Source organism: Eubalaena glacialis, chromosome 17 (assembly GCF_028564815.1).
Source record: "Eubalaena glacialis isolate mEubGla1 chromosome 17, mEubGla1.1.hap2.+ XY, whole genome shotgun sequence".
NCBI lineage: Eukaryota > Metazoa > Chordata > Mammalia > Artiodactyla > Balaenidae > Eubalaena > Eubalaena glacialis.
This window is the reverse complement of record NC_083732.1, coordinates 13125435-13188381: the sequence shown is the minus strand read 5'-3', so window position 1 is coordinate 13188381 and position 62947 is coordinate 13125435. Positions and strand designations below refer to the sequence as shown.

General features: G+C 37.2%; 2 protein-coding genes across 2 annotated transcripts; both read left to right on the top strand.

Moving 5' to 3' along the window:
* Positions 1–7347: 7347 nt before the first annotated feature.
* PPP1R42 (protein phosphatase 1 regulatory subunit 42) lies at positions 7348–47531 on the top strand. Its single transcript, XM_061171999.1, has 8 exons — positions 7348–7476; positions 9418–9584; positions 10980–11118; positions 12994–13110; positions 32060–32177; positions 34071–34202; positions 40644–40803; positions 47420–47531. Exons 1-8 carry the CDS (start codon positions 7348–7350, stop codon positions 47529–47531), a joined length of 1074 nt encoding a protein of 357 aa, XP_061027982.1.
* Positions 47532–49006: 1475 nt separating this feature from the next.
* On the top strand, positions 49007–56228 carry TCF24 (transcription factor 24). The gene is made up of 3 exons (XM_061172103.1): positions 49007–49264; positions 49868–50280; positions 56115–56228. Exons 2-3 carry the CDS (start codon positions 49891–49893, stop codon positions 56226–56228), a joined length of 504 nt encoding a protein of 167 aa, XP_061028086.1. The 5' UTR covers positions 49007–49264; positions 49868–49890.
* The last annotated feature ends 6719 nt before the right edge of the window (positions 56229–62947 follow it).

The following is a 62947-nucleotide window of genomic DNA, read 5'->3' as shown; positions in this document are numbered from 1 at the left end:
ATTTTATTACATAATTTAAGTGACTAATGTATTTAAAAGAATTGTTAGTTTATGTTTTTGGGTACACAATGTATAAAGATGTAATTTTGTGAGATCAACAACCAAAAAGGTGGGGACAGAGCTATAAAGACACAAAGTTTTATGTATTATTTAGGTTAAACTGGCATAAATCAAATTAGAGTGATATAACTTTAGGATGGTAAAAGTAACCACATGTAAATGTAACCCCATGGTAACCACACAGAAAATAGCTCTGGAATATACACAAAAGGAAATGAGAAAAGCATTTAGTTTCACTGCAAAAAATCAACTCAACAAAAATAAGACAGGAAGACAGAAAACGAGGAGCAAAAACAGTATAAGGCATATAGAAAATAAGTAACAAGATGAGAGAGATAAACATTTACGCACCTAATGAAAAACCATCAAAACACAATATATGAAGCAAAAACTGACAACTGAAGAGAGAAATTATTACAGTTCTACAGTAATAATTGTAGACTTCAATATTCTACTCTCAATAATGGATAAAACAACCAAACAAAAGTAAGGAAATAGAGGTCTTAAACAACATAATAAAGAAACTAGGTCTAACAGATATATACAGGACGTTCTACCCAACAACAACAGCAAGCATATTCTTCTGAAATGCACATGAGACATTTTCCAGGATAAACCATACCTTAGGCCACAAATTAAATTTCAATAGATTTTAAAAGATAGATATCATACAAAGTATCTTCTCCAACCACAATGGGATAAAGTTAAAGACCAGTAACAAAAAGAAAATTGGAAAATTAACAATAAGCAATGCACTTATGGATCAAAAAAGAAATCACAAGAGAAATTAGAAAATTCTGAGAGATGAATGAAAATGACAACACAACATACCAAAACTTATGGGACACAGGAAAAGCAATGCTAAGAGGGAAATTTATAGCTATAAATGCTGACAGAAAAAACAAGAAAGATCTCAAATCAACAAGCTAACTTTACAACTTAAGGAACTAGAAAAATAACTAAGCCAAGGCTAGCAGAAAGAAGAAAATAATAAAGATTAGAGCATAGATAAATGAAATAGAGAATATAATAGAGAGAAAACCAATGAAACCAAAAGCTGGTTCTTTGAAAAGATCAACAAAATTGACAAAGTTTTAGCTAGATGGACTAAGAAAAAAAGAAGACGCAAATAACTAAAATGAGAAATGAAAGCGGGGATGTTACTACCAATTCTACAGAAATGAAAAGGATTATGAGAGTACTATGAACAATTGTATGCCAAAAATTGGATAACCTAGATGAAATGGAAAAATTCCTAGAAACACAAAGCCTACAAACACTAAATCATGAAGAAATAAAAAACCTGGGGCTTCCCTGGTGCAGCAGTGGTTAGGAGTCTGCCTGCCAGTGCAGGGGACACGGGTTCGAGCCCTGGTCTGGGAAGATCCCACATGCCGCGGAGCAGCTAAGCCCGTGTGCCATGGCTGCTGAGCCTGTGCTCTACAGCCCGCAAGCCACGACTACTGAGCCCATGTGCCACAACTACTGAGGCCCGCGCGCCTGGAGTCCATGTTCCGCAACAAGAGAAGCCACCACAATGAGAGGCCCGCGCACCACAATGAAGAGTGGCCCCTGCTCACTGCAACTAGAGAAAGCCCGCGCAGCGCAATGAAGACCCAATGCAGCCAAAAATATAAATAAATAAATAAATGTATTTAAAAAAAGAAAAAAAGAAATAAAAGCTCTGAATAGACTTATAACTAGGAAGGAAATTGAATCAGTAATCAAAAACCTCCCAACAAAGAAAAGCCTTGGCTCTGATGGCTTCACTGGTGAATTCCATGAAACATTTTAAGAAAAACACCAATCCTTCTCCAACTTTTCCAAACTTTGACGAGAAACGAACACAATCATACTCATTCTGTGAGGCCAGCATTACTGTGATACCAAAGTCAGACAAAGACACTACAACAAAAGAAAACTATAGACCAATATCCCTTATGAACACTGATGCTAAAATCCTCAACAAAACACTACCAAACCAAATTCAGCAGCATATTAAAAAGATTATACACCATGAATAAGTGAGATTTATTCCTAGAATACAAGGATGGTCAACATGTAAAAACTGATGAACATAACATACTACATTAACAGAATGAAAGGAAAAAAACACATAATGCAGAAAAAACATTTAACAAAATTCAACAACCTGAATTTTCACAATAAAAACACTCAACTACCTAGTAATAGAAGGAAACTACCTCAACATAATAAAAGCCATATATGAAAAACCCAAAGTGAACATCAGACTTAATGGTGAAAGACTGAAAGCATTTCCTCTAAGGCAAGAATGCTCACTTTCACCACTTCTATTCAACATCACACTGGAAGTTCTAGCCAGAAATATTTGGCAGGAAAAAGAAATGAAAGGCATCCGAAATGGAAAGGAAGAAGTAAAATTATCTCTGTTTGCAGATGATATGATCTTATATGTAGAAACTCTAAAGATTACATACACACACACAAAAATGTTAGAACCAATAAGTGAATCCAGCAAAGTATCAGGATACAAAGTCAACAAATATCAGTTGCGTGTCTATATACAAACAATGAACAACCTGAAAAGGAAATTGTTTAAAAATTCCATTTACAGTAGCACCAAAAAGAATGAAACACCTAGGAACTAACCAAAGAGGTGAAAGATTTATTCACTGAAAACTACAAAACACTGTTGAAAAAATTTAAAGAAGACATAAATGAAAACATATCCCCTCTTCAGGGACTGGAAGACTTAATATTGTTTAAGATGTCAATAATACCCAAAGTGATCTACAGATTCAATGCAAGCCTTATCTAAATCCCAATGATGGGTTTGGTTTTTTTGTTTTGTTTTTTTGCAGAAATAGAAAAATGTATCCTTAAATTCATAAGGAATCTCAAGAGATCCAAATATCCAAAACAATTCTGAAAAAGAAGAACAAAGCTAAAGGACTTGTACTTCCTGATTACTACAAAGCTATAGTAATCAAAACAGCACGGTACTGGCATAAAGACAGAGATATAAACCAATGGAATAAAACAGAAAGCGTAGAAATAAACCTCACATATACAGTCAAATGATTTTCGACACAGGTGTCAAGACCATTCAATGGGGAAAGGACAGTCTTTTCAACAAATGAGGCTGGGAAAGCTGGATATCCACATGCAAAGAATGAACTTGGACCCTTATTTAACACCATATACAAAGATTAACTCAAAATGGATCAAAGGCCCTAATGTAAGGCCTAAAACTGTAAAACTCTTACAAGAAAACACAGAGCAAAAGCTTCACAATACTGGATTTGGCAATGATTTCTTAGAAATGACATCATTGACACAGGCAGCAAAATTAAAAATAGGCAAATTATAGTTCATGAAAATTTTTAAAATTTGTGCTATCAACAGAGTAAAAAGACAATACAGAGAATGGGAAAAAATATTTGCAAGTCATACATCTGATAAGGGATTGATATCCAGAATATATAGAGAACTCTTAAACCTCAAGTGGGCAAAGAACTTGAAAATATTTGCAAATCATACACCTGATAGGGGTCTACAACACAACAAGAAAACAACCTGATTAAAAAATGGGCAAAGGACTTGAATACACATTTCTCCAAAGAAGATATACGAATGGCCAATAAGCACATGAAAAGATGCTCAACATCACTAATCATTAGGGAAATGCATATCAAAACCACAATGAGATACCACATCATGCCCATTAGGATGGCTACTATCAAAAATACAGATAATAACAAGTGTTAGTGAGGATGTGGAGTTATTGGAACTCTTGTGCACTGTTGGTTGGAATGTAAAATGGTAAAGCCGCTGTGGAAAACAATATAGCAGTTACTCAAAAAATGAGAAGTAGAATTACCATAAGATCCAGCAATTCTGCTTCTGTATATATACCAAAAAGAATTGAAAACACAGTCTCGAAGAGATATTTGTACACCATGTTCACAGCAGCATTATTCACAATAGCTAAAACATGGAAGCAACCCAAATGTCCATAGATGGGTGAATGGTAAGCAAAATCTGGTAAATATATACAATGGAATATTATTCAATCATAAAAAGGAAGGAAATTCTGACTTATACTACAATAAGGATGAACCATGAGCACATTATGCTAAGTGAAATAAACTTAGTCACAAAAATAAAATATTATTCTACTTATATGAGGTTCTTAGAGTCATCAAAATCATAGAGACAAAATAGAATGGTGGTTACCTGGGCCAGGGGGGAGGGGGGAGAATGGAGAATTATTATTTAACAGGGATAGAATTTCAGTTTTGCAAGGTGAAAAGAGTACTGGAGATAGATTGTGGCAATGGTTGTATAATATTATAAATGTATTTAGTAAAACTGAACTGTACACTTATAAAATGGTTAAGATGGTGAATTTTATATTTTACCACAATAAAAAAATTGGAAAATAAAAAAGAGTTAAGAACCAAGACTAACCAAGGTGGAGCGATATTATTAAGCTGTACTAATTTAGACAGGGTTGACCTGGGGATAGATACATAAATGAATAGAAGAGAAATGAACCATGTATATATGCTGGGATAATTGGTTCTCCATAAGAAAAAAATAAAATTAAGTCTCTATCTCACTTCTTATACATTAATCAATTCTAGATTAAGACCAAAATGTGCAAAGCAAAACTTTAATATATTTAGAAGAAAATATAGGTCTTTCTCCTAAAATTAGGATAGGGAAGGAGTTACTTAATAAGCTACAAAAAGCATAAAACATGAGCAAAAAATTTCTTGATACATTTTACTATATTAAAAAAATACAAAAGAAAAAAAAAATACAGCTTCCATTTTTTATAAGATGCCATTAAAAACAAACTGAAAAATCAAGGAGAAAAGACAAGCTACAGCCTGGAAATAGATATTTGCTACTATATAATCAATAAAATATTAGTATCTGATAGAAATACACATGTATCTAAAAATTATTTATAGAAACAGAACCCAAAAGGAAAAATAGGCAAAATATAAGAAACTACAATTAACAGAAAAGGAATTCCACATGGTCAATAACAGGAAAAGACTCTCATCGAATGGCAAATCCAAATCCATTTTTGTTTCATTTTTATAAATAAAAATCTCTAAGAAAAGAAAAACAATGAGATATATCACACCCATCAGATTGGCAAAAAGTTAAAAACTGCAAATATCAAGGTTGACAGTGGTGTAAACCACATTGTAGAGCAATAGAAACTCTCTTAACTGCCAGTGGTAAAATTCTTTGGAGAACAATTTGGCAATATACAGTAAGGTTGAAAATGTCAGGAACAGCCATCCTTAGTTTTAAACCTTAAAGAAGCTCTTGCACATGTGCTAAAGATGTTGTATATACAAGAGCCATAAAAGCAACACTGCAAAAGCAAAATATTAAAACACCAAAAAATCTATCATCAGAAGAAATACATTTCTTACAATAGGATTTTATACAACAGTGCATATTTCCTAGAGCTAATACACATCAACTCTGATGATTCTCACAACCAAAATATTTTTAAAAAATAAAGTTGGAATCAAAATAATACCATTTATGACTGTAAAAATGTAAAAAACAGTACCATATATTGTTTAGATACACACATATCTGTAGCAAAAGTATAAAGACATGAATAGGGATGTCTAAATTTAGAATAAACCCTAAATTTGAGAATGGAGCGAGAGAAAGATATAGAGGGGTTCAAATGTATTTGTAATGTTTTATATTTTCAGCTGACCTATGGATTCATGGGTGTGGTGTTATTCTTTATCATGAAATATTTTTAAGGTAAGATTAAGAAAAGTTACTTATACTTAACTAGAAACTTTGTTCAGAATATTATTTTGTCATGTTTGAAATTTCATCTGTAAACAATAAGCTTAAATTTTTGTTATAAAAATAATGAATTTATGGAAATTTCAAAAATCTATGAAGATTTCATAATTTTATTCTGTAGATTATATCTTGCATTCTGAAGAGCCTAAGGATACATTCTATATCTTACAATACTTTATTGTGGGCATTTTATATAATATAGCCTGGGTAATTATATGCCAATGTGTGAGAACACATTTATCTTTCACTGAATTCATTTTTTCCTCCTAAGCATTTATTTCACGTCCAGAATACCACACAAATTGAGGTGTTTGGTTGGTGAAATTCCAGATACATTGGAGTAAAAATGCTTAATTTTAAACCGTATTTTTGGTTACATATTGAATAAGAGAATATAAAACACAATTGGGGAAACTGGGATATTTATCACTTAAATAGCTATACTTTCTGGATGATTGAAAACAACAGGTTATCTCAAACTTATGGACCACATATGGATATCTTACATAAAGCAATATTTTATTAATAGCATGTTTTCCTTATTCAACAGCCTTAATATATTCCAGGTGAAACAATGAACAGTTATCTGTGAACAAAACAATTGTAGCATAATGACAGCAAACGTTTATTGACCTATGTACCAGGTACTCTGTACATGATTATCTCATGTAATCCTCACAATATCCCTTGCAAGTAGGTACCATTATCCTACTTTTATAAGAACCTGAGGTAACATGCCCAAGATTGCCTAACCAGTGAGCAGTGGAGCCAAAATTTGAACCCAGGCAGTCTGGGTTGAGAAACACTGCATTATGTTGCCTCTTTCTGGATTACAGTTGTAGTAACATAAAATGTCAAGGCCAGCTCCATTTTTAAGTATTTTCACCACTGTCCTGTGAATATGCTCAAGGTTTTCATACCATGTGTTCTGACTTGGGAGACTAATAAATATGATCACTTGGTCTCATTTTCAACTGTCACTAACTTGAGTGGTTTGAGACAGATCTCTCTCTGGGCCTTAGTTTCTTCATGTGAGAACACTAAATGATACTGAGGTCATTTTCAACTCCAAGAGAGAAAAATAATCCTTTAAAAGATGCCCACAATAACAAGTCAACACTAGGGAGAGGAAAAGATTTAAAAGTAAAAGTGAATGTGTATGGTGATTTAATCAATTTTGGTGTTTCAAATCTTTTTATGAAAAAAATTGAGGCTATAAACTTAGAAAAAACCTAAATATCCCTAAAAATGTCTATGAACTAGTTTATCAAATAGTTTTATGTAAGAAAATTACAGAGTGAGTCAAAATAATTTTTCCTAAATTGCTATGTACATAATACTCCTTTTTTTCTTTAATTTTTAGAAAGTTGGGCATAAAACAATACCTAAACCTGCTTCTTAACATGGTACCAGAAGAGAGCTATTGCCAAGAGTTTGATTTATAGAGAAATCATGGTTCGACTGACCTTGGATCTAATTGCCAAAAAGAGCAATCTTAAACCCCGAAAAGAAGAAACCACTTTACAATACCTGAAGAAAATAACTCATATAAATTTTTCAGCCAAAAATATAGATGCAATTGTAAGAACTGTGAAATTATTTCCTATTTTTATATAATTAACAATGTAAAGTTTAGAAACTGGTATCAGGGCATACCTTCTTTTTAACTATATTTTGATTAGTCAGCTTTATATTATGTTTTATTTTAGTTTCCTGCTTGTGATGTTAAACTTTAAAAATTAAGCCTCTATAAAATACACCATTGTAATTGTTAAATATATGTGTTAAATATATATGTTCCCCTAAAATTCTTTACAGTATAGCAAACTAGATTTGGAAGTATATGCTGGAAAATAGTTTCAAAGATAATTAGTTTTGGATAATTCCAAAGCCTTGGAATATGAATTTTTAACATATCAAAATATTAAGAATTATATGTAAGTACCATATTTCAAAACATGAACAGTGACATCTTTTTGCACATAATTTGACTGGTTATATAAATGTAGGTTATACCATGTCAGTTATATCAGACAAGATTATGTTGACTTGGATATATACTCTGTGCTAACCTAATTTTCTCTGTGCTAAGCTAGTTTTTGGCTTTAATTTGGGAAATTTTAAAGGCAGCAATAACCCTTTTAGGCCATTTGTATTGGTATCCGTTGTCTACAATAAAATGCTAAAGACTACAGATAAGCAAAATTTTCTTGGAAGCATAAGCTACATGAGGGCAGGGATCATGTCCTTTTTTTTTTTCCACATCACTCTAAATACCCTATCCAGTACGGTGCCCGACTCATATTAAGTGCTTTAATAAATATTTACTGAATGAATGAATGAATTAAAAAAAACACAAAAGCTCCAGGCAAAATTGTCAATTAAGACAGTCAGGGGTTTTTTTTTGCAGAGACCTTCTTCAGCTCCCATTCCATATTCCTTTCCAGTTTCCAGGTGAGCCTTCTCCCTAACTGCCCAAACCTCATGTTTCCTTTTTATTGCCCAGAGAACTCTGCCTCATCATACCATCACAGACAGCTTTCTCCGGAGAGCTTCCATTTAATGTACTTTTGGCCCCTCACAATCAGTGCTCCTTCAGTGTGGAGGACCTCTGTTAGGAGGAAAGCAAACTGGTTAAAATAATTCAACCGGTTCCTAAGATGTGGCTGTATTTTAAAAGATCTTGTTGACTTAATGAAAGCTGAGATATTTTTGAGCAGAATTTCACTTTACCTCTTGCCTACTTACTCTAGACTAACTCTACCACCACACAAGAAATGACAGACTTTTAAAAATACCTTTATTTTCTTACCTCAAAAGTAAGTGGTGTTCATTTATAAAACACATATAAATACATATAAAATAAATATAAAAAGAAAGAAATTGACTTGAAATCCTTCCATGCATAGAAAACCACTGTTAACATTTAGGTGATGTCCTTTCAGTCTTTTTTCTAGGCATGTATTCATATAATTTTACAATAATGGGTCATGTTGAATATACTGTTTTCATTTTATTATGAGATCTACAAGATATTACTAAAGAAATTAAAGGATAATTAATGGTTATACAGTATTCCCTTCAATAGCATTATCATAGTTTCTTTATTAATCCATTGTTCTTGAATATCTAGATGACTTCCAGTGGTTTTTCAGTATTATAAACCACAACAGTTTATTTCCAATCCTACAGAAAGATTAAGCCCTGATTCATAATGTTGAAGCAATAATTTGTTAGATGCTTCAACTTCCAGAGGAGCCTAATTGCTTCCAAGGAAAACTGCTTGCCCTAGGAAAATCTTTCTTAACAAACACAATTTTATTGATAAGATTACAGAATACTAAAACCTAGAACTAATTTTGTAATCATTCTAATCTCGTTTTGACTGTGTTAAGAACAGAGGAATTCTGTTCTTTTATATTAACCTTAATGAAATGTGTAGAATGATTAAGTGTAAAACTTTCTTAAAAACACAAGTTTTCAGGAGAAATTAAGTATCACCTGTTTTTATTTTTCTTTTAGGAAGACCTCTCTCTTTGCAAAAATCTTAGTGTTTTATATTTGTATGATAACTGTATTAGTCAAATCACTAACCTGAATTATGCCACAAATCTGACCCACTTATACCTACAAAACAATTGTATTTCATGTATAGAGAACCTCGGGTCATTAAAGAAACTGGAAAAACTGTAAGTGCTTTTATTACTAAGTAATGTAATTGTCATCATTACAGTAATATTTTTGCATGCGGCATTTCCTTTATCTGCCTCATTTTTATTCTTTTGCAGTATTATTAGTACTAAATAAATTGTTATACATGTAATACTTGACAATTTGTGTTTTATTAACCCTGATAACTTCTTTTGAAAGAGGGTGAGTTGTCTTAAGGGCTTATAGGGATACCTGAAACCTGCTTATTTAGGCTCAACTGGTGAAAAAAGTTTCCATGGAACCCAAATGAGTTCTGTGCCTTTTAGAATCACACATCTCAAAAGGGCAGGGTCATAGAGCTGGTAACGTTGATATAATTGTGATTGTAAAAGGCATTTACTGCCTATGATGATTTTAAACAATGAGGCCCAGTGGATCCAATTTCCCCAGATTGGAGGAACGATCAGTACTTCTCAAAAAGCAGGCCAAGTGCCTCAGAATGGGGAAAATAAGTGGGGTGGGAGATGCTTATTAAAACTTCAGATTGCTATACAAAACAGATCAGCAACAAGGCTTTACTATATAACACAGGGAATTATATTCAATATCTTATAATAACCCATAATGGAAAAATAATCTGAAAAATATATATATATAACTGAATCACTTTGCTGTACACCTGAAACTAACACAATATTGTAAATCAACTATATGTCAATTAAAAAAATGCAGATTGCTGGGTTCCAACCTAGGTAACCAAATCAGAATCTCTGGAGGTTAAGCTCAGAAATCTTCATTTTTAAACCTATGACCCAGGTGATTCTCATGCACTTCAACACAACAGGAGCACTGGTAGACAGGACTATTTCTCTCACTTTAAAAAAATAAACATTTCTCAGACTTAATTAAGTGTAAGAATCAAATAAATAAACTTTTCATTGATTCAATATAAAGAGAACATTCTGCACGTACAGTTGATCCTTGACCAACATAGGTTTGAACTGTGCAGATCCACTTACACATGGATTTTTTTCAATAGTAAATAATACAGGACTACACGAGCCATGATCCATGGTTGGTGGAATCTGCAAATGCAAAGTAACCAGAGATACAGAGTGCCCACTATAAGTTATATGCAGATTTTCCACTGCAGGGAGGTCAGCGCCCCTAACCACACACCCCCAACAATGTTCAATGGTCAACCGTATAATTTTCACATAGCTCCATGATTTTGTTATTATGTTTTTATCACTTCTAGACCATGATGCTCTCAGAATGTCTATTTTAAAATGGTTTACGGGGGTTGGTGGTGGTGGTGTGATGAACTGGGAGATTGGGATTGACATGTATACACTGACGTGTATAAAATGGATGACTAATAAGAACCTGCTGTATAAAAAAATAAATTTTAAAAAATGGTTTATATTTTGCAGATATCTGGGAGGCAACTACATTGCTGTCATAGAAGGCTTGGAAGGCTTAGAAGGACTACGAGAGCTTCATGTTGAGAGTCAGAGGCTTCCCCTTGGAGAAAAGCTCCTGTTTGATCCAAGAACTCTTCATTCTCTGGCAGTAAGGCCACATTTGAGTATTCTGACAAAGAATATAGTGATCAATACTTATAATGAAAAAAGGAAGGTATATCTGGACATTGTAATACTCTGCATGTTTATATGGCCAGTTGAGAATTTGAGAACTAAAACTAATTTTTCCTACATAATTTCTCAGAAACTCAGCAGCTATAAAATGGGAATAATAATTCCTGCCCCTAGGGTAACTGGAAGGATCAAAAGAAGGATGAGAAAAGGTTATATAAAGTATGAAGTTCTAATACAGATGTTAACTCATTCCTATTTTGACCTTGGTGTGAGCATGATGACTCAAAACTTAAAATATTAGGAAAAAAGCCTAAGGAAAGAGGAAAGCACAGTTATTTGGAAAAATTTAAACAACCTAGAGAATCATTATAATGATAAGTCATTTTCTCCCTGGATTCTGATTTGATTGTAGGTTGCATTACGTACAGCTCTGCCTCATCCAAAGCAGGTAGAACTGGGAGCACAGATATGAGGTTCCAGCTGTCACCTGACAACTGGTCAAATCACATAGATGTGTCACAATGAGTTGAGAAGCAGGGAGCCAGAGGGTGCCGTGGAGGCTTTTACTAATCCTCAAAATGAGATTTGATAGGAGATGCTACTTTCAATTCTGGGGCAAGGAATGTAAATGGAACAGATTTCGTTGGTTTTACTTTAGAGGGCCCAAAAACAGAGGGCAATAGAAGGTTTTTTTAACAAAATTTATAACAATTGAGGGGTAGTGCTATAAATTGAAAAAGAAAGGAGTGATCTGATTTCTGTCCAACCCTCTCTACTATCCCATAGAAACAACTGTGTCTTAGCTCAACCTCAGCTGAACCAAGCAGACTCACACCACTGTGGAGATGGATAGTTTTATTACAGATTATTACCGAAAACGTTTTTGCTTGCTCATTTTTGCAGATTCAAGCAGATTCTGAAATTCTAAATATAAGGTATACTTTTTAAGCTGTACATCAGGTCTTAAAAAGTATCAGGAAGTATCTTCCCTAAAGGTTAGCTATGTGTGGACACCTGGGTGGGTAGTCTCCATATTGGTAGAGAATCCCGGGCCTTAGATTTTAAGATGGATCTGATTTAGTGTTGCTCTATTGTATGTTTATGTCCTCATTAACGGCTGATGTTGAACTTCTTGTTAATTAGATAATTATTATTTTAACTGGTTTCTGAACATATGGATTACCAAGAGAAAACTATATGGAGAGATAGAGATAAAAATAAAAATCAGATATTCTTTCAATTCTTGGTCATGTTTCCTATTTAGAAAAATAAAGATAAAAACTATTTCTCCCAGGAACTTCCCTGGCGGTCCAGTGGTTAGACTCCATGCTTCCAATGCATGGCGCGCGGGTTCGAGCCCTGGTTGGGAACTAAGATCCCACATGCCACACGACGTGGCCAAAAAAAACCCAAAACAAACAAACAAACAAAAAAATTATTTCTCCCTAATCTTAGTGATATTTAACACAAAATGATAATTTGCTTGAACTGAAATAACCATTTTTTCTATATTGTGCTATCATTTGCTTATTGGGACATCTTTTTTCTCTCTTTGCTTCTTTCTTGGCTTCTTTCTATAAATTTCTCTTATATCTTGGAAGAGAAAAATTGGACTTACAAAGGAACTTTAGACAAAAATAGTAAGTTACATTACAATTACTATAGTTCTAAAAATTCCATCTGAAAAAAGATATGACATAATCTCCAAGGATTTTTATTTTCTTGCCTAAAGAGCAAAACAGCCTGAACTGATAAATTTTTAATTTTTCACAGATTAGGATTTCTTGTTTCTATATATAGTATTTAATTAGACTATTTATTAACCCTAATTTAGTTACCTTTCTTACAGAAATCCCTCTCTATATTGAATATCAGCAATAATAATATTGATGACGTAAGAGACTTAGAAGTACTGGAGAATCTTAATCAGCTCATAGCAGTTGACAACGAACTTCTGCATGTGAAGGTAAGGTAAAGGAAAAATTCTTTAATATTTACATGAAATTGTGATTGAAAAATACTTATTTTGCTAAATAACTATAAAATGTATTACTTTTTAAACTATTCTGAATTTGTCCTAAAACTAGTTTATGAATCTTTACTTCTTAATGCATTTATTTGCATAATTCTGCTGTCTTACCTGGTTTTCTCTTCCATACCCCAATGCCTCCATCCCTCACCAACAGAAAAATGTTTCTCTGAGAAGGAAGTATATACTTTTTCCACTCTATATTATTTTTCTATCAAATGTTTCCCTCTGGAGACTAGATTTCTTGCCCCTTAACTCTGATCTCCCAACGAATGAGTTTCTAGTAACTGTGATTAGACCTGAACTCTCTCCCGGCTGCTCCTCCTTGGGGAACACCTGGTTCTTTCATTTATTCTAATTTGCACTAGCTATATTCATGTCATGTTATGCCATATCATGCCATATTCATTCAATTACTCATTCATTCAAACATGTATTGGGCACCTACACATTTGCCGGGTACTATACTACTCCGTGTATTGAAAGAACAGAGGAAGAAAGAGTAGAGTCCCAGGGATTAAAAAAAAACCCATAGTCAACAAGTGGTAAGACTACAATGTGATTCTGTTTTCATAAGTATTGTGGTATCACTAACTTAGCCTGGGGCTAGGGAAGGCTTCCTGGAAACAGTCATCTGTGAGCTTAACCATTGCCAAAACCTCACAGTTTCTGGTTTGACGATGGGGTGGGCTATGATATAATTTCTTTTTTTTTAAAATAAATTTATTTATTTATTTATTATTGGCTGTGTTGGGTCTTCGTTGCTGCGTATGGGCTCTTCTCTAGTTGCAGCGAGCGGGGGCTACTCTTCATTGCGGTGTGCAGGCTTCTCATTGTGGTGGCTTCTCTTGTTGCAGAGCATGGGCTCTAGGTGCACAGGCTTCAGTAATTGTGGCACGCGGGCTCAGTAGTTGCGGCGCACAGGCTTAGTTGCTCCGTGGCACGTGGGATCTTCCTGGACCAGGGCTCGAACCTGTGTCCCCTGCATTGGCAGGCAGATTCTTAACCACTGCGCCATCAGGGAAGCCCTGTGATATAATTTCTTTACATAGGACCATAGAAGGAAGAATAGGCTTCTTTCTCCCGTAAACAGAGCTCTTATTTCAAAACCACTTTCAGACAGCTATCCTCTGACCCTAAAAAAGTTACCCCTGGTCTTGTTTCCAAATTCAGGACTATTACCTGGCTCATCTCGTAACTACTGTAAGCAGTAGATAATTATGAAAAGAAATATTATTCTACTACAAATGAATTCCCCAAAATATTCAAAATGCCATTGAACAATCATGGTAGATATTTAAAATAAAAAGAAATAAGGAAGCATGACTCAATTAGTCATTTCAACTTACAACATGAAGGAATTAAGAAGTTCATGGGATCAATTCTGCATTCAAAATATTTTAAATTTTAGACTGCTCTTCTACGCTTTTTCATTGGGCATTTTGTATTCATCAGAATTATTTAATTTTCCTATGATTTCACAGTACTTGTATCCATACTGTGATAGATGGGTAGTCTTATATAAGATACTGTATACTATATATGTGGTCCTATTCAAAGTGACAGAGCCTGGAGTTTAGGTATTTGATTAAGTAGAGAGGACCTGGGATGTGCACAGTGTTCAACATTCACCCCATGGGAAATGGAAACAAGAGTGGCTAAAGACAGCAGCTCACCTTTCCTGGGGAGAGAATGGTGGAGAAATCCAGCCTCCCAAATCTGCAAGATAAGTATTTTCCCTAAATGTTTTTGAAGGCCAGGTTCTAAGCACAATGCTTGGCAAATGTTCAGTAATGAGTGGTGAATATATGAATATATCTTGAAAGATCTGGTTAGTTGTTAATTATCATAATTACCAAGATTCAATGCAGTTATTGTCATTACTTTTAAAGTCTTATTCTATTATGCTTTAAACTCTGAATAGAAAAGGAGAGTTTAACAGGACAAAAATGCTAGCCTATAAATACTCCCAAAGGAAGTTTTTCTGAATGACATTAAAACCAAGCTATTTTGCCTACAATGATTCTCTAAGGCCAAGTTAACGTGAGATTAGAAAGGAAGGTATAGGGGCCATGGTCATGAAGTTGACTATATTCTAAGTGCAACAGAAAGTCACTGCACTTAGAATAAAGGTCCTTTTAGGCCATGGTCATGAAGTTGACTATATTCTAAGTGCAATAGAAAGTCTCCGAAAAGATTATATTTTTTAAAGATTTCCCTATCAGCTATGTGAAGAATGGGTTACAAGAATGACAGCAAAGAGGTCAGTTGGGAGACTACCGCAAAGATTAAGTAAGAGAAGATGGCTGCTTGGAGATAAAAAGGAGTGGATGGATTGAAGGTATATTTAGGTTGAACTCATGGAATCTGCTGATTAGTAGGATGTGTAGGAATAAAGAAAAGAAGAATCAAGGTTTTTGTGTGAGGAACTAAGGAGACAGTGGTAGCCTTTACAAGTTGGGGGATACAAGGGAAGGAATAAAAGAATTCCTTCTATAGAGATGCCTATTCGATATTGAAATGCACGTGTAAAGTAGGCATCTGGAGTTCAAAGGAAAAGCAAGATTGGAAAGTTTGGGAGTCAACAGCATTTAAATGATACTTAGAGTCATGGGACTGGGTGACAGACAAAGATAAAGAATAAATGAGGCTTCTGCAGAGCGCCAACCACCTGAGAGGAGAAACCCTGATGAGTGAGGAACCAGGTGCCCTTCAGAGTAGGCAGGTAGGGAAGTGAGTGGGCAGGTAGGAAACGGAGCGGCACTCCTGAAGGTCCCCCCCTTGGATGAAAAGGACAGGTGCTTCCCAGGAATCAGGGCCATAGGGGTTGAGACTGGAGATGTGAGACCAATAGGCTGCAAGGAATTGGCAAGATGAGTAAGTTTGACCACCCAACACATGGGTGCAGTCAGTGGGAAAACCCCTCAACTCCCCACAGCTTGGTCTGAGGTCTGCAAACACAGGGAAGAGTTTGGGACCTAAAAAATTAGAAGGGCAACTTAGGAGAAGGGGGCTTGGTGGTCAATCCCAGATCCTTTTCTGAGATCTGAGTTGGCATGAAAGAGAACAGAACCTATAGGAAACGGGAGCTGAAATGAAGGGCTGAGGGACAAAGGAAAACCTGGCCAAGCCCACGGTGAGGCCATTGCTGCTGAAAAGCTGGTCTTAGAGCTTGGGCTGGTTCCCAGGGGCAGGGGGCAGAGGTCCCGCTGCAGATATGGTGATGCCTGGGCAGGATCCGATCATTCTGGATGGTCTGCAAGGCCTCCTATCAGAGGCCCTAGGGCTCACAATATGGGAGACAGGCAGAGAGCTGGCACCTGGGTACTTAGGATAAATGCATTAAAATAATTGCAAGATAATAGATATCTTCCAATGATGACACTAAACAAAGGATAACTGGTATCCCTGAAGTAGAGATATAACAAGTGGTATAAAAAAAATGAAAGATAAAATAGGAAAAAAAACTTTCCCTTAAATGAAGGAAGAACTAAATCTCCATAATTCCAAGCACATTCCAAGTAGACCATGTTGTAGGAAATTTGAGACAGAATGAACACTACCAAGATCAACCCTGGTAAATTACTGAACATTAAAAAAAAAAAAAAATTGAGAGAATCCTTAGGCATCTGAAAAGAGGAAACAAAAAATATTTACTTAAAAGGCTGATAAATAAGGCTAGCCTCATGTTTCTTTATAGCAACATTAAAATACAGGGAAAGAAGGGAAAGCATATGTGAGTTTCTGAAGGAAAAAAGTGTGATCCAAAAATTGCAGGCCCAAGAAAATGTTGTTCAGGTGTAAAGGTGTCAGGAATGGAGATGCAGACATGGGGAGTGGACTTGAGGACATAGGGAGGGGGAGAGGTGGGCTGGGACGAAGTGAGGGGGTGGCATGGACATGTATACACTGCCAAGTGTAGAATGGATGGCTGGTGGGAGGCAGCCACATGGCACAGGGAGATCAGCTCGGTGCTCTGTGCCCACCTAGAGGGGTGGGGTGGGGAGGGTGGGGGGGAGGCGCGGGAGGGAGGAGATATGGGGATGTGTGTGTATGTGTGGTTGATTCACTTTGTTGTATAGCAGGGGCTGACACGCCATTGTAGAGCAATTGTGCTCCAATAAAGATGTTAAAAAAAAAAAAAGTGTAAAGGTGTCAGACAGGCATTCACGGATTCACAGGAACTCAGGAAATACAGCACCCAGTAATCCCCTAGGAGAAAAAATTTGATGACAAAATCTAGCCATACAAGAATGAATGAGGAGTTGTGGTAAAAAAAAAAAAAAGACCTATAATGAGCACTGAACCCACACATTTAAATGGAAGCTAAACAATTTTATATATACATATACTTATACATACACATGCATACATATGTAACAAATTGGAGAAGTGCTATAACAGAACTAAATAATATGATGTATGTGGTTAATGGTGGTTACCTCTGAAAGTAAAGGCAGTCAGAGGAGACAGGGAGAAGCAATTTTATTTAATTTTTTCTCCCATACTCTGTTTTTAATTGAGGTATAATTTACATGTAATAAAATGCATAAATTTTAAGTATACAGTTTGACAAATTTTGACAAATGTGTAAACCTACATAATCACTACTCAAATCAAAAAAGTATTTAACATCTCCTCCACCCCCAGAAAGTTCCCTCATGCCTCTTTCAGTCAACTCTCCAGACCCCAGAGGCAACCATCATTCTGATTTCCATCATCTGTTCTAGAACATTATGTAAATGGAGTCATATGTGTTTGGTTTCTTTCACTCACATGTTTTTAAGATTCATCCATGGTGTTGCATATATGAGTAGTTTATGTTTTATTGTTGAGTAATATTCCATGGCTATACCATGGTGTGCTTATACATTCTCCTGTTGATGGATATTTGAGTTGTCTCCAGTTTTTGCCTATCACAAACAAAGCCACCATACACATTCTTGTACAGTATATTGTCATTCCTCTTGGGTAAAAACCTAGTAATGGATTAGCTGGGATATAATGTAGTTGAATATATAACCCTATAATAAATTGCCTAATAGCTTTCAAAGTGATATATCATTTTACCACCAAGTGCCAGATGTTCTACATCCTCTCCAATATTGTTAGACTTCTAATTTTAACCATCTAAGTGTGTGTAAGGTGGTGTCTCTTTGTGGTTTTAATGTATGCTTATCCAATTACTGATGATGTAAGCTTTTTTTTTAATGTGTTATTAGCATTTCATATATGTTTCTTTGGGACGGTCTGTTTAAAAGTGTTTTTGCAGATATTTTCACCAAGCTTGCAGTTTGCCTTTGAACTTTCTGAAGAGTGTCTTCTGAAGAGCAAATGTTTTTCACTTTCATAAAGTCCAATTCATCAATTTTTTCTCTCTTAGGGGTAGTGCTTTTTAATGTCCCTTAAATGAATTTTGCTTACTGGTCAAGAAGATATTCTCCAATGTTTTCTTCTAGAAACCCTATCGTTTAACCTTGTATGTTCAAATGTGTACACATCTTGAATAATTTTTTGTGCGTAGTATAAATTAGGGTTTAAAGTTTACAGAGTTTTTTTTAATATATAGATATCTAATTGTCCCAACATTGTTTATTAACAATATTTCCCCTCCCCATTAAATCACACTGTCATTATTGTTGAAAATAAATAGACTGTATTTGTGTGGATTTAAAAAAAAAAAAAAAGAATAAATGAGGCCACTCCAATATTTAGAGACCATTTAGATGAGAAGGCACTAGTAGGAGTCAATGATGTAGAAGACAAGAGAAAAAGGAGGTTTAAGGAAGAGGGAATGGCCACTTGACTTGAATGCTGTTGAGTGGCTGACATGAGGGCAGATAAGATGTTAACAGAAATGCACTGAATTTGGCAATAGTGAGATTAGGTCTGGTCAACTGTGTTTTTTGCATATTTCAGAATAGAGTATTTAACAGGTATTTGCATTGTTTTTTCTTGCAACCAAAGCCCCACATACCTGTTAGAAACTTATTTCCATGTTATGGATTGAGAAATTTCAGGCTTTTCATGAAATACTTCCCCATACCTGAAATTTCAGTATATAAACTAAAGGGCAAGAGAAGGGAAAATTAAAAGGCTAAAACACCTTAAAAACAAAGTTAGAGGGGACAGGTTTAATTTGTGAAGAAGTTGAACCAGAGAGGCTGTGGTTCAAAAATCACAGCTCTGTGTCTATTAAATAAATCTATTAAATAAATCATATTTATAAATAAAAACATTGCCACAAAGAAAACTCCAAGCCCAGATGGCTCCATTGATGTATTCTATCATACACTTAAAAAAGAAATTATATCAAAACTACAAAAACTACTTCAGAAAAATAGATAAGCAGGGAATACTTCTCAACTCCTGTTATCAGGCTAGCATCATCCTATCCCCAACACTATTACAAGAAAACTACAATGAGTAAAATAAATAAAAACAATATCCCTCATGAACATAGATTCACAAGTCCCTACCAAAATATTATCAAATAAAATCCAGCAATATAGGACTTCCCTGGTGGCGCAGTGGTTAAGAATCCACCTGCCAATGCAGGGGACACAGGTTTGAGCCCTGGTCTGGGAAGATCCCACATGCCGCGGAGCAACTAAGCCCGTGCGCCACAACTACTGAGCCTGAGCTCTAGAGCCCACGAGCCACAACCACTGAGCCCACGAGCCACGACTACTGAGCCTGCATGCCACAACTACTGAAGCCCACACGCCGGGAGCCCGTGCTCTGCAACAAGAGAAGCCACTGCAATGAGAAGCCCACACACCACAATGAAGAGTAGCCCCCACTCGCCACAACTAGAGAAAGCCCGTGCGCAGCAACAAAGACCCAACACAGCCAAAAATAAATTAATTAAGTTTTTTAAAAAGTCCAGCAATATATAAAAAGATTATCCATGATGACCAAGTGAGATTTATCCCAGAAATCAAAGATTGGTTTGACATTCAAAAACTCAATGTGATGGGGGCTTCCCTGGTGGCACAGTGGATAAGACTTTGCGCTCCCAATGCAGTGAGCCTGGGTTCGATCCCTGGTCAGGGAACTAGATCCACATGCATGCCACAACTAAGAGTTTGCATGCCACAACTAAGGAGCCCACCTGCCATAACTAAGGAGTCCACATGCTGCAACTAAGGAGCAGCATTTAACTGCCTCAACTGCCTCAACTAAGACCTGGTGCAACCAAATAAATAAATAAATATTTTAAAAAATCAATGTGATGCACCAAAAAAATTAAAGGAGAAATATTCTATGATCATCTCAATAGATGCACAAAATGCATTTTTAAAAGTTCAACAAATTATAAATAGAAGGGAACTTAACCTGATAATTGGCATTCATGTAAAATCAACAAAAATATCATACTTGATGATTAAAGACTGGATTCTTTCCCCCTCAAGACAGGGAGTAAAGCAAGGATGTTTACTCTGCTTTATAGAAGGCTTAGCCAGTGCAATAAGGCAAGAAAATGAAACAACACTCAGTTTTGAATGGAAGAAGTAAAACTATCTTTATCTGCTGACTACATGATTGGGTATATATTTAAAATCACAAATCTATAAAAAGCTATTAGAACTTATAAATTTAGTAATGTCATAGGATACAAGGTCAATATGCAAAAAATCAATTCTCACATACTAGCAATAAACAACTGGAAAATGATATTTTTTAAAAATACCACTTACAATTTATGTCAAGAAAGATTAAATACTCAGGAATAAATTTAAGAAAACACATGCAAGAGCTATAGAATAAAAACTATAAAATATTGGGAGAAATTAAAGAAGACCTAAATAAATGAAGAGAAATAACATTTTCATGGATTGGAAGACTCTATATTATTAAGGTGCTAATTCTTTCCAAATTAATGTATACATTCAACATAATCCCAGTCAAAATCCCAGCAGATTTTTTTTTTAATTGACAAGCTGATTCTAAAATTTACATGATAATGCAAAGGACCTAAAATACCAAAACAATATTGGTAAAAAGAATTAATGTTGGAGAACTTATGCTACCTGATTTTATGACTTTAACATTATAATAATCAAGACAGTGTGGTACTGGCATAGGATGGATACAGAGATCAAGGAAACAAATTAAAGACTTTATAAATAAATCTATACCTATGTTCAACTGATTTTTTTTTTTACAGAGGTTCTAAGATAATTCAATGAGGGAAGGATAATCTTTTCAACAAATGCTGGTGGAACAACTGGACATCCAAATAGTGAGCCTTCACCCTTCATACCATATACAAAAACCTACTCAAAATATATCATATCCAAATTTAACTGCTAAATAAAAGTTCTAGAAAAAAAACATACATTTGAGTTCTTTAAAAGAACACAAAAAACATGACCTATAAAAAATTGATAAACTGGACTTCATCAAAATTTAAAACTTGCTTTTTGAAAGACATTATTAATGAAACAGTGAACCATAGAGAGAAAATATTATCTATCATGTACCTGACAAACAATTTTTATCCAAAATATATTTTTAAAAACTCTTACAACTCTATAGTAAGAAGACAAGCAACACATTAAAAATGGGCTAAAGATTTCAACAAAAACTTACAAAAGTGCATATACTAATGGTCAATAAACAAAAAAAAGATGCTCAGTATCATTATTCATCAGGGAAATACAAATTAAAACAAAGATGTGATACCACTACAGACCCACTAGAATGGCTAAAAATAAAGAGACTGGCAGTATCAATTTTGGATGAGGATGTGGAGCAACTGGAACCCTCATTCACTGCTGAGGAAAATGTAAAATGGTACAACCTTCTTGGAAAACAGTTTAACAGTTTCTTATAAAGTTAAAAATGCATTTACCATATGACTCAGCAATCCCATTCTTAGGTATTTACCCAAGTGAAATGAAAACCTATGTTCACACAAATACCTGTATGCAAATATTTATAGTAACTTTATTTGTAATTTTGGAAACAACCAAATCTTCCTCAAATGGGAATGGAGAAACAAACTGTGTTCCATACAATGGGATATCACTCAGCAATAAAAAGAATAAACTACTGATGCACATGACAACATGGATAAAAAACCAATTATACTGAGTGAAATAAGCCAGACAAGAAAAAGAGTACATGCAGTATGACCCCATTTATATGAAACTCTTGAAAAGTGAAAACAAATGTATATAGTAGCAGCAGATCAATGGCTGCCTGATGGGAATGGTAAGAGGCTGACTGGAAAGGGCCATAAGTGAATCTTTTGGGATGCTGAAAATGTTCTTTTTTTTTTTTTTATTTTTTATTTGTTTTTATTTTTGGCTGTGTTGGGTCTTCGTTGCTGTGTGTGGGCTTTCTCTAGTTGCGGCAAGTGGGGGCTACTCTTCGTTGCAGTGCACGGACTTCTCATTGTCGTGGCTTCTCTTGTTGCGGAGCATGGGCTCTAGGCACGCGAGCTTCAGTAGTTGTGGCACGCGGGCTCAGTAGTTGTGGCTCGCGGGCTCTAGAGGGCAGGCTCAGTAGTTGTGGTGCATGGGCTTAGTTGTTCCGCGGCATGTGGGATCTTCCCAGGCCAGGGCTCGAATCCGTGTCCCCTGCATTGGCAGGTGGATTCTTAATCACTGCGCCACCAGGGAAGTCCAAAAATGTTCTTTCTTGATTATGGTGGTCATTGTATGGATGTACATGGTTTGGTCATTCAAATAAATGTATTTTGTTATATGTAAATTATAATTCAATAGTTAATTTTAATATTAGAAAAAGTCTCCAGAACCAAAGGACATGAGTTTCCAGATTGAAACAGTCTCCCAAATGCCAGCACAGTGGATGAAAACTAACCCACACCCAGGTCTATCCTTAAAAGTTTTTAGAACACCGGGAGTAAAGAGTTCCTAAAGGCTTCTACAGAGGAAAAGAGGATCATAAGACAAAGAATCAGAAATCAAAATGGAATCAGAATTATCAGACTTTTCAATCTGGAAGACAGTAGAATAATGTCTTCAAATTTTTGAGTTAAAAGTATTCTCAATCTAGAATTATATACTCAGTCAATTTTTCAAGCAGTTATGGAGGTATGAAACATTTTAAAAATGCAAGGTTTCAAAAAAATTTATGTCCCACATACGTTTTTTAGGCAGTTCTTGGAAAATGTGTTCCACCTAAACAGGAGAGGAAAATAGGAAAAGGGAAGACATGGGATCTAGGAAACAGAAGAAAGGTTAAGGAAATTCCCAGAAAGAATCTGAAGGGAATTTGAAGTGAAGGAATGTCCTAGGAAAACATCTACTAGCCCAGGTTGCCTCAGGCTGAATTGGTGATAAATACATAGAAAACTAAGCAAATAAATAACCAACCAATTTTTAACTCTAGGGAAAATAAGAAGCAACCATTGTGCATTATGTGGTTTAGCTCTGAATAATACTTAAGTGATCTTAGTAATATGGTCAATGGATATTAATCTTATTAATTTAAGTATGACTCTGTTGACAGGATGGAGGAAGGGAAGAGTCGTAGGGGTTGGAGTAATACTTATGAAAACTAAATCATCATCTTCCATAGTAGGAATTCAGTAAATAACTAAGATTTAAAAATCAATAAATAGCAGTTGTTATTTAGCAATGTGGAGGTAAGTGTGCATAGAAATAGCTGAAGTGGGACTTCCCTGGTGGTCCAGTGTAAAGAATCCGCCTTCCAATGCAGGGAACGTGGGTTTGATCCCTGGTTGGGGACTAAGATCCCACATTCCGTGAGGCAACTAAGCCTGCCCGCCACAACTACTGAGCTCGTGCGTCTCAACTAGAGACCCTGCATGCCGCAAACTACAGAGCCCATGGGCTCTGGAACCCGCACGCCACAACTACAGAGCCCACGCGCCCTGGAGCCTGCACGCCACAACTAGAGAAAAGAAAAAGCGCACACCATGACTAGAGAGAAGCCCACGTGCCGCAACGAAAGATCCCGCATGCCTCAGCGAAGATCCCGCCTGCTGTAGCTAAGACCTGATGCAGCCAAAAATAAATAAATAAATCTTTAAAAAATAAATAAATAAAATGTATGTTTTAAAAAAAAAAAAGAAAGAAAGAAATAGCTGAAGAAGTTGAATGTGGTTTTGTTTTAAGCCCAAAGGTACTCTTTACATTTTGTTATAAACCCTATGGTCTTATTTGATTCTTTAACTGTGTTGATTGTATTGCTTTGATTAAAAAAAAGAACATAATTTAAAAAACAGTGAATGGCTGGTAAGGAACAAATGGTTAATTTCATTGTTATTGTATATCACCATATCCCCCATTAGACTGAGAGCCTTTAAGAGCAAGGAATTTCTGTTGATTTCAGGATTCCCTAGAGCTTAGCCCAGTGCCTGGCACATAGTAGACACCTACTATATGTTTATAAAATGAATGAATACAAGAACAATTTAAAATATTCAACTATCTGGGGAAGGAATGCAAACCATTTAGCAAGTTCCGGAGGCTGGGATACACCAAAAGTTGCTTTTCCCTCCCATAGAGAAAAGATATTCAGGGAGTGAGGATGAAATCTGAAGTTCTTTTACTTCCAGCAAGAAGACACAAGCAATTAAGAATGCCTAGACACAGCTTCTTGGAAGCCTGAATATAGACTTGCCTACGGGTCGTTTGAAATGTGCTTTTTTGGTCCATTTTAAATCATCCTCTGAAGGCTTAGTCAAAGGACATGAATGTTAGCATCAGAATATTAACTTATTTCTCTGTATATATTCCTGGGATCAGCATCTCCATTTTTTGGATTTAATTTTTCCATTCTTTATACTCATTGATTGAAGTTGCCCAAAAGCTGCTGACATCAAACCCTGCGCCATGGGAGAGAAAGCTCAATGTGCCATACATAAAGTCGCTGACATCCATCCTAACTAAGAGTCTTCAACAACAGACAGCTTTGTGCCATGGGGAAAAAGAAGTGGACGTCATTAGAGAATTCCAACAAAACCACTATAATTACCAAAGGTTTTTAGCACTTAGACCAGCTGCCTTTAAATGGACATTGTAGGTTCCTCATATGCATCTACAGAAAATACATGAAAAAAGAAAAAAATGAAAAAAATAATGATCCCTTAGGATGGTTGCATGAGGACCTGGAAGAAGCTGGGCCAAGTGGCTTCTGTCCTTCCGGCTGTTTGGGATTTCATTCCCTTCTCACTTCTACTGACTCACAGCTGCCAAGGACTCCTTCCCCCAAGATCCTCTAACCCTGCCATCATCTCGCCTATTCCCTAGTCCAAAGTCCAGGGCAGAGACTTGGGGTGGGGGAGGAGAAAGTGAGAGTGGCAAAGGAGTAGAGGAAAAAACAGAAGATAAATCCTGTCTTTCCTCTCTCTTTCTCTATGTCTGCAGCACTTCTAATCAGCAAACTTTTCAAAACAGTTCCATATAATTTCTTGTTTAAAATTCTTGTCCTGCTTCTAAACCATTCAATCATGCATGCATTCATTATTTCTTCTTCTTCATTCATTCAAAACACCTACCATGTGGCAGCACTTGCTAGACAATGGGGGAGACAATAGTGAGCAAAAAACAGATACAGTCCCTGGACTCAAAGAGCTCTCAGCATTGAGAGGAAGAGAAACGTTAAGCACGTAATTACCCAAAAACAAAAGTAAAATTGCATCCGTGGCAAGTGCAACAAAGGAGAAGTATGTTGCTCTGAGAGCCTATAACTGGGGGATTTGCCTTAGGGAGCCCAGTGAAGGCTTCCCTTAGGAAGGTATTGCTGAGCTGACCTCTGAGAGAACAGGAGGGCTTACCAGGTAAAGAGAATAACATGTGCAAAGGCCCTGGGGCAGGTAAGAGTATGACAAAGATGAGGAAAGGGAAGCAGAGACAGTAAAGATGGAGCATAGGGCAAATAGAGGCTGGTGGGCAGATGAGCTGCATAGGCCACGATAGAGAGTTTTGTCTTTATCCAAGAACAGTAGGGAGCCACTGAAGGTATTTAAGCCAGGGGTGATGTAATTATAGATTAGCATTTTAAAAAGATCAGTGTGGATACAGTGTGGAGAATAGACTGAAAGAGGCCAGGCTGGTTAGGAAGTGTGAGATGGTGGAAACTTGAACAGGTAAAAATGAAGTGAGTGGACAGACTGGAAATCTGTTTAGGAAGTAAAGTGGACAAGACTTGATGGTGAGTTGGATATAGGGAGTGTGGAAGAGGGAGAGGTCAAGAATGGTTCCATAGCCTTGCCTTGAACAATGGAAAATAGGGAACTCAAGAGTCAGGTTTAGGGGAGAGAGAGATCATGAGTTTTGGTCATATAGAATCTGAGGTGTCTTTGAACTGCTCTAGAGAAAATATCAGTAAGACAATTGGTTATATGACGCCAGAGCTCAGTGGAGAGAAGAATGTGGGAGTCTTCAGCATATTGGTTAACTGGCCACTGAAACTGTCATCATGGATGAGATTGCCTAGATAGGGGAGGAGACAGTGTATGATAAAATGCTCAATGTGGCTTCCCACAAAATCTGGTTCTTCCTCTCACATACTGATGACCCTTCCTTCCTTGGTGTAATAGATGTTTTACTATTTCCATCAATCTGGCCATTCTTTTTCTGTAAAGGGTCTGCTTATAAATGGAGAAGGTGGTGGGTTACAGGAGAAAAAAGTTTTTCTAACCATGCCTTTACATTCTTCTGTGGTCCATGGAAGAAAAACACTGTTTGAAAGGAATAAATGTAGATTATGGAAAAGGACGCAAGAGAACTGATCCCTGATGGTCTGCTGCAGGGACACCTGCTCCTGTCCCCAAAGGGTGCTCCAGTGCTGGGGAAACATGGTGGTAAATTACAGGGAGGTTTTATTGCACTATCACTGCACAGATATTCTTTGGGCTTTTTCTTGACTAAATATTTTTATGGGCTGATTCAGGCAACAGTCCACCAGCCATAGCACTGTTTTTTTTTTAACAAGATGTGTTCTCCATTCTCAAAAGCAACTTTTAGGAAGCAGCCTGTTTATATACTGGGGATTTCTAGGGTCAGAGGTTTGTTATTTGTGGGGTCAAAGATTCATGCAGGGTCCAGGGAGCTTGCAAGAAAAGTCATAAAGGGTGCGGTCAGTAGGGTAAGTTTCTCCAAAGAATTGAGACTAAGAAAGTCCGGGGAGTTCCCTGGTGCTCCAGTGGTTAAAACTCCACACTCCCAATGCAGGGTGTGCTGGGTCAATATCTGGTCAGGGAACTAAGATCCCACGTGCAGTGCGGTGCGGCCAAAAAAAAAAAAAAAGAGTCCGAAATTGTCGATGTGTGGCTCAAGGATAATGTTAGCAGTGCCTGACCAAAAGCACCAGGCTGCAGGAGTGCCCAGTGACTGAGGAAGCAGAAGCAGTGACCTAGACTCTTATAACTCCAAATGTGGTCGAACCAGCAGCATCAGCATCAGAAATGCAGAGTCTCAGCTTCTGCCCCAGACCTAATAAATCAGAACCTGCATTTAAACAAGATCTCTAGGTGATTTGTAAGGACATAAAAGTTTGAGAAGAACTGGTCTGGACTACTCTTTCAAGAAGTGTAGTGATGGTACGTAAAAGGATAAAAGCCAGAGGTGAGGGATAGACTGGAAATGGAAATGCAAGAGAAAGATGATCCCAAGAGGAGGAGGCCTGTGGAGAGGGGAAGGGATCGAGAGAACTGATTAATTTGGGGAAAGAGGTGGGACTTTTCCTTTGTTAATAAAAATCGGAAAGAAGAATGGAAGAGGAAGTGTGAGACCAAAGGCAGATAACTGAGAAAACTCTGTGCTTGATGACCCAGTTCTCCCCAATAAAACTGGTGGCAAAACCAATCACTGAGGAGGAGAAAAAAAGGCTTTAAGTCAAATAATACTCCATACTTTAGAAACTCCCTTCTTTAACTCTAGGGCTCTAGTTTAAATGATATACTTTTGATTAACATTTCTTTCCATTTTTTTCTGTAACTCCTTTAAATAAGCATGCAGCAATGTATTAAAATATTAAATTCTTTAATAACTATTTATAATAAAACTTGGAGTTCTGCAAGTAGCTTGATGAGCCATGAACTTTTCTAGGGCCAACATTATATATCTTGCTGACACTATTAAGTCAAATATCATGGTTGCAAAAATGTATAAAAACTTGAAAGAAAAAAAATTTTAATCTTTACCTACAGTTTTTATTTCTGCAAAGTTTGCTAAATCAATAAAATGATCTGAAAAGTTCATCTCACAGTCAGATATATCAGTGATTTACTTCATTGGTTTTCTGATGACCATTTATCATGAGGTAAAGCATCTTAGAATGAATGGTGGAAATCAAAAATTTGACATGCTTGCCTCTTAAATAAACTAAATATTCGATTTATAAGACACAAACGAACAAACCACTACGGCCTGTCACGTTTTTCCAGTTTCTAATTTATTCAACCTCTGCTCAATATTGATCCTGACAAGCAGAGTAACCCAAAGATAAATTTATTCACTCCACAGTTTAGTCAGGAACAAGCCAAAAATTATAGATTTTCCCAGGCAGATGATGACAGGCAGTCAGGGGGATGACAAATGGCTGTCTTTAGATTTAGTTAGGACAGTTGGGCTAGACGTTTCCGATAAAGATTGGAGCACTCTGGTCCAATACAGGTTCATCAGCGGCCATCATTAATTGTAGAGAGAGCACTGCCAGTGCAGCAGGCTCCTATACAGGAGCTGAGGCACCAGCCCTGCATGGGAAATAGAATTGGCTCCTTAGTATTTTGCAGCACTCCTCTAAATGATAGCGTGACATGATCATTTATCATACAGAGGCTGTCCAGAAAAGTGTCTGCTCCCTTTAGTAACTTACTGAAGGGCAGGAAAGTGAAAGCATTTTATTAAAGACAGGAAGGCAATGAACAACCAGAGCGTATCCAAAGGGTAATCATATTGCAGCACAGGATTAGTTTAGTCTTAAATAAACATACACTGGAAGGAGTATGTTGAGGGTCATTTATCAAGTGAGGAACAATTAACAAAAATCTACAGGATTCTTTTTATCTATATAAATTCAAAGTTCTCTTATTGCTATTATTAACTTTTGGATGATGGGCATCATATTCAACGATGTACAAAGATGCAATGCACAATTCCATCCTTAGAGCTTTTTAAACTAAGAGAAATACAGTGAAACTCTCACATAAAATAATTATGGCTGTATCAAAAGCTGTGGAACAAATGCTGTGAAGAGGGCATAATCCGGGGCCCAGGACTGAAGGATGAAGTTACAACTTCTGAAGAGAGCTTTCTTTTACGAAGTCAATTACTTGTCAGTGGATCAGAAGCTTATTCTCCCTTACAACAATTTTTGCTCTCTGTTGACCAAAATTAAGAGAAAGGGAATTAGCTGAGGGGTGGCAGAGCAGGCAAAGAGGAAGAGAATTAACACATTTATTCTTTACCTGCTTTGTTCCACGCACTTTATATCCCACAACAACTAATCCTAATTATCCTTACTTTATAAATGAGGATACAGACTTGCCTAAGGTCAAATAGTAAGAAGCAATGTCAGAAAGTTTAGGGTTGCCTGTATATTTTTAAAACAAGTCCTTGTATTTTTCATATAAATTATTTATTTGAATACATTAGAGTCTAGCACAGAACTTAGCCCATGACTCAATAAATATCTGATGAATAATGAAGTAGGCAGAACTCGAGACACCATTTTATATACGAAGACATTGGTCTCAGCAAGATTAAAGTGCTCTGCAGTGGGTTCTGGACATCTGACTGTTCTTCTAATTATTCCCCAAAAGACAGCATTTCTTCATGTAGATGCAGGCACATATCTGGATGTTCCATATTTGTTACCTCCTGGATATGAAAGTTTGGGAAGGATTTTTAATATATAGAAGGGAACTGCTGTCAAAGCTTCATAGTAAGAAAAAAAATATTTTCTAAAACCTAAAGAGTAAATGCAGTCTTATCATAAGAAAAATTTCCAAAAATGGAAAAATGAAATATCTAAGCAACAGTAAACATGGATCAAGCAAAGAATAAGATGGAAGGTACAAATAGTTAAATTAAATGGATATACAAAGCTGAATGGTATCAAGTTTTGAAGGTGAGGAAATGCTATGGGAAATAAAAATACCAGGCAATGCATTATCAATTACTTTCAGCTTTGCAATTAAGAATATGTATGAATTAATCCATAATTTGTATTTCCCAATTTTCCCTTACACCCTATGATAAGTTTGGTCTTGGCATGAGGAAAACAGATAAAAGAATCATAGGTGTTTGCCTGCTGCTATCCTCTGGAACTTTTATTAACTTTGAAATCCTCATACCCATATTCTAAAGAAATGCAACCCTCCTGGATGTGTACAACATCACATATACAGCAGTGCTCTGAAAACCAGAAAGCTCTCCACAGAATTAGTTATTATCAGTATTTATTATTAATATTAGCAAAACATTTGCTTTAAAGTAATGTTGTTGCCCTACTGAAGGTATTTTTCCTTTTTTTTTTTTTCTGCCTGTGGCCACTGAATTTTTACAAATCAATCATGGGCTATAGAGTAGAAAAAGTTTTTCCATTACTTGTTTTGAGTAATTCTTTACAGATTAAGTTTGGGGCATATATTGATATAAGAAATAAGGTATAAAGTGTATTTCATTTCCATTAAAGAGTAGCTAAGGGACTTCCCTGCTGGCGCAGTGGTTAAGAATCGCCTGCCAATGCAGGGGACACGGGTTCGAGCCCTGGTCCAGGAGGATCCCACATGCCGTGGAGCAACAAAGCCCGTGTGCCACAACTACTGAGCCTGCGATCTAGAGCCTGCGAGCCACAACTACTGAGCCCGCATGCCACAACTACAAGTCCACACGCCTAGACCCTGTGCTCTGCAATAAGAGAAGCCACTGCAATGAGAAGCCCGCGCACCGCAACGAAGAGTAGCCCCTGCTCGCCGCGACTAGAGAAAGCCCGCGCACACCAACAAAGACCCAACGCAGCCAAAAATAAATAAATTAATTAATTATTTTTTTAAATAGTAAAGTAAAATATACACATAAAAAATGAGGAAGGGGAGAAAGCAAGAAAAGGAATGACAGAAAAACAAGGCATTGGAGACAGTGATACTGGATTGAAAAAAAAATCAAATAGGGAGAGAGAGGAGGTGAAGAGGGCAAACTGAGACAGCTGGTTCTTAAAGGCGATCAATCTGTTTTTCTCACATTTATTTGGATTTTCAACCATGGAATAACTTAATTATTCCTTTAAATATCAATAAGCTGATTTTCTTATAAGCTATTAGAACATGCAAATGTTTATGATGTACATAAAACAAAACTGTACCTACAGTATGATGACAATTAAAAAGGAAATCCCTATGCTCAAAAAGAAAACTAGAAGGATACATAACATATTAAAAGTGATCTTTGGGTGATAAGCACACAAGTTTTTTTTTTCTCCTATTTTCCCCTTTGATATTTTTTTAACAGATTTTTAAAAAGAAAAAGCAACAATATATATTGCTTGCAATGTCAATGGACTGCTTACTTACTACTCCATAATGGCCTTAATCTGTAAACTTCCATAAGCTCCACTAAGAACAGGGCATCTTCTGTGGCATGGATAGCCAGAGGCAAAGTGGTTTCTGAGCTGCAGGTTGGGTCCATTTAAGGGAGTGTGACAGAGTAGAGTTCTATGGCCCCCAACTCAGGACCTTACTTTTTGCCTCATCTTTAGTCCTCTCTATTATTAGTATAGACTATTTTATCAAAAAAACATTTATTGTAACCTTCTAAGTACCTGGCACTGAGCTAGAACTCCATGGAAAACAGTAATTACCTTTAAAAACAGTTAACTGACATGAAAGAAATATTGATAATATGAAATACCTGTGTCTTGCTTTTTTCTTCTCTAATTATAGGATTTGGAGTGTTTACTGAACAAGTTGATGAAGCTGCGGAAAATGGATCTAAACAGAAATCCTGTTTGTCTCAAACCGAAATATAGAGATAGACTGATATTGGTGTCCAAATCACTGGGTACATGTTTATATTATATTAATACGATTTTCTTAGAGAAAGAGAGGTGGTTAACTCTTTAGTTAATTTATCAGCAAGCCTTCAGAAATATGAATATGACATCTGGATCTACAAAAATGGTCAACTTTAAATTTGATATTTTAATAAAAGCAAAAGTTAAAATTGAGAAATAAAACATGAAAAAGATCTGCTGTTCAGAAATAATTAATTAAGACATCAGACACTCTTTCTTTAAAAAGAAAATGTGGCTGTTACCAACAAAAATGGTTAGTCATAAATGTGTAGAACTTGCTGGCCTTTTGCCAAATTTTCACTGGCACAAATCCTCTGAAGATCCAGAGAGACTCTTGGTTCTGTAGATAAAATTGATCAAGGTTTTCATTGCTTGACACTTGCCAAATGGCACCTTAAGAACATACAGGAGTTCCTTTCATTTGAAAGGGGAGAAGGTGGGGAGTCCTTTTATGAGATCCGTACAAATAATAACATTCCTGAATCTGCACTATATAAGGGGAAATGGACCAATGCTCTTCAATAGGTACCAAGTTATACAGCATCAGAGAGATAAGCACTGCCCTCTCACAGAGGAGATTTGTGAGAATGTTTCTATGACATGCTGTACTTGAGTATAAAAACTAACGTATGGCAAAACCACTACAAAGCTCATAGCTATAGTAAACCTTGGTTAATCATAATGCTAGTACAGTGGTTCTCTTGGGGGAAAGAGGGGATGACAGAGGGTATATCAGAAACATCCAAGACGATCTTTCAAAACACGTATGTGAGAGTCACACCTTACCTACCCTTTACCCCACCAGCCAAGAGTAGGAAACAGAGAATACACAGGAAGAACAGTCATGTATATTTTTAAAGGTAAATTACTCGTATATTTGTACTTGGAATACTATCAGTCATTAAAAATCGTGTTTAAAGAAAGACGTGGTAAAATGCTCACAATACAATATTAAAACGTAAGATGTGATACTGTATAAATAGAGAATTCCATTTTTATATAATACATACATATACACACAATACACACCTAGAAAACAAAACAATGCTAAGAAATATACTAAAGTGTTATCCGTGGTTGTCAGTGATTATTTCCGGTTGTGGAATACAGGCAATGTTTTGTTTTCTCCATTTCTTTGAATTTTCCAAATCTTACAACACACAAAATTATTTGTGTAATTTAATATGCTCAATTTTCAAAACTTTTTAAAAAAACAAAATGTAAAGATAGCTGAAATCTCACTTCATAGAACGAAGAGGCCAGCTATGTGATTATTCCTATTATATCCTATATCTTAGGATATAATAAGCATTATTAATGTATGTACTTTTAAAATACCATATTACATATATAAAACTTCCTATTGAAATTAACATAAAATATATTTTACTTTTTCCTATGAATAACCATAGAATTATTTAAATGAATAGATAATATTTAATTTTTGTTGAATATGATGTTTTTGTTTTTTAAAATACTTTATGATCCGAGAAGGGCGACCATACATCAAATTGTTTATAATGATTACCTTTGTTAGTGATGGGAAGGAGAGATATGGATAGTAATTACAGAGCCTTTTTATGTTTTTTCCATCATGTTTCAGTTGTTTATAATATGCACATATTCTTTTTGAAATCAGAAAAAATAATTAAAAATAAATAAAAGCTCAACAAAAACAGAAGCTGTGTAAATAAGGTATTTTAAAAATAAATTTATTTCAGCCTATCGTGTAGCTGTTCATGTGTCCTAAACCAGAGGTATATATATTGTATGTGTATACATAATATTTATATATTGTATTTATAATATTCATGCTGTATTGATACATAACATTTATAGCATTTATATACTACATTTTTTAACATATATATTTTCTCTAGAGTTCCTTGATGGAAAAGAAATTAAAAATGTGGAAAGACAATTCCTGATGAATTGGAAAGCATCCAAAGATGCCAAGAAAATCAGCAAAAAAAGGAACAGTAAGAACGAGGATATAAGTAACTCATACATAAGTAAGTAGGCTGTCATTCATTAGTTAATCACTTCTACTAGCAAAGGGAATATTCTACTCAGCAAAAAAAAAATACCAGAAATAAGGGGGGTTTGTGGGTACACGCATGTGTGTATAAGTGCTCCAGGGAACATAACTATAGAATGGAATGGAGAGTATTTGTAACTTTTGAATTCTGAAATTGTGTTTTAAGATTTTGTGTTCACATTAATATTAGAATCCTTGTTACAAAATTAAAACTTAAGCTTTGCAATATCAAAAAGTCTTAAAAACAATGTTGTTATGAACTAGCAATGAAAAAATAAGAAAAAGAGTGCATTTATTTAAAAGTAGATAAATTTTTATATAAACTATTTCTATTTCAGGTAAAGCAAATGGAACAAATATGGTGAAATGTACCCAATGTTAATTCTAGTTTGTTTGATTTTTAGATCACAATTGTAGCTGTTACTATTTATCACTGATTCAATAAATAAAATATAAATATATAAACAAAAAAAAAAGGGGGGGTTTGTTTAGATTTTTTATGGGCTTTTTTTTTCCTTGTTTACAATTCCTAGGAAATTTTTCCTATAATGTTTATATATGAAAATGGTAGTTACCATATATGAAAAAAGCTATGTATAGTTCATATTGAGTATAACTATGTCAGCTATATAAACAGAGAGCCATGAGGGTGGGGAAAAGTGTATAATTTTATATCTGGCAAAAGTGCATGACACTAGTTATGTAAATGGTGAAACAACAATCAGCTATGTAACTTGTGAAACAATTCACAAGTATATTTGTTTAGCAACAGTGCAAAAATCACATTTTTCATCAGGATAAAAAATAAAAATGTATCACAACCACATATGTTCCCTATACTCTGTGGCCTGTCCTCTTTCTTAAGTACACACCCCAACATTTGAATATTTTGATTATAATATGCCTAAGGTTGTGTTACAAGGACACGCCAACCTCCACTGCCTAACTAATGAAATTAAATGTAGCTAAGTATGATGTGTAATAATCATCTTTATCATACTGGGAAGTATCCTAGAATTCACTCTTCACAGATTCTATAGTCCACAACGCTGAAATGAGCCCCTTGCTCTGTTCTGTGACAGTGTTTGAATGCTAATGGTCTTCTAGTTCCACAGCTAACAGGGGATGGAGACACAGAAAAAGGTGAGACCAGGGGAATAGGGAAACGGAAACCAAAAGAGTATAGTGAGGCTTTATGCATAGATAGCATATCCTAGGAGCTCTATCACTCTAGGACAAGGAGGTTGAGGTGAAGAGAAGCAGAGATGGAAAGCTCTGATGATTTTGCCATATTGTATCCCCTGAATATGAACTGTTAACATTATTTCAAAGAATGGGACTTTTTAAGCTGACAGTATTCACATGAGTGATTATACTGTGTTGGCAATATGAACTTCTCAAGATCTAAAACCTATAAAATGGACAGGAGGCATTTCTCCTCCTCTGCTTATACCTGGCTGGCTGTGAAGGGCAAAACTAGACTCAGGGTAAGGACTTGCATATTTTCAGTACTACCCCAAAGATGCCAAAGTACCACCAAAGCAATGTTGAGAAAGAAGAACAAAGCCATAGGGATCACACTCCCTGATTTCAAACTACAGTTGACCCTTGAACAGTGAGGAGGTTAGGGGCGCCAACCCTCCCCAAAGTCAAAAATCTGCATGTAACTTTACAGTCAGCCCTCCATATCCTTCATTCCACATCCAAGGATTCAACCAACCTCAGATCGTGTAATACTGTAGTATATACTATAGCAAAAAATCCACATAAAAGTGGACTTGAGGAGTTCAAACCTGTGTCATTCAAGGGTATACTACTGTATACTACAAAGCTACAGTAATCAAAACAGTATGGTACTGGCACAAAAATAGACAGATCAATGGAACAGAATAGAGAGACCAGAAATAAACCCACGCCTATATAGCCAATTAATCTACAACAAAGGAGGCAAGAATATGCAATGGGGAAAAGACAACCTCTTCATTAAATGGTGTGAGGAAAACTAGACAACTACATGCAAAAGAATCAAACTGGACCAGTTTCTCACACCATATACAAAAATAAACTCAAAATGGATTAAAGGCTTAAATGTAAGAGCTGAAACCATAAAACTCCTAGAAGAAAACATAGGCAGTGAGCTCTTTGACATTGGTCTTAGCAATATTTTTTTGGATCTGTCTCCTCAGGCAAGGGAAACAAAAGCAAAAACAAACAAATGGGATTACATCAAACTCAAAAGCTTTTGCATAGCAAAGGAGACTACCAACATAGTGAAAAGACAGCCTACTGAATGGGAGAAGAAAATTGCAAATGATAGGACTGATAAGGGGTTAATATCCAAAATACACAAAGAACTCATACAGCTCAGTATCAGAAAAACAAATAACCCAATTAAAAAATGGGCAGAGGACCTGAATAGACATTTTTCCAAAGAAGACATACAGATGGTCAAGAGACACATGAAAAGATGCTCAACATCACTAATCATCAGGGAAATGCAAATCAAAACCACAATGAGATACCACCTTACACCTGTCAGAATTGCAATTATCAAAAAGACAACAAATAACAAGTGTTGGCAAGGATGTGGAGAAAAGGGAACCCTGGTGCACTGTCAGTGAGATTGTAAATTGGTGCAGCCATCATGGTAAACAGTATGGAAGTTCCTCAAAAAATTAAAAATAGAATTGTCATATGATCTAGCAATTTCACTTCTGGGTATCTACCCAAAGGAAACAAAAACATTAATTCAAAAAGATATACACACACCAATGTCCATTGCAGCATTATTTACAATAACCAAGATATGGAAGCAACCTAAGTATCCATCAATAGAGGAACGGATAAAGAAGATTTGTGAAATATACAATGGAATATTACTCAGCTATTAAAAATAAAAATAAAATCTTACCATTTGTGACAATATGGATGGATATAGAGGGTATCATGCTAAGTAAAATAAGTCAGAAAGAGAAAGACCAACACTGAATGATCTCACTTATATGTGGAATCTAAAAAATGAAACAAAGAAAACAAAACAAAAACAGACTCATAGAAACAGAGAAGCAGTGGTTGCTGGGGAAGCGGGGTGAAACAGGTGAAGGGGATTAAGAGGTAAACCTCCAGTTATAAAATGAATAAGCCACAGGGACGTAATATACAACACAAAGAATACGGTCAACAATATTATAATAACTTTGTATGAGGATATATGGTTACTAGGCTTATGGTGGTCATCATTTCACAATGATACGAATGTCAAATCACTATGTGGTACTCCTGAAGCTAGCAAGATATTGTACATCAACTATATTTCAATAAATAAATAAATTTCAGGCACACCTTGTTTTATTGTGCTTTACTTTATTGCGCTTCACAGATAATGCATTTTATACAAATTGAAGGTTTGTGGCAACACTTTGTCAAGCAAGTTAATTGGCGCCATTTTCCCAACAGCATTTCCAATAGACATATCTCCAAAGAAGACCTACAAATGGCCAACAGGTATATTTTTTAAATGCTCAATGTCATTAATCAACTGGGAAAGGCAAATCAAAACCACAATGATGGGACTTCCCTGGTGGTCCAGTGGCTAAGATTCTTGTACTCCCAATGCAGAGGGTGTGGGTTCAATCACTGGTCAGGGAACTAGATCCCACGTGCCGCAACTAAGAGTTCACATGCTGCAACTAAAAAAAACATCCTGCATGCCGCAACTAAAAATCCTGCATGCCGCAACTAAGACGCAGCACAGCCAAATAAATAAATAAATGTTTAAAAGAAAAAAAAACACACAATGAGATACTTCCTTATACCTGTCAGGATGGCTATTATCAAATGACAAAAAAAAAAAAAAATGTTGGTGAGGACATGGATAAAATTGGAACCCTTGCACACTGTCGGTGGGAATGCAAAATGGTGCAACCAATGTGAAAAACAGTATGGCAGTGCCTCAATGTTTTAAAATAGAATAACCGTATGATCCAGCAATCCCACTTCTGAGTATTTATCCAAAAGAACTGAAATCAGGATCTTGAAGACATGTTAACCCTCCTCTGTTCACTGCAGTACTATTCACAATAGCCAAGATGCAGAAACCTAAATGTCCACTGACAGATGAATGGATAAAGAAAATAAGGTATATACAAACAATGGAATACTATTCAGCCTTAAAAAAAGGGAAATTCTGTAATATGAAACAATGTGGATGAACCTTGAGGACATTATGCTGAATGAAATAAGCCAGTCACAGAAAGACAAATATTGCATAATTCCACATATATGAGGTATCTAAAATAGTCTAATTCATAGAATCAAAGAGTGGAATGGTGGCTGCCCAGGGCTGGGGGCGGTGGGAGAAACGGGGAGTTACTAATCAACAGGCATAAAGTTTCAGTCAAGCAAGATGAATAAACTCTAGAGGTCTGCTGTACAAAGTTGTACCTAGAGTCAACAATAAGGTATTTATTGTACACTTTAAAAATAAACAGGATAGATTTCATGTTAAGTGTTCCTACCACAATTTTTTTTAAAAGCCATACAGAATGTTATATAGTACAGAAGCATCATTTCATACCTTGTTGTAGTTGCTATCATGATAATCATTAATAATTTAAAATGGAAAGCACTCCAGTCTAGGAAGCCAAGAAGAGGGGGCAAGGGAAGAAAAGAGAGCTAATATTTATTGTGCCAAACATTTCAGATATTTATACACACTATTGCTTTAATCATTTTAACTTGTGGGAAAGATAATTATTATATCCATTTTTCAGCTGAGAAAGCTGAGTTTTAGAAAGATGAAATAACTTGTCTAAGGTCACAAAGATAGCAGGGAGACAGTGATTAATCAGTTATCTGACTTCATCAAACAGCTTTGGCTTCCAGTGACCACTCTACTGATGACTGGCTGAATCATGCTTGGACACAAGGACAATAATGTCTGCTCTACTTAGAAATTCACTTCAGTTTGGTGGGAATTTAGAAAAATCTGCAAATGTGTAAATATGTGATATGTAAACATATAATTTTTATAAACAAAAAGGAACGAGGGAGAAAAATGAGACTATATTATGAAAGAACTTTGAAATTTTAAAAGTATTCAAATAGCTTATATGATTTACTATATTGAAAAATAGACTGTAAGGTCAATTAAATTAAAATTAAATTGAAATTGAAAGCTGACTAGCTGTAATAGAAATTATGTGAGTTTTCCTCAGGAGTACTCAGTTATTCTCTCTTGGCCATCTATAGATGTCCTTCTTCCTCACCACCTACACACATTTGCCAACCCCATCCAAACAAATGGTACAGTTCTGAGCTTCCCAGGCTTACAACCTGTGATATCCCTGGATACACGTATGTAACACGCAATAACTCTGTCCTTAGGTATGTGGCCAATAGCTTACACTATAGTCTTTATGTAAAGTGTCTGTTATTGCCACTCAGGAGAAATGGAAAGAATGAATTAAAGTCTAGAAGATATATTGTGTATTTTTTTAAATCTACAATATACCTTCAGGTCTTTAGAAGAGCTAAGATGAACCATTTAAAGATACCTCGGTACAACCAAATACATTATAAGTGAACAGGAATTCTTAGGAAGATAGTCATTTTTGTATTTCCTGACTACATATTTTTGGTAGCTTATAAATTTGGGGCTCTATATGGTAAAATTACCTCAGACTTCAAGGATGTTACAATAAAAAAATCTTGTCTTAAATATAGTCACACAACTATATAGCTCAAAATTAGAAGCAAAGTCAAAACACTTTAACAAAATTCAAAATATCTGAATGCCCTTCAGCATTTTTTTTTTTTTGGTTGAACTCGTTTTGTTTTATTCAGCATTTACTTTTGTAGTGCTTTGATGGAAATATTCATTTAGTCATTTAATAAACATTTGTTGAGCATCTTTGATGTGCCCAAGACTATGCTAGGCCCTGGGAATTAGAGGCGAATAAGGCAGTCTCCACTTAAAAGGAAATCATTGCTGGAAAGGAAGGAGGATCTTTAAACAGGGAAATGATGTGGAATGTTAAGTGTGGAAATAAAGGTATGAACATATTACAAAAACTATAATTGACTAATCTACTCCCTAGAGGTTAAACACACTGAAAAAATAAACTCATAACAGCAAAATGCAAGGGCAGTTAATATTTATATTAATGTTGGTATACCCATTTTGTCTATGAGAGTTGACCATAAACTTTCCTGTGTAGGTTCTCATGTATGAAAGTCTGTGATATTTTTATCTTGGATATTAATTTTTTATTGGTTTTGCTGTGGATCTATATAACCTGATCTAATTCCATTTCATAAAACATAATTTTAGATAGCCTAATGCTTTTCTATGCCATGTTTGCAATTTAGTTATTGGTTTCAAAGCAGAATGCTTTTAATTCTTTGTATGCTACAGGTAACTTTGAAACAATGCATCACATAGTTCCTGTTTATTACCCACAGGTGGGTAAGCCAAAATTAGTTTTTTTCTCTGATACACAAAGATACCTTGCAAATGGAAATGCATCTCCAGAAAGCTCCCAAGAAGATAACCCTAAAATTATTGAAGACATGGGGTAGGTTCTTTCAAATATTTTTGTGTGTGATTTATCTTTTGGGGGGGGGAAGGGACACCCTCACTGTCAACAGCACAGAGGAATAGAGGCCCTCCGTCTGTCTCCTCGTTCTCTGTTCTCAATTCTTCTTGACCAAGCACAAAAAAAAAAAAAAAAAGAGTTTATTGTTCATCGGCCCAAACAGTCATAAAGTTGCAGTGGAAGGGTTGATTCAGGAAAAGCTGGGAGTCACAGACTAGATACACCTACTGAGGTAGGGCAGGTGACTCAGGAAAGTCCCAGAAGCAGCATGTAAAGATGTCTGAATGAGCAGGGATCATATCAAAGGAGCCCGAGGCCCAGATGATAATGGGTGGTCCATTAGTGAGTAGATGGCTACAGCAGGGCATCTGGTGGCAGAAAGGAGGAGAAGCCAGAGCACAACAGAGATAGGCTACTTTCACCACTTCTCCAAACCAAAGGTTCTTAATCTGGTGTCCCTGAAGGATACATTAGAAGTTTCATTAGATTCTCAAAGAGATTTATGATCCAAAAAATAGTTTAAGAATCACTATTCTAAACCTTGAGTATACACATAATTTAGCTCATTATGAATCAGCTCTGAGTCTTCTAATGAGAAGAAAATTGCTTTTTTTCAGCTTTAAAAAAGATGTTATTGCTCTGATAAATCATACCAGATTTATCTGGTAAAGATAAATCATACCAGAAAATAACTTCCTTTATTCATAAAACTAACAGCCACCTGCTGTATGCCAGACAATACTCAATATAATAAAAACTCAAATGAGATAGTCCTGATCTCAAAGATCTTGCAACAAGTTAGTGTGAGAGTCAAATGTGATACCACTACTATATATTGTAATAAATGCTATGGGCGTTATAAACCAGATCCTCATACATCCTACAAATTATCCATTCAACTTTTCTTCATTTATAATCAATACAATGATTGCTCTATTGATCTTTCCAATCATACCATAGTAGTCACTACAATATAATAAAGGGCAATAGCGTATTTCATTGAGAAAGTAATCAGAGCCAGTGGATGTACTTTGGAATAGATTTCCTTTTTCCAGAACTGCCTGATGAAGGTCACGTGCGTTTGTCACGAGACCCTCTTTGCAGGGTCCAGTCAAGGGATGGTGATTTAGCATTCCTTAATGGAGCCCTCCTGAAGAAGACCCATGAACAACAGTGCTGCACTATCCTACCCCCATTCCCTGAAGAGTGGCTTAGGCTTGCCAGGAGAGGCTTAAGGGAGAGAGAGTCCTATGAGTCTGGAAAACGCTTTATCTGGGGAGAGGCGATAGGATATATAAGGAGTCCTAGTTTTGGTCTTGCCTCCTCTCCATTCACACACATAAAAAACAGAAGCTGTGTGAGAATTTGCCTTACTGATTATGTCCATTATCACTGCCATCAAAACCATAGCCAGTTTGTTCATAGCACCCCAACAGTTTCTTAAAGATTTACATAACTCACGTCAATTCCACAAGTGTTCTTGAGTTTTGTTTCTTTGCCAAGCATTTTGAAAGGTCTTGCTAGTATATCATCAAGGTGGAAAAGAAAACAATAAAAATGAACATAGCCTCAGAAAACAATATTGGTAAATCTGTACATTGCCACACACACTGTTAGATCAGTTGCGAGCTATGGCACATACCACATATTCTATAGCCCCAAGCAAAACTCTAGTCACTAGGACTGCACTGACAAATCACTATATTCTCATTTTCCTAACTAGGAACACTAAACACAGAGCTAAATGCATTTTTAACTGCTAAGTACTGCTAAGATAGGCTACCTAAAGAAACCAGCAGAATAGAGGGGTTCCTGTGAGAATAAAGAATGCCCTGCTTCTGCCACTATCAGTGAAGTTTATTATGTTCAATCCTGATTCCTAAGTTTTATAATGTGAAAAAGTATTACATAAACATTTTCTTTTAAATATTTTTTATTTCCTCATGTAACATTTTCATTGAGGACATGCCAAAATATTGTTTTGGTATCACAAATGATCTAAGTCTTATTAAATGGGAATATCAGTTCTACCTCTCTTTAATAAAAGATGACCAAATATATTACGGAATTTCATTAAGCTCGTGATAATAGATGATTAGGCTATGCCTATTGCTAACATTTTACTAATTTAGTGTAAGGCTAAGAGACAATGAGGATAAAATCAGAAGGTTAGTAAAGTATTAAAAACAAAATATGCGGCCCAAATGTAAAGAACAGATTTTTAGTTTCTAAAAAAGTTGATTAAACCAATTCCTTCCCTTAATTACTTGAAGGAGGATAATGAGCTGGCATCAGCAGAAGAGTCCCCTTCAGTCTATATTTAAGACTCGAGGTGGGGAGCCTGTTCAGAGGTGGAAAGGAGCTTAGAGGCTTCTTCCAAAACGCTAAAAGTATGTGCCCCACACTCCTTTACGGTATACACACTGAAAGCTGTGCCTGTATCCTATGTGGAACACAGTGAAGCAAAATCTGTCCAATGACAGGGGAATGTTTTCCACCTCCTTTATAAATGCATGCAGTCTGTGCTCATGTATATTTACACAAGCCTGCTTTCCCTACAGGGAGGAAAAAGTCAGACTTATTGACGTTGCTTTTGACCCTCAAACTGAACTTGATACTATCAATGTACACTTTAATTAAAGATTAGTTCAACACTATTTTTTATTTAAAGGCTGATTCTGAACAAATGCCTTCACTGTTCAATTAAAAATAACATATGTATTAAACAAAAAATGTGCACATATTGCTTCTTTCTATGTTTGTCACAGTAAATACTTCTGACAGATGTTTCCTCTCTTTTCAAACATGCTAGGAGGTACTTGAGCCTTAGTAATTTAAAAATAGACATTAAATGCAGTTATATATTGTAAATAAGATCCACCGAGAATACAGCACTGTACAACGAAAAGAGCAAACTGTTACTTGATTAACTATCTTTCAAGCCTAAGCGATGTCAATAGAGTCAATTCATCTCTTTTCTTAATGTAAAAATAATAACTTTCTAGATGGGTTAGAATGCCCTTAGCTTCAGATACCTTTAAGGAATGTGAATCCCTGGGACCCATAATTCATAGGAAATGTTCACTGTATGTTATTTAACTATTTATAAAATACCTACTATCTTTAGTTAGAATATGGAAGCATTAGGTTTCTTTGAGTTAAAAAGTGACCTTTAAAAACAGTACAGATAATTTGTTTTTACCACTGTTAAGGTTATGTTTGAACAGTTGTAACAACAGATCTCCTATGTGCTTCAAGAAGAATTTTTTAAAACTTAGATAAGACTTTTAGTCATGAAACTCTGGAATGATCTTATATAAACTCATCTGCAAAGCTCTAAATGTCTTTAATTTTGCTGTGTTCAACCTAACCTCTAATTAACTTTTATATGCAAAATAAATTTATGTAACAGTAACGTAGATATAACATTAAGATTCTGGTTTGCAGTTCTCAAAGAACCCTTTGAAATTAGGACAACCCCCACCTCCCTCAAAAAAAAGCAATAGTGGTGAGCAACAAAGTGTTTCTTTAGAACACTGTAAGCTCGCTTTTGTGACTTCTAGTCTCAACTCTGTCAATGGCTTACTCTGTGAACAAGAGTTATGTAAGATCTAAGTTATAAATTGTATTAGTTATTTTCCATTTTAAAATGTATACTTTGAAAGCTTAGTCTTCACTACCCAAACAAATTATAAAACACAGTAGGGGGACTTCCCTGGTGGCGCAGTGGTTGAGAATCTGCCTGCTAATGCAGGGGACACAGGTTCGAGCCCTGGTCTGGGAAGATCCCACATGCCGCGGAGCAACTAGGCCCGTGAGCCACAACTACTGAGCCTGCGTGTCTGGAGCCTGTGCTCCGCAACAAGAGAGGCCACGATAGTGAGAGGCCCGTGCACCGTGATGAAGAGTGGCCCCCGCTTGCTGCAACTAGAGAAAGCCCTCGCACAGAAACGAAGACCCAATACAGCCAAAAATAAATTAATTAATTAATTAATTAAAAAAAAAACACAGTAGGACCCTTTGAGATAAGAATACTATCAGCCCCATTTTATACATGGGGAAAATGAGTGTTGCAGAAGCCCAGTCAGAGGGGCCCAAAGTCACAGGATTGCCGTGAGGCAGAGCTGGGACTTGTATCCAGGTCATTGACTGCAAAAGCCAAGCTCTTAACTACACTGCAAGGGGGTCTCAAAAACACCCTCAAGTACAGGCAGATAAAGTAAGTAAGGGAAGCAAGTGAGAATGTGACTGAGGTAAACTGGAGAGCACATGTCCAACTAAAGGCAACTGCAGCCTGCAGCTACTTGGCTCCAAAACAGTATAGACAGGCAGACATGCTGAACGTGAGAAACGAGACTAGCTAGCAAGCAAGATATCTAGATTGTGAAATCATCTGATTTTTAAAATGTTTTAAATATTGGCTCAAGTTTTTTTCTTTAAAAATGTCCATTAAAGTGAATAAGAAGAAAAAAAATCAAGTAATGCTAGCAAGGACATGGAGCAACTGGAACTCTCACACACTACTGGTGGGAATGCAAAAAATACTTCAGCCAAGTTGGAAAACAGTTTGACATATTCTTACAAAGTTAAACACACACCACATTCAGAAGTCCCACTCCTAGGTATTTCCCCAGGTGGAATGAAAACCTATACTCACACAAAAATCTGAGCCCTAATGTTTTCAGTGGCTTACTCATAATCACCAAAAATTGGAAACGACCCAAAGGTCTCTCAACTAGGGAAAGGATAAACAAACTGTGGTACATCCATCCAATGGAATACTACTCAGAATTAAAAAGGAATGAACTAGCAATACATGACACAACATGGATAGACCTCAAAAGCATTATGCTAAGCAAAAGAAGCCAGACTTCAGGGAGATCAGCTCGGTGCTTTGTGACCACCTAGAGGGGTGGGATAGGGAGGGTGGGAGGGAGACGCAGAGGGAGGGGATATGGGGATATATGGTATACGTATAGCTAATTCACTTTTTTATACAGGAGCAGCTAACACAACAGTATAAAGCAATTATACTCCAATAAAGATGTTAAAAAAAATAAAATAAGATATAATAAAATAAAGAAGACAGACTTAAAAGGCTACACACTGTATGATTCCATGACATTCTGGCAAAGGCAAAACTATAGAGAGAAAATATCAGTAGTTGCTGAGGACCTGGGGTTGACTACAAAGGGTCAACACAAGGGAATTTTGGGGGGGTGATGAAATGTTGCATATCTTTATTGTGGTAGTAGTTACATGACTGTTAATGTTTATCAAAACTGCTGAACTATACACTCAAAAGAGTGAATTTAAGTCTGTAAATTATACCTTAATTAAACAACGAGGGAAGGAGTTGAAAGGTGAAAAAAAGCACCAACTCTATAAAACCCATTGATATAGATATATAACAAAACAATATATTTTCTTCACTGGTATGTGTGATTATTTTACAATATAAAGATGACAAACTATTTGACACATTTAGAAAAAAGATAAGTATGATTTTAAGACCTACATCATGCTCAGTGAAATAAAATCTACGGCACTCTAAAACCAGATTAGACAAGAACTCCAAAGAAAGACATACTATAAAAATAGTATTCGGATTGTTCATAGGGAGTCAAGTTAAAGTATGCCCTTTATTGAGATAACAGATACAAAAAATGTTTTGCAAATAATGAAGAACCCTACAAATAGTAAATAGAATAGTATGGTAAAAAGCACAAGTGTTAGGGTCAATCTGCCTGGCTTGACTCCTGTCTCTGCCACTTACTAGCTATGTGGCCTTGGACAAGTTACTTCAACCCTCTGAGCTTTATTTTTCTCAACTGTAAATGTAAGGTCCTCAAAGGGTTTTTGTAAAGACAAAATGAGAAAATAAAGTGCTTTTTGTAAAGCACTTAGCACTTAAGAAGTGCTAAATAAGGTACCTGTTACTAACTTATGTAATGTGGAAAATTTGAAGATTTTCATCTTCCATTTTGAATTTAATTGCAAATACTGGTTTCTTGCAGGAATCAGGACTACTCTAGAGTCATCAGAGGATTCAGAGAGGCTGCTTAGAGTGGCAGCAGATAGGACAAGGGGGGTGGCCTGCAGTGGCTGGTCTTGTTACATCAGTCCTTTCTTTGGAACTTGACTGTTGGGCAACTCAGCAGGCAACTGGCCAGGCATTATTAGCAGTGAAGTGCCTCTGCTGTGCCTGCACCTCCACCCCACCTCCTAAAGCAGCAGGAGACTCCAGCAGGCTAGGCTAGGGTGAGGTGTGTGAGGTGCCAGGGTGCAAAACATAAGGAGCCCTAAGCACCTAATTTGCCTACCCTAGTCCTGGCCCACCTTCCCTCCAATATTCTTATTTCCACATCTCTCCCAACTCATAGATTTTCCACACTCTTCCCTTCCTTAGGGGGAAAAAATCTTTGTTTCTGCTTCCTTTCAAGCCTGAGAAGATGCACACAGTTTAGTAACTAATCATTAGCCTTCACTATTGTTATTGTGTCCTAGATTATACATGTTTGCTACCTGTTGTGGATAACTTTCATTTCTGAAATAATTTAAACGCTGTTTTTTTTTTTTTTCTCTGTCAATACAGGAATCTCTCTTTGAAGGAATCTGAAAGCTTGCTGACAAAAAATGATGCACGTGAGCCTCACCTTCTTCATAACTCAAAAGTAAAAGAAAATGTGTTTGTAAAAAACGAGTAAATTCAGCCTTAAGCGATCTGAAACGTGTGACTCTTTACCTTTATAGTATTACTAGGCAACATCATCCTTTGTGGTTTGTAGCTTTACAGCATCTCATTATATAAGAAGGACCTTTGAGTTCTTGTTTGATTTGCTTCTTTATAGAATCCGAAACAGTGCTTTCCAACTGCTTTATTCCTCATTACATACAATTTACAGGGGAAATAAAGGTGTGCTTTCTCATTCACCAAAAGAAAGTAATCTTTTTTTGAACCAATGGTATTTTGGTGTGCTTCTTTCTAAAGTGTAAATCGAACTACAGTTACTGAATGGGAATTGAGATGAAAACCTGAGTATTCTTTTGATTCACTAGTATACTTAAAGTGTGTGGAATTCTACACTCAAATACAGTAAGTGCCACCATTACTATGCACCAGTCGGTAGCTCCAATTTTAAAATCTATGGTGAAGGATGAAATTATGTCACGTATACAAGAGCGGTTTCATTAATGCTATTTTAAATTCGATATTCCGTCTTGACCGCAAAGAAGGTGTTTTAACGTCCTGCTCTTCCCCTCGCAGGCACTGTTTTCAAGGATGGACTAATCACGTCGCTGGGAAATACGGGCCGTCCGCCCAGACTTCACCCCTGAAGGCGATGCGGCCAAGCGGGCGGAAGCCACAGAGGGTCGGGGGGCGTCCAGGGCCCAGGCTTCCTGGGCGGCTGGGAACGGGCCTCGCGGGGCAGCGCCCCCTTTTCTCAAGGAGGCCGGAGAGAGCCCCTCCCCGCACGGCCGCCAACCCCGCTCCCCGGGGGGGAGGGGGGTCACGAGGGCTAAACACTTCAGGCGAGTTCCCCGCAGGGAAACTCCAAATCCGTCCAAATAGCGAAACAAAGCGGGGGGCCCCTGGGCGCCGGCACCTCGGGGAGAAGCGACCGCGACTGGGGGAACTTCCTAAGGTACCACAGACAGTGGGCGCGCTCGAGCTAAGTGCAGTTTATCTCTGGGCGGCTCAGTAAACTGGTCACGGAATCCCGAGGGTGGAGGGACTACGCTTTAAGCAGTTAGGGCAGCGGGAGACATTTACCTTGTGGTAGAGTGAAAGGTGAGCGCCTCGAGGCGGCACACTCCCCAGTTCCTCACATAAAGTTACGTCACGCTCAACAAAACGGCCGCGTTCCCGCCTCGGCTCGGCGCCGGCCTGGAAGGTGCCGGGGCTCAGACTGGGCCCGAGGCGGAAGGGCGGCGGCGAGGCGAGCTAACTCGCGAGGCCGCGCTGGGGTCCTACAGCCCAGACCGCGGCTCTGGCCCAGCCGGCCGCCAACCCCGCGGGCGCTAGACGTGCGGCTCTCGGAGTCCCGCCCCGGGGAGAACCTGGACGCGGAGGGGCGGGGCCAGGAAGACGCCCCGCCCCCTCTGGCCCGGCCCCGGCCCGCCGGACGGTTGCATTAATGACTCTCCCGAGACGGACGGGCTGCTCGGAGAGGACCGAGTCCCCTGCACGGCACCTCAGGTTCCTGCGGACGTCAGCGGGTCCTTCTGCGGTCATCCCACGCCGAGCTTGGCCAGCACGCACACCTCGCCTCGCAGGAGCCCGCATAAAAGGCGCGTCCGTCCCGGGCTGGAAGCGGCCGTAGCCTTCGGCTGGACGAGGATGGAGTGACCGGCGCGGTCCTGGCCACGCAGACCCAGCTGGACGCTCCTCGCCTGCTCTCGCAGCGGAGCCGAACCTCGTACGGCCGCCCCAGGAAAGGTGAGGGCCCCGGTTCGACCCCCGCCGCGCTGCTCCCGGGCTTGGAGGGGTAGGGGGTGCCTTAGTCCCGGGAGAGGCCACCGGTCCCCCGCTTCTCCGGCAGAAACTGCCCTGAGCTCCTGCCGTCGCCCCTGAGGTCCCCGGGCCTCGGGAGCGAATGGTGCGAGGGCGGCCGGCGTGGGCACGGCTGGCCCTGACGAGGCAGGGCTTCCCGCCGCGCTCCACGAGTTGACCAGCTTCATCTTTCCTGCTGGACGAGCGGGATAGCGTTCCAGAAGCGCGAACAAGTTCCGAACCGGAGCTGTGCTTCCGAAATCTTTTTCCCCGGTAGCGTAGCCCTTCCGATTAATTTGTCGGCGGAAAGTAAAGCCGGCACCGCGCCCCTCCTCAGCCTGCCAAGCAGCCCAGGAACACTCGGGCCCCACCACTCTCCCCAGACGCCGGGAGGCAAAAGCGCCCCAGTCAAAAGGTGCTCACCTCTGAGATCGCCTGGAGCCATGTCGGACGGCCGGGCCCGGCGCGCAGGGGGAGCGGGAGGGCTGCGCCTCCCCGGGTGAAACTCGACCGGCGCCCCGGCCTCACCGCGCCTTCCGTCCTTTGCAGGGCGCGCGGCGCGGGAAGCCGCTATGGACAGCGGCGGCCCCGCAGGCAGCCACCTGATCGCCAGCAACGAGCCCGCGCCACCGGTAGCCGCCACCCGAGACTCCAGCCAGGGACGGACCGGACCGGGGCCGGCGGGCCCAGGCGGAGGCGCGCGCTCGGGGGGCGGGAGGCCGGCGGCAGCGAACGCGGCGCGGGAGCGCAGCCGCGTGCAGACTCTGCGGCACGCCTTCCTGGAGCTGCAGCGCACGCTGCCGTCGGTGCCGCCGGACACCAAGCTGTCCAAGCTGGACGTGCTGCTACTGGCCACCACCTACATCGCGCACCTCACTCGCAGCCTGCAGGACGACGCCGACGCACCGACGGACCCCGGACTGGGCGCCCTGCGCGGGGACGGTTACCTACACCCTGTCAAGGTAGGCGGGCAGGGCGCACTGCGGAGCCGGGGCCGGGAGCATGGCACCTTGACCGCGGGGTCTGCCCCTGCCTGGGCAGATACCGCCCAGCTCTCACCCCTCCTTCAGGGTGAGGCGGGGAACAGGTCAGGAGAGCGACCTCGGCCCGCGAAGGCACCCGTAGCGAGGTCCCCACTGCACAAGGCTACTCCTTGACGGTTTGCAGGTAAAGGGCTTAAACCCGGGCTGGCTTGGGTAGGGGAGTCTCACGCCCCTTATAGGATGCAACCTACAGGATTCCTTTCCTAGATGAGAAGTTTCTTGCGGGTGCCTGGTGGGGTGCTTGGTTGCACGTCCTGATAATTTTTAGTGTCCGAGTTACATTTATGAGCCTTTGAGCGTTTTTAATTTACATCATTGTTACCATTGTGGTGTTTATCAAATATTTGAAAAGTGTCAGGAATTAAACGGGGTGATGGAAGTATCTGCCCCTAACTAATCCTAGGAAACCAATGTTGAAAATTTTTTGTAAAGCTGGTAAGAACAAAAGGAGACCATTCTGCGTCCCCACACAGTAAATTTTCAGTCCGTTTTAATGAAGGTTAACGATCATGGACTAGACAACCACCAAGAATGTTAGAAAAACTATAATGAGTTTATGTGATTTTCATAATAAGTTGGCATATATGTTGTGTTCTGATTAAATATTCAAATTACATAATGTACAAAATTGTCCAAGAGACTCCCTCTTGTATTTTTTACATTACATATAGGTAGAGTGGTCAGGGTTTTTGTTTAATATGGTATATATGATTATGATTCATTACCTATATTGCAGTATTTAGACTCTCATCATCCTTTTCTCCTAGATTTGATTGTTTTCAAATCTTACATTGATCAGGTTTTCTGTTCAAAATGGATCACCTTCCCTATGTTTTCTAAAACTAAATATTCAAATTTTTGATTCCACCATTCTGAAGCATTTTCTCTCTCTCTCTCTCTCTCTCTCTCTCACACACACACACACACACACGAATACAAAATTAGGATTTTGCCTTAAGTATATCAATGTTCAATAAATTATTGAATAATCATTATCGAATTGAGGGTAAAGTACATCCTCTAATATTAACTGAACTTAAAATTCTGTGGTAAGGTTTAACAAAATTTACTTTGCACATTTAATCAACATGATGATAGACTCAAACTAGTTCAAATATTAAGTATAAAAATTTGAAATATCATTTATTCATAATTATGATAGACTATTCCATTCCATTCATGTGTTGTATAACCTCAGCTGGAAAGTTATTCATTATTAAGGGGTTTTGTATTACTATTGATATTAGATGCTACTAATCTGTTAATATTAGATTGATATTTGGTACATTAGATTGCTATTCAAATATATCATTAATATTAGATTTCTTTTGACTTGACATTATACTCTAAGGAAGTTTATTTTAACATTAAGTAGGCTTTAATACAAAAGACATCTGTTAAATGCCTCTTTGTGGGAGAGAGAAATCAGATGAGAAATCCAGTTGTTTTTCACCTTAGTTTCTTGCAGTGCTTTTTTGAATGAGTAATGTTAAAACCATAATTTTCATGTAACAATAAGCTTAACAAGAGTTTTTTTGCCCTGACTCCCATACCAATTGTTTTTGTAGTCATATAACTCTTTAAAGAAAAATTAAATCTCATTTGTCCTCTGAATCAATTATTTTTATTTTAAAAGACAATCCTAGGGATAATGAAAGAAAGCCAAAGATTACCTCTTAAAGATGAAATTGATGATGGTTGAACAAGTGACTAGTCTATTTTAAAATCATTTACTGAGTGCCTGCTTTGTGCAAAAGCACTGTTAGGAGAGTGAATACAATTAAGGGTAAGACTCAATCCCTGCCCTAAATGAGCATATAATAGAGACAAAGACAGAAATATAAATAACAGTATTATAAGAGAGAATGTTGTATGTGCCATAAGAGAGGCTATAACCATATGCAGTGGAGGTGCAGAGGAAAGAGATTTTACATACATAATTGAAACTGCCTGTAACACATTATTTTACAGAGACTACCAAAATGCTTAAATATTAAGTCTATCATTGATTAATCTAATGCCAAAGAAATAAAGATATTCTGATTCTTTGTATTTTTTGGTTTACTTAGTTAAAGAGTGTTCCAAAATGACTTTGTTTTTCTGCCTTACAACATAAGGGGGTCTTTACTTTGATCAAAGATCCATTAACAAGTATTTCAAGGCCATAATTTTGAATCATCAGTTCTTATTATCAGTATTGGGGATTTAGCACTTGTTAGCATTGTTGGGAATTTACATTATGAGTACCTCAAATGAAATTGGAAGGTTTAAGAGACTGGAATCCCAGGGCATAGCCTAAAACAGCAGTTTTTATCCCTTTGGGATGTGAGCAGTTCTGATCAGCACCAGTGTCTGAAAGGGCAGTGCTTCTCCAAGGGAACAGGGGTATATTTCAGATACTTACATTGGAAGAAAAGCACAGATGGCTTTATTAATTGCATTACCCCTGGAGAATCATTGTTGATAACACAGATAAACAATAATTTCAAAAAATAAATACGAAGTTTTGTTATTTTGGAGTCATTTAACTCCAAAAACCAGGAATATATTTTTAGTCTTCAGTTTCAGGTTCAGTTCTGGTTAATTGTATGAGTCTGCTAGATTGTTCTAAGCTAATGAAACTACATAATTTTAAGTATGATTTATTAGGTAAAGTAGAGGTCAGGATTGTGTTAATCTACACAGTGCTAAAACAGACCATTGAGAAGTGAAATGTAAATCAGTCAGCTGGCTTTTTTGGCATGATGCTGACATGCAGCCTAACCAATATTGTATTTATATTTTTATTTCTGACTCTTAAAACTATTTATGTGTCTATATTAAATTCATTTGAATAAAATCATTTGAAGACTTTTTGAAAATCCAGGGACACAAAGTTATTAAAAAGGGAAGTTTTATTAAGTACATGAAAAATCAGGGAAAAATCCACATATACATTTTTAGGTTTGCTTCATAAATTACTTACATACTAGCAAGGCTGTAAAGAACAGATGCCTTCACTTGTCTCCACTCTTGGTTGCATGATTTAGAGTGATTCTCAATACAGTGGAACCCAGGTAACACAGAGAACTAACAGGGAGCGTTCAGCAGTATTTTTATTTTATTTATACTTAGATGTGTTTAATTCACATTCTCAAATTATTATTATCTACATTTTCAAATGTGGAATTCTCACATTACATTTGAGGTTTGAGCATGAGATTTTTATGCTCATGAAAATGTGGCAGGAGTGTAAAAGATTGAAAAGCACTGGTTTATAATATGCCTAAAATTCTGCACTTGAAATTGATGACCTATGCCCTACACTATTTGCTACATGTGAATATTAGTCAGCTCAGGCTGCAATAACAAAATACCATAGACTAGGTGGATTAAACAACAGAAATTTGTTTTCTCACAGTTCTGGAGGCTGGAAAGTCCAAGATCAAGGTGCTGGCCAATTCACTTCCTAGTGAGAGCTCTCTTCCTGTCTTGCAGCTGGCCAACTTAACTCTTTCTCAAAGAAGGGGAGCTCTCCCCCTTCTAAAAAGGCCACTAACCCTATCATGAGGGACCCACCCTCATGACCTCATCTAACCAAAATTACCTCCCCAAATATCATCACGTTGGGCGTTAGAACGTCAACAAATGAATTTGGGGGAACACAAACATTCAATCCATAATACCATGACACTGGATTTTTCAGTATAATGCAGGCCTTAAATCTGATCTAACAATGCCAAATCCAAACATATCAAAAAATCCCAGGCTAGTTTCTAAAACACTTCATGTTACCAACTGGTAGCAGGGATCCCAAGAATAGGACCAACATGATATACCCAGAAAGTACAAGAATTCACATCTATGATTTAAAAAAACAAAACCTGAAATGGATTTGCAAAAATAAGTAACACAGTGTCAGTCTTATTACTGTATCGAACATAAAATACAAGTTTGTTTATAGGAAGATTATATAGGAATGGACCATTTAAATTCCAAGTAACACAGATGTTATATTCCCAGCAGAATAATCTGAATTTAGGACTCTTAAATTCACTTATCCCATCTGGAGAAATAAAAATCACATGCCTACTTATTATTCCTGTGGCTACATTTTACATCTGGAATCCCAGTTTAGGTGACAGTAACTTTATTCGGAAGTATAAGGAAGGCTTATATTATTCCAGATAAGAACTGACTCTACCTTATACTTCTCCAAAGAGGTCCATTCTGATTTAAGTGGCCTGGAGTGTGACTTGGCCATCAGTATTTTTTAAAGCTCCCGTGTGATTCTAATATGCAACTTGTGTTGAAAACCCAGAGCTCTTACGAACTTTGGATTGTTAATAATTGTACCTCTGTTTGAGCACTGTGGATCATCTGCGAGGCATTTAAGAACATTTCATGGTGCTGTGTAACCAGCAGTCTGCCCATGAATGTTTGCTGGTGAAAATAGCCTGCTGCTTACAGCAGCATTTACTCTCTGGAGAGTGTGGGACCCCACTGCTGACCTTTAAGAGTTGCACTCTTTTAGTCTAAGGACTTATCTTTGTATTAAAAAAAAAAAAAAAAACAACACTATTTCTCTGATTAGTATTCCAAGGACCTTAGAACTAAAATTATATGACCCTCCCCTCTTAAAAAAAAAAGTCCATCCTGAAAGTACTACCTATGTAGTATATTTTTTCATCATCATGCCTGTTTGGAAATTAATTGTATTGTTTGAGAGGCTGTCCATTTTAAAGGTAAATTTAGAAAAGACACAATCAGAATACAAATGCGATGATTACTGAAAGGTTAGAGCTGTGTGATGCCAGTACAAGCAGACATTTAATCTGGATGTTCCAGCTATATAACACCAAACATTCTAATATGTGCAACTTCAAGATATTGCTTTTAGCTAGATAAAATGTTTAGATAGTTGAATTAGTCACTTTTCATTGTAGTCCTTTGACAAATGTAGATGCATAATACTTAACACATACAACTTTTTTTTTTTTAGTATTTTTTAAAATTTTTATTTATTTTTGGCTGCGTTGGGTCTTTGTTGCTGCGCGCGGGCTTTCTCTAGTTGCGGCAAGCGGGGGCTACTCTTCGTTGCGGTGCGCGGGCTTCTCATTGTGGTGGCTTCTCTTGTTGCGGAGCTTGGGCTCTAGGCGCACAGGCTTCAGTAGTTGTGGCACATGGGCTCAGTAGCTGTGGCTCGTGGGCTCTAGAGCGCAGACTCAGTAGTTGTGGCGCACGGGCTTAGTTGCTCCGTGGCATGTTGGATCTTCATGGCCAGGGATGAACCCGTGTCCCCTGCATTGGCAGGTGGATTCTTAACCACTGCGCCACCAGGGAAGTCCTACATATAACTTTTAAAAATATTTTTAAAGTCAGGGATCTTGTTTTAGGCTTAATTTTGTTTTAGGTTTAGTTTAACATTAAAACATTGTGGGTAGATATATTTTCCTACATTTAAATATATTCATTGGCCATGATTTTTTGCAGTTCTGGTCCACATGCACACGTATTATTTCATATAATTATAATCAAAGTTTGGGTATGTTTTGACTTTTATTATTAGCATTAATAATTTTATTATTAGCATTATTTACTTTTATTATTAACATTTTTTCATGTCATCACTTAGACTTCATAATTACCATTGTTACTAGCTACATGATATTGCATTTGCATTAAGGTATTTGGAATTTTTAATATTATTTATTACACACTATATCTGTCACAGATACTAACTTTTGGATTCTTGTTTAAATATTCTTTTTCAGAAATGGCCCATGCGATCAAGATTGTACATTGGTGCTACTGGTCAGTTTCTGAAGCATTCTGTCTCTGGAGAAAAAATAAATCATGACAATATTCCAACAGACTCACAGCCTTAGGCTCTCCCCTGAGGGGGGCTGGTAGAAAGTGATGTCGTTGTTTTTAAATGATATGAAATAACTCTATATTTATTACATCAGACCTAACAAACATCATTTCTGAAAGTTTACATGTGAATCCATAGTTGGATGTTCAGATTTATCTAATCTAAATAAATGTGGAATGAAATAATCAGTCTGGTAAATAATGTAATAATAATAATGTAAAACACACAGCTTATCTATTCAGTGTGAGAGAGTCACTACTATATAGTGCAGGAGAAACTAATGGAAAAAAAGAAAGAGACATAGGAAAGCAAAGAATTGTGTATATATCCAAAGAATACACACATTTTCTGTAGTATATCTATTACAAACCGAAAAGCTAATATCTTCCTGGTTTAAAAAAAATAAAAGCTGGGTTTGTAAAACACCAGTCTTTCATTTTTGTGCAAACCAGTCTGTGCTTAATATTGGTCTAAGAAGCCGTTCCACTTGGAAGGTCTGAGATCATTTATTCAGTTTTAGCTGAATATGTGTGAAAAGACTGTTGAGATAATATGACAATGCAGCAACTTCTACAACTATTTTTCCCTCTTAGAAAACTTGTTTGGAGTATTAGAAATGGTTTGCTTCCTAGGACAGGCCTGGCCACCTTCCTAGAGGATTATTAAATATCTTATTATGTTTCCAAATTGTGGAAGGCATTGGGAAACCCTGCAGCCCTGTGTGAACAGCAGACGGGTGTCACTGGGCAGCAGGGTTTGTCACCCTCCTCCCTGGTCACTCCATATCCACCCCACTCTCTTTCAGGTCCTGCACTAGGTGAACAGGTGCATCTGTAGCCCCGTAGAGAGGGTGGCACATTCAGGCCTGTCAGGGGCCTCCAGCGAACCCCCGTGACCTTCACAGTCACAGCTTTGGCCAGGTCCCTTCTCCCCTTGTCAGTTGCTGTTCACAGTCTACCTACTTGGCCCTTATGAAATGGGAGAAATCCTGTCTGATTTGGGAATTCTGGCGCTGATCTGCACCTTGAGGGGGTCTGAGGACACAGAGTGACCATCCTGTGATACAGGATGCCCTGATTTGGACCTACAAGCAAGGAAAGCCCTCTGCTATGGGCCTCTCCCACTGCCCTGCACATGAAGTGCCCAGGGAGCAGCTGTTCTGCCTGACTGAACCAGTGCTTTCAGTTTCGCCAGGAGCTTGGGGGTCCTAGCTATGAAGTGGAGACGTTTGTCAGGGAACACACTGAATCTCAGAACAACAGGGTGCAACAGAGACACCTGGAAAAAAAAACCATCAGTCTCTTTTGTCCTGTCTTTGCTGATTTAGATTCCCTTTTATCTCCCTTTGTTTTCCTCCTCACTCTTTACTAGTCCACTGTCCAGGTGTAAAGTTCATTCATTTCTCGATAACCCCCAGTTTTAAAGTTGCTGGGTTTCATCCAAGATTATTAAATAGAAATGTGTATGAATGGACTTGGTTGAATTAAGATAGCAGCTGAACCACCATTTCATTTTCTCCTCCATTTAACTCCAGCTTTTGGCAGTGAAATGAAGTAAAAGACTATTTGAAGGCAAAAACTATCATTCAGTTGATTCGAGGATGATCATGTTTTGACTCATGTCTTATAGTTAGTTTGTAATTTTTATTATTTTAATGTGAATATACTCCTTGTAATGTGACCAAAGCATGTCTTTAAAAGAAAAGGCATACAATGAAAGCTGTCTACATATTAATATGTAGCAAAAATGTTTGTATATTTAAATATTTGTGAGTATATTTACCCACTCATATACCACTGAAAGGAATAGAAAGTAAAATGAAATGGATTCAGCCATTCACTATCATAAATTATTGGAATAAAAAGTGCTAAGAATAATCTTTTACCTTAAGGTATGAAATCAGAACTTCTTTAAAGTTACCTGGAACTGAACTGTAAACACTAAATGTGATAGCAAGAATTTCAGAAAAAAATGGTTTTATCGCTAATAATCTATTTGGTTATAGTTGTTAAAGCATTTAACTGGGGAAAAATTATGACTATTGTTGAATTATCAGACTTTTCTAGATCCTCCTGTTAAATCGTTAGTCATTGTCTTAAACAATATTACTTTTTATTTCTTCTTGTCCAGTTACAAATGTTTTAATGCCAAAGAACTATATTTCTGTCATAGGTTTTCATAACATTTTATTAAATTGCTAAATATGCTAACAGCTTTTGGTAGGTTGGGAAATCTGAGGTGAAATTGCATATTTTCACCCAAAGTTTCAATGGAGCATGCTGTTTTAATTAATGATGCATGGTCAAGATACAGGATAAGATAAAATAAAGCACTAATTTGAAAAGTAATTTAGTCTGCTAAATTTACATCTGTCTCTATGGTCATTTAACAAATAATGAAGGTACACTTGAAAATCTCTCTAGAAGATAGATACCTACTTGGTATTAGCTTCTTCACCATGCTGTCCTTAGTGGAGTATATATAATAGGGTGGGGAGGGGGGTATATTTGGATCACAGTATTATCCCATAATCTGCAAGGGAAGTTCTCACTTAAATTTCTGTCAGTTCATTCACCTCTCTCAGTAACAGTCACAAAAAAAATTTTACAATTCCTCTATAGTGATAATTTGGGGGGATAAGGAAGTACCTTTTTAGAAGCAGAACCAGTTCCAACAGACTTTAAAATATTGTTTCTTTTCCTGGTTGTAAAAATACTTGTAGTGCAGTTTATTGTATGTCAGTTATATATCAGTAAAGCTACATTAAAAAACTCAAAATAGAACTACCATATGACCCAGCAATCCCACTACTGGGCATATACCCTGAGAAAACCATAATTCAAAAAGATACATGTACCACAATGTTCATTGCAGCACTATTTACAATAGCCAGGACATGGAAGCGACCTAAATGTCCATCAACAGATGAATGGATAAAGAAAATGTGGCACATATATACAATGGAATATTACTCAGCCATAAAAAGGAACAAAATTGAGTCATTTGTAGTGAGGTGGATGGACCTAGAATCTGTCATACAGAGTGAAGTCAGAAAGAGAAAAATACCGTATGCTAATGCATATATATGGGATTTTAAAAAGCAGTACTGATGAACCTAGTGGCAGGGCAGGAACAGAGACGCAGACGTAGAGACCGGACTTGAGGGCACGGGTGGAGGGGACGGGGAAGCTGGGACGAAGTGAGAGAGTGGCATGGACATATACACACTACCAAATGTAAAATGGATGGCTAGTGGGAAGCTGCTGCATAGCACAGGGAGATCAGCTGGGTGCTTTGTGACCACCTAGAGGGGTGGGATAGGGAGGGTGGGAGGGAGACGCAAGAGGGAGGGGATATGGGGTATATGTATACGTATGGCTGATTCACTTTGTTATACAGCAGAAACTAACACAACATTGTGAAGCATTTATACTCCAATAAAGATGTGAAATAAATAAATAAATAAAAATGGGAAAAAAAAGTATATACGTACCTGTTTTAAAAAACAAACTTAATAACAAAAAGAAATGAAGTGGAAAATAAAAGTACCACAGTGGAGATGGGTGTTTGGGATAGAGCAAAGGTGAGGATATCTGTTTCACACGTTACTTGGTGATTAAAAAATACTGGTTTTACATTTTGATAAGGGTTTTTTGACACAACTACTTCAATCTGCAGAGTTACAGATATCCTAAACAGTAATTTTCTTATCTATTCATGGAGATTTTATTTAAACTTAGAAGAAGCTGTATGAAATAAATAAATAAATAAATGCTGATTGTCCTCACTGAAATGCACAGTATTTTAGTTGAAATTGCTTTTTAGGCTAAATTATTCAATAATTTATCCTTCTTTCAAAAGACCTCATTTTATATTCACAAAAGCAACTAACCAGTTATTATCAAAGAGAAATTATTCAAGCTCTAGTAAGATCTCTTTTTTGGTTTGGTTTGTTTGTTTGTTTAGAGGGGAGGGGGAGAGGTATAGAGTTAATTCTATATATATTTTCCAGCAGTATTTAATCTTCTTCTTTAGTCCTCGGTGTGTCAATAGTGCCATTCTGAGGAAATAATCCAATACAGACAAAACATCTCCATCGTGGCCAACATAATTCCCTTAGAAATCAACACATGAATTGTATTTGGCATCTTTTAAGACAAATTGCTTCCTGGCTTTATATAAAATTGTATTCTTAGCTGGCAGGGAGAAGAAATGATAAGTCAAACAGATTGCTTCTGATCCAAATTCATGTATTAGATACCTTATTTTGAGAGAGGGGTTTAATCTAAATGCTCTTTCCCAACTCTGTATAGCTTATTGCAAATTATATCAATCATGTAATTTATTTGAAAACCTACGAACTTCAACTCCTCCAGCACTGGCAGATTCTGTCTTAATCTGATGACAAACTCTTTTTTTTTTTAATCATTGATGCATGATGTGATATCTACAGTTTCCCAGATGACTTACCACTAGTAGTGTACTATTGCTGTCTTTCTCCATGGTACACACTTTTGATTTTTTAGTTTTGTTTTTCTTGTTATTGTAACCAAAAATATACAAAAGCTAAGATTCCAAATGTTTGAAAGGAGCACTAGGGGAATAGTATAAAATTGTATATCTCAAAGAAAATTAATATGTACTTTTATTTTGTTACATACTGGTAGCTCGTGGTCTTATACATGACTGTTTCACTGAAAAAAATAAATGCCCCTTAAATCCTATAGATTTGCTTCCTATAAACTTTGAGTACAGCACAGATGGTACTGCAGCACAGTTGGGAATGAGGGACATTAAATATTCTTGCCCGACTACATAAACCCGGGAAAGGCTTCCCTTCCTATGTTTACACAAGTCTTAGTTTCAACTCATAAGAGAAACCAGCTCAGTGAAATATACCTCAATCACTCAAACTCTTTCATTATAAATTATACCATAGCATTTAGCTGTCAGAATCTTTTAAATTATAAACTGAAGAATAATCTTAACTATTAGGCTTAAAGATTATGTCAATAGTCATTTCCTGTGCACATGAATGTTACTGAAGAAACACGCATTCCTGCCCTCTCAGGACCAAGAACTATGTCCATGGGGAGGTCTGGGGATGGACTTAAATCACTTGTCTCTGTTTTTATGGCCATTGAAAACTGGGGGCCATCTAAAACAATGTGAGGTCTAAATAAGAACTGATTTTAAACCTTATTTTCAAATAAGTTCTGAAATCACTCAATTAAAAAACTTTAAATGTGTGCTATTATAAGGCATTGTAATAATTTACATAGATGGGTATATCATGTGGGTCAAATTTTTTAAATTAAGTTATATAATTTTTAAAGGCCCATGCAAGATTATCTCTACTCTGTGTGTAGCACATCTGCACCTCTTGCTGACTGTAAGCCCCTAGACCAGAGTCCTCTTGAAATGTGGGCAATAAACAAGTGAAAAAAAGTGGGGTTAATGGCAGAGAAGGAGAGTCAAGAGAGGGAAGAAAGGTGGGAAGCAGGAAGCTATTTCCATATCCTCCTTTCAGAAGGAGGAGGCCTGTTCCACCCATGTCCAATCAGGCTACAAGTGTGATGTTCTGGGACATACAGGAGAGACTGCCTTGGAAAAGAGATCTGACTTCAGGCCAAGACCAATCGCTCACTGTGATAAGCACTAGGCTTAGTGTTTGCCCTCAATAAACTTCCCTTGTCTTATCTCTTTCTTCCCCTAGGCTCACAAAGTTGATGTGAAATAATAGCTAAGAAAATACATGTCGGCAGCTCAAAGCAAGACAGGTTTGTCTTCTCTGGCTGGGTAGATGTTAGAAGAAGGTTAAAGATGGCAAGGTGAAGCGTGACACAAAAACACAAGAAGCCATAAAGGAAAAGCTGGGTAATTTTGACTATAATAAAATAAATTCATAAAACAAAAGAAAAAACCATAAACAAGGTGAAAAGACAAAAAAAACCCAAACAAACAATAAAGAACCCTAGAGAAAAAAGTCACAACAGATGATAGTCACAGTAGTAATTTCCTTTATATAGAAGCACCTCTCAGAATTTAAAAAGACCAGCAACTCAGTAGAAAATTCCACAAATGATATAAGTAGGCGGTTCATAAAAAGAAATCAAACAGCTAATATCTTTATGAAAAGACACACAACTCACCTATGATAAGAAATATAAATTTAAAAAGCAATGAAATAACATATTTCACCTATCAGAATGATACAAACTGTCCAGTTATAAATAAGTCCTGGGGATGTAATAGAGAGCATGGTAAATATAGTTAACAAGACTGTATTGTGTATTTGAAAGTTGCTAAGAGAGTAGATCTTAAAAGTTCTCATCGCAAGAAACAATATATAACTATGTGAGGTGATGGATGTTCACTAAACCTGTAGGGATCATCTTGATATACATCAAATCATTATGTTGTACCCCTTAAACTTATACAGTGTTATATGCCAATTATATCTCAATAAAACCGTTGGGGGAAATGGGTAAGTGATGATAATTTTTCTGGCATACTAGAGTTAACTTGTTTTAACCATAATGCTTGAGCATGTATGTTTTTAATGAAAATTAATCTTTGTAATTTTTATCCTCCTGCCTTTTTTTCCCTTTAATATTAAATGGAGAAATGTGAAATAAAAGAATGACACAAAGGTAAAATACCCGTTTTTGGTGAGGGTGGGGAAATGAGGATTATAGCGCTGCTGGAGTATACAAGCTTTTTAAATACAAT

What these genes read in the sequence shown, in the direction of transcription:
- PPP1R42 (XM_061171999.1), top strand. Translation starts at nt 7,348, where the DNA reads ATGGTTCGACTGACCTTGGATCTAATTGCCAAAAAGAGCAATCTTAAA. An exon ending in GAACTCTTCATTCTCTGGCA is followed by an intron (nt 11,119 to 12,993) that starts GTAAGGCCACAT and finishes CCTTTCTTACAG; the next exon opens with AAATCCCTCTCTATATTGAA. An exon ending in ATTGGTGTCCAAATCACTGG is followed by an intron (nt 32,178 to 34,070) that starts GTACATGTTTAT and finishes TATTTTCTCTAG; the next exon opens with AGTTCCTTGATGGAAAAGAA.
- TCF24 (XM_061172103.1), top strand. Translation starts at nt 49,891, where the DNA reads ATGGACAGCGGCGGCCCCGCAGGCAGCCACCTGATCGCCAGCAACGAG. An exon ending in GTTACCTACACCCTGTCAAG is followed by an intron (nt 50,281 to 56,114) that starts GTAGGCGGGCAG and finishes ATTCTTTTTCAG; the next exon opens with AAATGGCCCATGCGATCAAG.